Source organism: Ischnura elegans, chromosome 3, assembly GCF_921293095.1.
Source record: "Ischnura elegans chromosome 3, ioIscEleg1.1, whole genome shotgun sequence".
NCBI lineage: Eukaryota > Metazoa > Arthropoda > Insecta > Odonata > Coenagrionidae > Ischnura > Ischnura elegans.
In genome coordinates this window covers 129,639,515-129,711,603 of record NC_060248.1, presented here as the reverse complement: position 1 = coordinate 129,711,603, position 72,089 = coordinate 129,639,515, and the positions used below count along the sequence as shown (strand labels likewise).

Sequence of the window (72,089 nt, the reverse complement as noted above, 5' to 3'; positions counted from 1 at the left end):
TTTCTTGCTTCAAGGATGCAGGGAACCTCACATTTGGCAAGCTTTCATTGAAGAAATGGCAGAGTACATCTGCAATGTCCTATATGATAATTTTATCAATCCAGCATTTATTTGATCCGGACGGGCAGCTTTTTTAAAGATTGGCTATTGGCAATTTTTAATACATCAGGCGTAGTGACTGGTTCCAAAAAGGAGTTTAGGCTTAGATGATTTTTACTATTTGATTAATTATCAATTATTGAATTATTTTTTACAAATGGATACAATTTAGGAGACTCAAATGTGCTTATGAACTCCTTATTGAAGTATATATCAATAATAACTGGGTCATTTAAGGTCCGATTTCCTTGTATTAGTTCATGCACTGTTCCTTTTTATTTCGATTTACTTTGTCCAATTGTTCCATGTAATAGGAGTTAGCCGCATTACGGACACATATACACAGTTTATTCTTATCTTTACGTACTCTTTTCTCAAGCCGTTATTGTGCGGGTGATGGCGTAGTTTTAGAAAAAGATTTTTTTACGCGCAACTTTGCTCATCGAGGAGTCAGTCATCCAGGGCTTTAATTTTACGGCACGTTCATTCCTGACCATACTTAAGACTCATTGACACATGTTAACAGTAAAAGTTTAGTAAAATGTAGTTGAAAATGTAGTAAAAGTTTAGGAAATTTCATGTTCTTCATACAATACTTCCCAAGAATACAGTCGAATATTTTCATTTAATGATTTACGGCAGTGACATTAGATGGTGTACTTTCGTTTTCTTCGCGAGCAGAAAGATTGGAATTGGGTTGGACTCGAGAGTGATGCGTTATACCTATATGCATAAACTTGGCTTTGAGGTCTACATTAAATGTGTTAAACCACCGAGTGATTACATGATCTGAACAGGTAGCTCATTGTCTAGTCATTCTGGTTGCTTCATTGATTAAGGTAGTCAAGCCACATGAACTCATGAGATTTGTCAACTGCTTGGCGTCGCAGCTGGGCATTAGTAACTGAACATTCATATCACTGACCATTACTAATTTTTGATATATGCACCTTGATTAGGGTTCAAAATATGAAACAAATTGATTAATAGAAATTTTTTGTCCCTGTAGACGACAAAGAGATCAAATATACAAAACTTGCATGAAACATTGATCAACAAGCAATCAGTAGGGTTTATATGACAAGGCCTCAGTACGGTTGTTATGTCATGTCTTATAAACGCTAACACACCTCTTGCTCTTTCAGAAGTATTACAACTTCCATAAGAATAGTACCTACCCACTCACTGTATATACATTAATTTAATCAGATTGTATTCCTATTTCATTCAAAGCTATAATATCGGGTAATTGTGAAATGCTATTTAAATGTGAAAGTAGTAAATTAAAGTTGCGTCTAACACTTCGGATATTTTGATGGACGATCAATTGGGAATTCATTACATTAAAGGCATTTACAGTACTATTCATATCCATAAAATTGGCTTATAATCAAGGTATACCTTCAATATCATTGACTTATGAATCACAAAAGCAACGATCAAAGATGTTTTACATCATCCATGATGCTAACTACAATTGCTGGCTCCTTTTCTACTTTTCTCAAATAAATTTTACCTCCGCGAATCCATAGATGCTTACAGTGCTTATCATGCCGCGCCACCTTTCTACCAGCACAAAGGGTCTCATTGATGCAAACAAGTATTATCGTTTTCAATAATGTGCAGACACCTACCAGTCCCATTTCATTGATGGGGCCGTGTTGGTGACCACTTACAGGGTTGGCACTCAATGCGAGCTGCTTCCTTTGCCTTTACGTCGCCGACGAGGTCGGACGCGGATGCAGCCTGGCTAGCGAAATGGGATTCGAACTCCCGGGGCAAAAACCCTAGCGGTTGCAATGCGCTGAGGAAACTCACGCACACGTTGGGCCATCGGAGTGTTTTCTTTCGGGCTCAGCGGCAAGTACAAACTATGATGTGACTCACTTGAGGGGGTGTATATCGGTCACACTGGGAGGAACTTCTTTACTCGTGTGTCCGAACGCAAAAGGTGCTTGGGGAACCGTGACCCAACTTTTCAAAGCGCCGAATGGCACACAAACATGCATCAAATTTTCGATATTAAATTATTCAGTTCCAAGAAAAACGGCTTATTTTAGGTGCGGCCGAAAAGTGGGAAATGGTGAAAAAGAAAAGGAAGAAATGTGACTTACTGAACGGCAATGGGTTTTTTAGTCACTCCCCCATCTTAAATGTACTCCCCTGACTGCTACCTAACCCCACTTCCTTCCCCAAAACCTTTTTTACCACGTGACATGACGCAAGTCCGGAATTTAGGTTGTCTGTATGATGAACTCTTCTTGACTTACCGTCTGTGCCCTCTCCTACAACCCCTCCACCTACTTCCTTCTGATCCTTCACCCTCACTACTTTTCAGTAACGGATACAGAAAAACTCAAGGGGGAGGGCAAAAGATATTTTGAGCCTCCTGTACTTTAATCGTAATGAAGAATAATCAAGTCATATGCAAAGATTAAGATAGGTTTATTCAAAATGATTATACGCACATATACAAGACAATGCTATCTTATGATATAAGAAAGTTACAAATTAGGTTCTGAAATATTAGGCGATGCGGGCGGTCCCGTAAGGGTAATATGTATTCGCCACTGCTACTTTTGAAGATATATATTTCTGTCCGAAATAGTAATTTGTTTGTACCCGATTATGACTATATAGAAATCGAAACACGTGCTGTGAGGAGTGGAATGAAATTAGTGGGCAGTACGATATCTTTGCATCAATTCGATATTTTGTTCCGCGATATCTCCCCGGGAAAAGGTTGACTTCGCGGCATGGTATATCCTCTTTTCATTTTCATACGTGACTCACCGTTTCTGACTTACGAAGTTGTGGCTCTATAGCTTGCATGTGCGCTCTATATATTACGTGTGCGGTTGTTGCGGTGAAATGTGGGAGGGTTTAAAATCGAATTAATTATTCTCTTTTACATTTTATAAAATAATAGAGTATACAAGAGTCAATACTATATTTATAAAAATAATGCCTCTATCTACCTTAACACATTTCTTTCTAAACAGATTAAATCACTGAGGTAAAATAAGTCGGGGAGATGGCAGTGGTTGTATCTTAATTTCCTTGCGGCTAATCGCTGTCAAATATCCATTGAGTAAAATCCCGACTTATAGTATCGGCAATACTCGATAACTAACCAGATACATTCGTAGTTGAAATCATTTTATAGCCCTAGGGTATGAAAATTATTTTAACTCATTAAAATGGGACACGTGGATGTCTATGATATTATTGAAAACGATTGTACATCATTAGGAGGTAGGATTACAAGGTCAAGAGTCGAATAGAATAAAAAATTACTTGGCACTTAGCTAACAGCTTATCATTTACGTGCTGATTCAGAATTCGGAGTTGAATTCCACCTGTTTCCCAACTAGATTTCGTCTTAACCGGGTAGTAGTGGACAATTAGGCTACTATTTATTTCTGCATCTAATGCAGCACAAACTTTATTCACTACTACTACCATATTTTCATCACATTGGCTGGGGATGCCATGAAATTTCGTCTTAATACCTAACATGCGTTTCGCAAGGCCATCAGAACGGTTTAGTGCGTCAGAAAGTTGCGTCTTCAGCACCACATTTTCACTTTGCAATTTGGATATTTGATCTAAAAATTTCTCTAATATTTTACCCTGCGATTCAATTAACTTCAACCTGTCTCCCAATTTATCGTATGGCTTATGAATAGTGTTCCCTAGTTTTTTTGATCCGTTACATTTAGTTATTTTATATTCACTATGAACAAATAAAATATTTCCTGAAGGGATTTACCTTCCGATTTACTTCTGTCCATACGGGATGTCTTTCGTAAATTTTGGCAGTACACACATTTCCAGGATTGTCCTCTTGATTCAATCCCTTCGATGTCAGCGACTCCTGTAGAGAAAATCCATGGAAGGTTTAACGGCAGGTATCGCTATTGATGGAAGTTGTATTCCGTGTAGATGTGTTCCACTTTGCACGCGAACTAATGCCAGAAAGATGTTGTAGGCATGGCGGATATAACTCCTGTAAGCTCGATTTAGCACACTTTTCTTTACACAAATAAGGCTTCCACTCAATGAAGGCAACTATTTTCACACAGTTAGCCGGAAACTAAACCGGCGATGCATAGCGTTGAGTCAACCACACGGAGTGAGAACTCATCCATACCCGACGGGAGCGGAACACGAACTGAATGTAGCCAATCTTAGCACCGGGCCTCGTTGCACTCACTGCCCTTTAGTTTACATCTACATACTACCCCGCAAGCCGCCTAAAAAGGCGTGCGGCAGGGGGTGTTAGGACAAAAGCCGTTTACATATGAAAGAAAATGCTCTAACGAAATAACGGCTAGCATTTTTTAAAAGTCCTTTATGGTTCGGGGGAAAAACGAAATCACACATCTATCCGTTCGCCAAAATATCTCTTTTAATTTATTGCTTCTGTCGGACCTGGAAATATAGAGGGGCTCTAATACTATTATGTTCTCAATGTCACTCTTAAAGATATCTATTCTCAATTGTTCAAACAATCTTAGCCTATCGCGCAGCCACCGAGTCTTCGGTGGCTACTTCGCTGGGTAACGCTGTCTGTTCGCCCGTACGAGTTCTATTACGAATCGTGCAGCTTTTATTGGTACTTTGTTCAGCTCGCGGATTATGTCTTTCTGCACCGCATCCCATATGCTTGCTGCATATTCAAGGTGTGGACAGGAAGAGCGTAAAATAGCACCTCTCTTTCAGTTTTTCATCCGAAAATCTTCCCACAATACGCTTCACGAATCTTAACTTCTTTTGGACTCTGCCAGAAATATTCCTTATATGTGTTCCCCACGATTGTTGTAAGTTATCATAACTCCCAGGTACTTCACTTCGTCCGTTGCTTTAATGTTAATACCACAGTTTAATCAAGCGGAGGGGCACCGCGAAGTTTTCAGACACGGAAATGAGCCTTTGATTACCGGAGTAACTAAAACAGTCGAACGTAATTAATTCCGTTACACAGAACGAAGGGAGTCGTATCAATATTAATTCGAGGCTGTAGAATCTCACCTGGTTAAGAAGCTCGGCTGCACGAATCTAGTGGTACCAAAATGACAATCAGCGAAATGGAAAATGAAGTCAGGTCTCACCAGATGTCAAATATTTCATATTGCTCTTCGGTAATCAATCACCTTCTCGGATGCCAGTGAAATTAACCCTCCACCACTTGCCCGTTATCGTATATTTATCCAATGAGCAGTGTTGGTAAAAGTGCTGAGAAAAAGAAACTCGGCTATATTGCAGTTACTTTTTAAAAGGTAATCATTTACGGGTATAAATTACTGATTTTAAAAGTAATCAGTAAAATTATATTAACTTCTTCTAAATTGTCCACTCTAAAGACCACTTGGCAATTAATGTCGAATATTGGAGTAAAAATATGGAAAACTAGAATCAGAAATAGCTAAAGTTGCACTTTAACTCGCGATGCATACAATGATAACTATTGTACCCATTTGTGTTGTTGGCTACAACATAAGAGTGGTTGAACCTAAGCAAGGAAATTTTGATACTCAAGGATTAGAAGTTATACGTAGGCCTAGGCAAATCAGTAAAACCTATAATGTTAGCGTCGATTAGGAGCAATTAACGATTACATCGATAGTACCGATTCCTCTTCCAACGTAAGTAGTAAATTAAAAATAAAACTTGCATTTCGTAAAAGTAATTGCTACAATTTACTACAAATCACTGCAAAAGTAATCGTTTCAAGAAGGCCGACGAGTTTTACTCGATTGCCAACCAAAAACTCCAATGAGGTACACTTACGGTAATTATTCCATGTTGGGTTATTCTCTGCATAGAGGAGGCATCAAATGAGATGAGACACGTTTTGCTCTGCCGTTCCAAGCACTCCAATACACACAATTCTAGCGTTGAAACACAACAAAGTAATCTGTTAACATTAAATAGATTAGCTTAAAGCCAGAGGTATCACGCTGTATTATTTTTGAAGGCGGACGTGGAGATTCGCACACGACATACTCACCTCTCGCACGCAACGGGCTGATAATGATTTTTCGGAAGACGAGGCATTCACACTGCGAATTGTCAAGTAGAAGAATGCTTGTGCCTTCATCCGTAAGGGCCCACAATTATTTACAGAATATCAAATGCAATCTCTAGAAATGCAGCTGTTTTTCAGAAATCCACCTTTTTTTAACAAAGTTCCATGACAGGCTATAAAAAAATGATTTTTTTCAACGATAAAGGTATTTTAATTTTCTCTATTTCAGAGGAAATAATTCTTTACGTAAAAACATTATTCGTTATCCGAAATGTCACATTCGGGGACTTACCTTGCCCTTCTTTCCTTCCACCTGTCCTTCTAACATTGTTTTCATTAGATTATCATGGCTCATATTATTGCCAACTCAATTTTCCCGTCTTATCCTAAGGATTTTAGAATATTTCTCTTTTCTCCCACTTTTCTTGGCACTTCCTCGTTATACTTAAGTCATATCTCATATCATACATCGTATCATATACTCATTAGTCGATCCATTTCACATTCATCATTCGTCTATAGCACCTATTCGCTTCATCAACTTTATCTTTATCATTCTCCGGTAGCACCGCATTTCGAATGCTTCCACTCTGGACTTCTCTGCTGCTGTCAACGTCCAAGTCTCACAACACGCCATAACGACACGTATTTGAAATATTTCACGATTATTATCAATCAGCGATTGCTAAATAGAATAGGTATTTACATCAACGTCGTCATGTGTGTAGATAGGCTACACCATTTTGAATTCAATTTCGAAAAATAGATATCACGACTAACAACACATATTAATATATTTTTAATAAAATGAACGCTACAGTGAGAGTAATTTACGGTTTTTATTGATAATAGGAATTTCTATCAACGCCGTCATATACGTAGACAAGCCACAAAATTTCCAATACACTCGCGAATAATCGTAAGATGGCACTATACATTGCACAGAAAATGTTAGAGGTGGTTTACATTAGGATTCATTTGATAATCGCGCGATTACTTTTCGAAACTTTCCCATTCTTCCCTCATACGTAGAATGTAAGTACTATCGTTTTCCAAACATGTAGACACCCAGTAGTCCTACTTTAAACTGATGGGGCCGGGTCGGTGAAAACTTGACAGGTTGGTACATAGAGCGACCTGCATCCCTCACTCGTAAGCAACCAAGAGCCGACGAGGACGGAGGTGGACGCGACCTAGCCATCGAATCTAGAGTCAAACTCCATTAGCATTAGCCCAATCAGAATTAAGATTAGCGGATGGAATGTACCGAGGTAACCCACGTCCACACTCACGTTGGGCTGTCGCAATGTTTTCTTTCGGGCTCCTTTGCGAGGTTCTGCCTATCTTTAGACTCAAATTTGGACTCAACGTTTGTCTCTTACCACTTCGTGGCTCCGTCGCCGAGTACATCTTTACTGTGCGTGGTTGTGGCGGAAAAGTTCTGGGGTTATAACTGAGCTCATCAGAGGCTCCCAAGTCTTGTACTACAAAATGTTTTCGATGCTGGTTATTCTTCTGTTAACTAGAGTCGCGTTGAGAACTCGGAGCTGACAGCTGTTGTTGAGTCCTAGTTTATAACCGATTATTTATACGGATATCAGTACTCCTTTTTTAAACCTTATTTAGGCTTTATGTGACAGTTGTTACAGTTTTTATAAGGTGTTTAAGTGGGCGTTGAATGCTGATTCGCTGTAGTGAATATATTGTTGATGACTTAGTATAGTGTAAGTAATACTATCTTAATATGGACGGGCTCTAGGAACCCTTTAACTATAAATGAAATACGGGATGGACAGACAGGGGTATACGCCATAATTTAATAAAATGTAATAATTTCATTGGAAATCGGGAAGTACTAACCATTGCCCAGGAAAATTACTGGAGTATTTGTTGGAAAATTGCCATATGACAAAATTGATTCGAGTTCTTTGTATGCCGCTAATGAATAAATTCAGATTAATTTTATAGTGCCCGTGAGCGATAAATCATGCGAAGAAAGGAAGTTAGGGCCCAAGGAACGCAGTAAATCACGGGCCAAACTCCTCTTACATTACTATCATGTTTCGTAAACATTTATGGAAGGTAGCTTACATGCTTGTGATAAGCCAACCCTGACAAACACCTTTTCAGTTTGCTGACTGGATAAGTGTTTCTTTTTTTATAAGTATACCGGGACTAGCCACGGTGGTAACTTTACGAGAGTCACCCACAATGCACAAATTGTGCTAAAATCCACTTGTGAAAAAATTTTTTTAGGGGGTATCCGGGTTCGAATCCTGACGAATGATTTTTTTCTCCGTGGATTTTTCGCATAATGCTAGCTGGATATTATGCTGAGTTAGCATTTGACATAGGGATACATGTCTCACTCTCGTTGGCGCTAATTTAACTAAACCTTCAAAGGGCATAGGAAAAAATGTCACATGAAGCATAAATAAGCAAAGAAGCTGAGAAAAAGTGCATAAATAGTCTCTCGCGTACAGAAAGCTAGTACGTGATTCGATTCAGTGAATGAGGCTAATCATTTATGACATGAGTTACAGGATAAGACCGTGCTTTAATTATTTTTTAATCACATACTTCACCACTGAAGTTGAAACGTTTGAAAAATTATAATATATTTATTCAATATTTAGCATTTCATACTTTCAATTTCATAATTTTTTCGCAGATGGAGTTTTCACGCCTATCTTTTACGTGTCCGTACTCGATATAATAATAATAATAATAATAATAATAATAATAATAAAATGCCTTTATTCGGGCGAGGTTGAGACTGGAAAGTCCCCTCTTCCACCTAACCCCTCGATAACGTCAATGCAAGCATATTATAAAATATTAGACAAACGTTTACAGTACCAAGAATATACAATATACACTGTTTGTGAAATGTCAAAAAATATAAACAACTATATGTGAAATTTTTGTGTAAAAAAGATTTAAGTTGGTGGGAAAAAAATGAGGATAAGGGTGTAATATCCTTCAGCGAAAAAACCCACTGCAGGAAAACGCCCACACAAGAAGGGGGGCGTGAAAAACCTGCGAAAACCTACTGAGTGAAAGCTAATGTCATGTTACATGCAAAATACAACATAGTTCATGAGATACATAGGATACACAAATATTACACAAGCAATTAAGATATAAAATATAACATGTATATATATATACAAGCATTCAGTGATGCATATCACTTTGTCGCAGGTGCTGCTCAGTGTCATGTATACCTACTTGTTGTGAGGTGAAAAGTGCTTTGTGTAGCCTCCTCTTAAAAGATGCCAATGATGATGAGTTCCTAATTGAAAGGTTAAGATTATTCCATTCCCTGCATGCAGTAACGGTAAATGATTTGTTGTAAATGACAGTTCGGTGATGAGGTATAACAAGATTGTGATGCCCTCTTGTGTTAGTCATATGGACAGTGTCAAGACTCCTGAATTCGCATGATAGGTAAGGAGGTGTTTTTGTGTTTAGAATTTGATATAGGAGAGAAAGAGTATGCAGCCGGCGTCGAGAGTCAAGTTTCAGCCATGACAGTTTATTAATATAATCGGTTATATGGTCCGATAATTGTAAGTTAAATATGAATCTAATGCATCTGTTCATGGAACGTTGAAGCTTAAGACTAAGTTCTTGAGAAAGGTCCTAGTAGGCAATGTCAAAATAGTCAAATAAAGGTAATATTAAATTAGATACTAATTGCGCTTTAAGAGATGTAGGGATGACATATTTAAATTTTAATAGGGGATAAAGTGATTGATTAACAGATTTAGTGATTTTATTTACATGTGATGCCCAAGAGAGATTTTGATCAATAATTAATCCTAAGTTTCTGACTTCATCGCAAAAAGAAATTGGGGAATCGGCGATACGTAAATTTGGCAGTTTATCCCTCTGCACTCTCGCTAAAATTCTTGGGTAACCAATTAGTATTGCTTGAGATTTATTAGGATTTATGCATAGGAAGTTATTAATGCACCATTCTTGGAGGTATGCTAAGTCATCATTGATAGACATCAAGCTATTGCTTAAATTATTGACTGTGGAATGCAAATAGATTTGTAGATCGTCTGCATAGAGGTGATACTTGCAATTTAGTCCTGATGAGCAATCATTGATGTAAAGTGAGAATAGAAGTGGACCGAGGATGGAGCCTTGTGGGGCTCCTCTAGTAAGGTGGATCCAAGAGGATTCCAAATTATTAGCAATTACTTTCTGTTTCCGATCAGAGAGATAAGAAGTAATCCATTTAACAACAGAAGGAGAAAAACCCATGCAATGGATTTTAGCTGCAAGAATGTCTTTGTCTAACGAGTCAAAGGCTTTACTAAAGTCTAGCAGTACGAGTGCTGTGATCTCTTTCTTGTCCATGGAGCGTCGCATATCATCCGTTATTTTAACTAAAGCAGTGGTGGTACTATGTCCGTGCCGAAAGCCAGATTGATAATCATTGAGTATTTTATTTTGCTTAAGATAGGTAGTGATTTGTTCGTGAACAAGTTTTTCTAGAGCCTTAGAAATGATTGAAAGAAAAGAAATTGGGCGAAAAGTTAATTGATCTTGAGTGTTTCCTTTTTTTGGTATGGGTTTAACTAGGGCAGATTTCCATTGAATGGGAAAATGATCTTGTGATAGTGACGAGTTGAAAATGTTGGTGAGGTATGGTAGAATTAATAGGAGTAATGATTTAATGAATTCAAGGGGAATACCATCTGAGCCTTGAGCTTTAGACTTGATGCACTTAAACGCAGAGTGTACTTGCATTTGAGTCACAGGTTTCCAAGTAAGCTTCTTAGTATGGTTATGTGTCGCGGCTGATTTGATGGAGTATGTTTGTATGACTCGCTCCTTGTCCTCATTTGGAATTTCATTTGGTGGCTGTGAAAATGTTTGATTTAATCTATCAAGGGATACATTCGTTGGGCTGGGAATGTTCTTGCTTTTACCTATGCCGATTGAGTTAAGTTGCTTCCAGAGAATGGTTGGTGAATTTTTAGATTTAGTAGCAGCTTGAAAAAATTTAATTTTTGCATTCCTTACTAGCTGCTTCGTTTTATTTCTGAGACATTTGTACCTGTTGAATGCATTGATATCATTTGTTCTCTTAAAAATTCTAAAGGCTAAGTCTCGGGCTGACATTGATTGTTTAATTTCCGCATTCAACCAAGGTGCATTTGGTTTAGAGATACGTACCAATTTCTCCGGGGCAAATTTATCCAAAAGATACGTTAGAAGATTATTTAAAATTTCAACTTTGTCCTCAACCTTTTCAACGAATTCAATAGAGGACCATGGTAGTGTACATGCTTCACTAAGCAAATCATCGTTATTTATCTCTTTTAAGTTGCGATGAGGAATTATAGTCTGCTTTGCTTTTGGCATTTTAATAGAGTAAGCAAGAAATATTAGATCATGGGAAGAGATACCAGGGACAGGAAACTGACCGTGAGTGAGAATTTTTTCTTTGTTTGCAGTTACTGCCAAATCAATCCAAGTTGAAGAAGTTTTCGTCGTATTAGTTGCATTTAATGGTAGTATTTTAAGATTGTAGCCATAGAACATTGCTTGGAGATAATTTTTATCACGGGAGTTTGCATTAAAATTAGAATTGAAGTCACCTGTCAGTATTATATGTTCGAATACGGTTGTGTAATTTGATAATACATTATCCAAATCTGATAAATGCCCAGTTTTTGGTGGTCTATAGACTGAACCAATATACAGGTGAAAAATAAGAGAACCGAGTATTATTATCATATTATTCTCAAAGTTCCTCTCATTATAAATTGATAGACCCTCCACTTTCCCCTCGACTTGTAGGCACAACAGAGCCATACTTTTCGGACGTTAATGTCAAATAATGCTTCGTTGGTTTACTTCTCCACCTTCATTATTTCCTGAAAGGATTTTATTTTCTTATTTTTTTCAACATTCAAGCAAAATATACCACTTTCGTCTGTCAACTATATATTTACTTTGTATCATACAAGCTAATTCTTACGAATATTACATCTTTGTGGGTATCCATTAACCCTTTCGACACCGTGGTGTTTTTTCCTTACCATGACTGTTGGACTGAGCCCCAAGGGTCTCTTCCGTCCCCTCTGTACGGACCATTTTTGCAGGACATTGGTTAAGAAGGGCCTCACGGATAATCACACTCTCTCAGCGCCAACCTTATTCGACTTTTCCTAGCGGGGACTCCGCATTATCTCGGACTCAAAGTATAATTGGTCTTCCTCCTTTCCGGGTTGACAGCCCTAGCAGCGGATTTAGTGCCGGGTCAACTCGTGGTTAGTTTTTGTAAATTAGCTACATGGATAATTGTTGATTACCCGTATTTTGCAGATTTCGAATTCAATTCCTCGGTTTTTTTGTGCATTGTCAACTTTTGAACGGAGCTATACCGTCCTAATTAACGAATTTAAGACATCAACAATTTCTATGTTGATGTTTATATCAAAATCGAGATATAAGTTAATGATTATGGTAAAATTTCATTTAAAAATTGTAAGCGCTCCTTAAAAGACAAAAAAAGAACTCTATAGGTTGGTTTCCTATTATTTTTTTATTGCCTAAATCGAAAGATTATTACTCCTGGAGTACATATTTCACGCTTTTAGATTTTTCAATGACGATACCTGTTTTTCGCAATTAAATGAAAAGTGAAAATTTTCAAGCGCGCGAAAACGCGACGCGTAAGTATGAATGCCGGGAAATCTCTCCGTACGACGTATTTCTGGTTCCCGCTGCCACCCTGTGAGGTGACCTTGAGGCGAGGCTTAGCGCTGATACGACGCAGGCTGCTAGCGAGTAGCTGAGTACCCTGCTGGCTGGTAGCGCTTGGCTTAAATAAGGATTATTAATACCTTATCAAACGAAGAAAACTTTCCGACCTAAGCCAGTTTTAATAAGTGATTATGTTTCTCTGAGCTCTGCGCCTCACGCATGCATTGGTAACCTCAGACGATGTATAACTCCTATCTTCTCCTATAGAAACTAGGTCCCTATGACGTCACGTGGAGTGGCATCGCATGGGCGCCAATCTGGCCCTTTTCAAATGAGGATAAAAATGGACCATTGCCATTCGTCTAAAGGTGTTTCTAAAACGAAATAATTTATATATTATGAATACACTAGTGGTGGGTAACGAATCGCAATCAATGCCTTTCGTTTTCTTTGATTAAGGAAACTACCCCATTATTAGTTTATATTTTTTGAGAAAGGAACTCAATAGGATTTCAAAAATGACTAAATGATCGCTATCCCTTACCACAGAAAGGGTAATAGAAGACGAGGTGTCCGGGTACCTGCTCCCGGATTTCGAGGGTACGGCCTATGTCCCCGCTTTGTTGGGTTCCGATAAGACTTCGCATAGCTGAGACCAGCATAAAAGGGCAACGAAAGAGATATTTGTGGCATTCATTCGCCTGCGTAGGAAAATGTTAGACGAAAATTTGTTGCTTTCGTCTTCCGCGTCAAAAACCGTCCGGGCGAATATTTACTTTGTTAGTAGCGAAAGGGTTAGTCAGATGTGGTGTTTAGGATGGGCGAGGGGGTCAAGCATATTGTCACCCAATCTCACGTCCTTGCAAGTATCACGTAATTTTTTTCATAAAAATATGATAACACATTGTTTTTTAATAAATCTAACGAATGAAGGTTAGATTAACGTGTTTACACTGAAAATACGCATTCAATTCTGTCGCGATAACAACGCATGCTTATGGGGCATAGTTTTAAGTTATTGGTTTTTCATTTTACCACTAAGATAACCCGTGAAATATAGAAATAAGGTTCACTGCCCCCTTTGTTTCCAATATCAATTCCAACGATTTATATGAAGAGAGAAGGGAATTTTTATATAAATATTGACTGTGATTATTGATTAAAAATGAGCTTCCATACTATGTATCCATAATAAACGTATCCAAAATGAACTAGATAAAGTTAAATCGTGATCTCGGTGGAACAAATCAACTTTGAATTCCGATTTGTACAAATCCAATATAGATAAAGAATCTTGCTCAAGTTGTAATAAAATACATACTTAAAGATGAAAATAAATAAATTTTCAGGGGCAACTACCACCTTCCTCAGAGTTAGAAAAGATTTTTATTAAATTGTCTTGTACTGTGCGTGCCCAACCTGGAATATTTTCATCTCATATGTATGAATATTCGAGGCTAATATCCCAAAGCCCCTTCCCCTCCATCTTACTGTCAAACAGTGTTAGATATTTAAAAAAACACAATACAAATAAGCTATGCAAATGAGGCTCTGATTGTCATGGTTGAACTGACCTGGCAGATCGCTGCCGAGTTCTCAATCAGCCACATAACCAGAAAGGTATGTTAGAGTTTGGTGTTATGTGGTTTGCCTTTACTGATTCTCTTTTGTCGTCGTCGCTTCGGAGGTATCAGACAACGATACACTCGTTACAAACTTTTCAGCTACTTAACGATGAAATAATCTTTCAGCATTATAACAATTCATTGATTACTGGAATACATAATGAAATGTAACAACATAATTTGAAAATTGGAGTGCTGGAGGGTTTGTGGTCTTCTCAGCAGATGCGTTGCAGACAGTTACCTCCAGGGGAGAAATATGAGGGATGTTTATGTCCCCAGAACACCCCTATGGTTATAAAAAATTAAAACATACATTATTAAAATCAATTCATACTGATCAAGCATTACCAGTACTATTACACATATTCACAAAATTACATTCATCCATTGTTAAAGCCCTACCTAACTAAACACCTCAACATGCACGCCTGAATTAATCTAACGCCATAATATGGACTCATTGTACGATGTCCAAAGGCCTGCCTAGTTGAGCTATTTACCATCGACAGCATTATATAATTAATATATAACCCATATTCTCCCGTTCCAAATCTAAACTGTAGCCGAAAAAAATACATTTTATTATTCTTTTTGTGTAACAATGTCCTATTATCATTACAAAAAATGGATTAACAATGTTAACAAATTGCCTATTTGCATACAGTTGAATGAATTAAAATATAGTTATGCACACAATATATGCCCAATGCAATTGCACTTGATGGATGCTTTCTGAAAATGTTCACTTTATTTAGGTTAATTGTCAACTGACGAATGTAAAATTTTGTCAATACTTAAAAGACATTCCATTTTACTGGATTTGTACCAGCACTTTAATTTTCACAAAAATTACATGTAAAATGTTTTATGTCACCAATCACAAATATGTTAAAATATTTTATTTTTACAACATCTCCTTTGTAACATTGCCAATTGCATACAGAAAATAGTTTTATTGCCTTTACTTGTACAAAGTAGTAAGGAGAAATTACATGCACACAATTTAATAGTATTTAAAATTCTTAAATTAATAATTTCAAATGCTATTAAAATAATATCATTAAAAAATCGAGACAAATTATCAACAACAATAATGCAAATTGACCTTAGCAATGGGTACAATTTATTCTGGTCAAGGTGTTACTTAATTATATTTTCATGGTCGCAAATACGAAGACCTGCCTATTCTGAGTCATTTCTAAACAACTGTCAGATGCAATATTAAATCCCTACTCTCCTGCCCCAAGTCTAAACTATAGCTGGCAAAAATACAAGCAATAGTCACAAAAATAAAAGAAGGCTCTGTACAATATTATCGAAAAACCACAAAAACAGTAATGCAAATAGTACTTAGCACTGGAATAAAGAACACAGCATCATATAATATATTATATTCAATGATTTCACATATTTAAATACAAATCACAAATGCACCAACTGTTTTAGCCAGGGATAAGTCATATTTGCATGTTATCAAATAACATTTACAATTTGCAACTCATGCGGAAACTCCATAAACTTTGAAAGAAAAGATAATCTATCACATTCCCAATAAGGGTGCAATTTTGTAAGCATTTGCCGTAAATTAATGACTTATCCCTGTTACACCCCCTCCCCACGATGAGGGAACAGTTTGGATTTGAGGGGGGCATGCACTACTGTGTGCGCCCAACCTGGGACATTTTTGTGTAACACACATCATAGAGGAATATCCTGAAATATTTATGGTAAGCAGGGGCGGATATAGGAATTTATTTCTTGGGGGGGGGGGGCACAAGCGCGACCGTATTCAGGGTTTTGTTCTAGGGGGCACAAGGATACTTTGTAATACAAAGCGAACGCAATGATAATGGGACCGCATTAAAAATATTGCATATTTTTTAAGGGTCTGGGGGGGCACGGGCCCCCGTGCCCCCCTATAGATGCACCTATGATGGTAAGTTATTAGTTATATTTATATATTGTCACTTCTTGGTAGGGTAAGGTAGGTACCCCAAAAAACCAGATGCAGTAATATCCAGTATTATATGTATATATTTGAGTGTGCAAGAGCAATCTCACATGGTCACTAAGTGTCATACATCGCCGGCGAGAGCGGCGAGACAATTCCCGCAGCCGCTCCCGTGCGAACTCCCGTCCCCCATTCAGCGACGGGCTATGCTGTTATCACGCGAGGTTTGCGGAGAAGACGCATCGCTGTGTGTCCCCATGTAGCTTCGCGGAAAACATATAGGGTAGTTGGTAAACGCGGCAAGCGCCCTGCAGGCAGCCGCCTTTTAATCACTGATGCCGCCTCTGAACTGCAGCATCTCATCGACTCTAGATCGGACTTGTAGAATCCTGGAGGGAAAACTTCGCTGTCGCTTATATCCTTCATAAGTCAACTCTCTGTTCCTATGACCATGTCTGCGTCCTGAAATTTACACTCGATTTTAGCACTCTTGTTTATAACGCTATGAAAGTTAATTGCGACAAAGTTAATGTCATATTTTATAGATTACCTTTCGGTCGGTTCTTTTCTTCACTGTTCATAAGATGAATGTATCACTATGAGAGTGCTAATCAATTTAGATATAATAGCTTTCCCTGCATTACTGCTCCTAGATTTACTTCATGTGATGTGAGGATTTACGCATGTGTGGATCACCTCGGAGTCTACATTTAGAAAACTTTACTCCTTAAAAAAATCCAGTATTGAATTTTTCGTAGTCACCATCATTATTATGTTGATAAAATAAACTACATTGTTTTGCAATAATTTTGTTTAAAAAATGAAAAAAATTGATCACTTCGGACTTGATCCCTCGCAAAATTCTCATGAAGTTACAGCGCATAGTATAGACCTACTCGGCTACGGAGCCACGTATTGGAAAGAGGTAAAAGGTGAGTCCAAATATGAATCCAAAGATAGGAAATGATATATGCGGAAATCAAAAAGAGAATTTTCTCCATTAAAAATTTTATAACGACAGCAGTGTTTAATTAAGTTAATATGCGTTAAAGTGGATTTAAAAAAATTGTTACTGCCATCCCATGTAACTGAAAAAAAATTTTTGCCGAGAGGTTCGAAACACCTACTTCGGATTACTATCGCGGTAAGTCTGCTCCTTCTCCACTAGTCCATCTCAAACGTTGACTCAGAAGGGGATTCATTACGAGCTTTGTCAGGAAAGGGAATGAACCAGTATTCTAGTGTCACTAAATCAAACTGAATTTTAACACTCAGTGGCATTATTTGCTGTGATATTGCGGCGGATATTTTATGTGTATGTTTTGTTCGCTATCGCTTATCGAAAAGCTTCAGCGTTAATTGTAAGACAACATACTTCGACGGATCGGCCAGCTTACGAGAATAAGTAAAGTGACGTTCTGGACGTAGATTTATTATCTAGTATGAGCTGCACAATTTATGTGGTATTAAACACTGCACATACCCCGCATACATTTCCCTTTAATGATGTTGTTATAAAAAATATTTCGGGAAGTGGGAATGTTGTTCAAATTTCCCTCCCACTGTTGCAATAGAAAATACGAAAACTCGATTTCAAAACTGCGGCGAAAGTATGACGACGATATTGTACATTTTATTTGAAAATTCGGGTAAAAAACACTAAAAGTTACAAAATATATATAAAATAGTAAACATAGTAAAATCCGAATAAAATTTATGTCCCACTATGTAATAATGTTTATATTTGTAGTTAAAAATGGTTTTGGCCAAATATATCGCGTAAAGGTTGTCCTGCATGACGCTGAACTTCCTCAAAATCGACCGATTTCACGCAACTGTGATTTTTACGGTGAGTGCTCCATGTTTGACGGATCACTGCAGCCGCTCTGATGAACAAAAATACTAACTTAGTAGTGTATTTTGTAGACCATATCCTGTAGAATCCGAAAATAAGGTTCAAAAATTCCTTGAAAATTTTCAAAAAAACGACTTTTGGCCAGCTTTTTTCGATTTGGGACCACTGTGCGCCGCTCCATTTGTTGCAATACTTTTGAATCCGACTGTACGCCCGTAGCAGTTTTTGACCAAACGCGCAGCCTTCCTTAGTATTTTATTCAATTCGCGGATTAAGTCTTTCTGCACGGGATCCCATACGCTCGTTGCATATTCAAGGTGCGGTCGGACGAGAGCGAAATAGCACCTTTCTTTTACTTTATCATCCGAAAATCTTCCCACAATACACTTCATAAATCCTAATTTCTTCAGGGCTATGCCGAAAATATTCTTTATATGTGTTCCCCACGTGAGGTTCGAGGTTATCGTAACTCCCAGGTACTTCACTTCGTCTGTTGCCTTTATGCTAATACCATCCACTGCATAAACATGGTTAGAGTTGTACGAATTCCGCAAGAAATGTATCGCCATGCAAACTCAGGTTAAGTTCGAGTCCCCACTCTTGGCTTCACAAATGTCAGATGATAGAATTTCATAGTTAGAGTGATCGCTAATTTCGCGATAGATGGCAGCGTCGTCCGCAAATAAACTTATTTTTCTGCTAACGCGGGAGCAGAGATCATCAATGTATATAATGAACAACAGGGGGCCGATTACGCTTCCTTGTGGCACAACTTATGTAACTTTTACAACATCAGAGCTAATTCCGTCAAGAACTACTTTTTGTTTACGATCTCTGAGAAACTCGCGTATCCAGTTTACAACTGATTCGTTTAATCCGCATGACTTTAATTTGTATAAAAGTTTGTTGTGAGGTACAAAGTCGAAAGCTTTCTTAAAATCTAGAAATAGTGCGTCAACTTGTCTTTTCGATTCACCAGATTTTATAACGTCGTGAAGAAAGAGCGCGAGCTGTGTTTCGCATGATCTACCTTTTCGGAATCCGTGCTGACAGTCATGGAGGAAGTTACGTCTGTCCAAGAAAGTCATAATATTGCTAACTATGATATGCTCAAGTATCTTGCCTATAATCGATGTTAAAGAAATTGGACGGTTGTTGCCTGGGTCATGTCTGTTTCCATTTTGGAATATGGGTGTAATGCTTGCAATTTTCCAGTCTAACGGTAACTTCCCTTCGGAGAGTGACTTCTTGAATATCCCTCTAAGTAAGGTGCGATCTGTGGAGCTAACTCCTTGAGGACACGCGCGGGTATTCCCTCCGGACCCGGAGATTTATTATTCTTAATCGATTGTAGTTGTTTATTTATCCCATCACGTTGTATAGATATTTCTTCCATCGATTCCTCAGTATATGGGATGTCTAACTTGAATTGAGTATCGTCAGTAGTGTATACACTTTCTAAGTGGGAATTCAAAGTGTTAGCTTTGTCAATATTGTCGGTGACAAGTTTACCATCTTTATCAAATAACAAATCTACTGTTGAATGTTTTCCCTGAAACTCTCTCGTATGACCAAAATAATTTCGGATTTTCTTCGTGTAATTCTCCAAGTCCTTTTTTCTTAATCTTTCGCATTGCAGTTCGCATTGATTTCTTGGTTATTGAGCGTTGTGCAGCGTAACTTTCTTTTGCTTCAAGTTCCTTCAATTTATTACGTGTCGTAATGGACTTTCTGTACGAGTTGTATAGTTCTCTCTGTTTCCTAAGATCCCTTCTGACGTCGTTGTTGTACCAGCGAGGCTCCTTATTATCACATTTGAGTTTTTTTCGGAATATGTTCGTTGATTCCTTGGCGCAGAATATCTAAGAAGTGTTTCCATGTTACGTCTGTGCTTTGGTCCTTTGATGTAACTACGAATTTTTTGTAGGGCTCATTAAGCATATCGCCAAATTTTGTGAAGGTGCATTAATCGAATAGGTAAATATTGCATTTTGATTTTACGGCTGACACTACATCAATTTTTAACGTTGCAAAGATTACTCTGTGATCGCTTATACCGTCAATAATATCGAGTTGTTTTATCAACTTAGGATGGCTTACTGCTAAAAGGTCTAATATCTTATTTCCTCTCTAAGGCTTGTCAACTACTTGGGCGAGAGAGTGATTTGCAAGTATGTTGAGTAATACTTCGCTGATTTCTCTATTCCTTGAATTCGGTTTTACAATGTAAGTATCCCATTTTATGGATGGAAGATTAAAATCTCCCCCGATTACTATTACACTTTTACTGTCTCTCTGAGTAAATGCGGATATTTGATTTTCTAGAAGGTACATAATATCGACTTCGGAGTTCGGCGGTCTATAAAAAGAGCAAACATGAATACTCCTTTTGTTTCGTTGTTTAATTGTACACTAGGGTGCCTCGTTTTGCCACTTTTTTTAGGAGCGAATCGTAATACCCGGAAAATTGCGTACCCGGGTGGGTATTACAGATATGATTTTTTTTCAAAATCGGTTAATATCTTCTGTTCGCCATTTTGTCTAGAAATTTCGAAATATTTAACGAAAAACGTTAAAAATGTTAATAATTTAAATTTTGTTTTAGCAAGCACTCATTTTGTCCAATGGTGTATAACATTGGTCTTTCCTTGATATTTTAGGCCAGATACGTCAGCTCTATTCCTTTTAATTATCGAGAAAACGACCTTTTTACGTGTCCCGAGTTGTGGGTAGGCAACCCGCGACACACATTCTTATTCTACGCTATGCATGACATAAATGACGCGAAATAGAGATGTTTTTTTGTCAAAAACGTGTAAATCATGTCTGAAGTTGTCAAGGGTAGTCACTAGGATGACGTAATGCTCTTTTATGCCTCGCCGACTATATTGACCTTATTTTCGTGCAAGAAGACATCACTGAAGTTTCTGTCAAGGTATGTGCCGTTTGGAAAAAAGCGTCTATATTAGTAGTTAGGTAAACCAAAGTAATTTAACACATATCACACTACATGAAGAAAACAATATGGCAAATTAAATCCTATAGAGTAAAACTGTATTTCAGAAAACATAGGAAGACTTATTTAAGTCTTTTACTAAGGAGGCGACGAAACTGTTTGGTATAGCTTTCTGTAAATGTGCCAACGTTCCCAATTGTGTCAACTTTCGTCAACCGAAAAATCTCAACTTTGAAAGAATGACCTCGACTCCGCATTGGGCCTCACCTGAACTTGACTTTAATCAACTCACTACTTCTAATGTACTATTTTAGTTTTTCACCTCTGATGCCTTAACTGTGACATTATTTCATATAAAGGTTTCAGTTGCAAAATTTTACGTAGAACGATAATTACATTCTTTCCAACATTTTTTGCAATTGAAGGATGAAATGCACGTATAATTTTATTAATTAATGTCAGTAATGATATTGTTTTACAGAACATGAAAATAACCTTAATTTTCCCTGAGAAATCATATACAGCCAAGCGAAAAAATTATATTCATTGTAGTACATAGCATACAAAATCGTGTACTACTCATGTTTTAATTACTAAGTACCATTAACGCTTTGAAAAATTATTAATAATAAGAATGTAATAATTTTTTTGCAATTGAAAGATTAATAACTCGTGGATTTTCATAAATTACTAACGGTAATATATTTTGTTTTACAAATCATATGATAAACTTTTATTTTCCTACAGAAATCTTGTACAACTATTGTGAAAATTTATGCTATTAATGTATACTTACCACGCGTTATTCAAAGTTCTTTTTTAATTCAGTTAAAGTAAGCCAACAGATGAAATATTTATGTAATGGGACGTTGAAAACGTCTTCCGTTGTCCTGATTTTTACCATTGTTTGATGGATTACAACAATCTAATTAGTTAATTAAAATTATGAGAACACGTAAAAAATATTGAAAACAAATTAATTTATAAAAAACTAGCATGAAATGGCAATAAACATGTGGCATTTAACTTAAATTTATTAATTAATACACCGATATGTTAAAAATAAACTTCAAAGCTACAATAATATTTTTATTTTTATCTATTTCAGAGTGAACTCGGAAACTGCTTATCAGGAGTAAAAAGATCGTACAGTTTTCCGAAGAATTCAGAAGGTGACAAAATGGAGGATTCACAATGAAGGAGATACAGCATGTATCTATGACTTTGGAAGGCGTGTTTGGGGCAGATGGATATCCTATCATGTAGAGGTTTTCAGTGATGAGCAGGACGCTGCTCGTTGCTGAGGGTTTATTTTTATATAATTCAGCGTTTCTGTGATGCCGTTAATATGCTGTCTTCCCCAACAGGATTCATCGGAAGAAAACTAATTAGCATGTTTTATACCGCGGTATGATGGTAACATGAGGTCTCTCTTTGATGAGTGAGTTTTAAGAGGGACCAGCTGGTATTATGATGTATGAGTTAAGTTCAGCTCCTGGTAAAATCGGATCCGATGAGGTAATTATATGGCTATAGACTCAAAAAGCAAATGGGTCTACTTATGAGAATTCTCGTGAACGGAAAGTTCACAAAACCACATGGTGAAGAAAATCCACAAATTCAATAGGCGCCAAATAAACAAAAAGGTATCAAAATGTACACAAACTAGGCCTAAAATACAAAACTTAAGTTGGCATGAATAAAGGTATTACATGGAGCAATTTGATGTGTATATCAAGGTATGAAGGTTACGTAATGTCTCTCCTTGATATTTGTCATGAGAGGGACCAACTGGTCTAATAAGGTATGAGTTGAATTCAGCTCATGGTAAAATCGGATCAGACAAGGTTATTTTATGGTAGAGGCTGATAGAGCAAATGGGTCTTACGAGAATTCTCGTGGGCACAAAGTACACAAAAACACACGGTGAAAAAAATTCTTACATTCAAAAGGCGCCAACATACTAAAGGTACAAAAATGTTAAAAAAGAAGGCCTAAAATACAAAAATTGAGTTCTTAAGCATAAAGGTACCACGTTGAGCAAATTTAATGCGTGACTGTGATTTGTTTGTTTTTTTGGTGTTGCATTTTTTGGGTGACTTGCACACTTGTATTTCATGTCCATGTGCACTAACCAGTCATATTACAGGATATTGTAGAAGAGAGAAGACAACAATGTTAGCTCGAAGAAAAGAAGCCATACGATATGCGTGACATCATTGCGTTTTATGCGTTGCGTTGCGCGATTGAGCGAAAATTGCGTTTTACTTCGTGCGACCGGCGAAAATATCCGTGTGATTCGTGTGTCCTCCAAATTTAGGAGGAGAAGAGAGAAGACGACAAGAGAAGAGGACCGCACGAAGATTAATTTTAGTTTATTTTGGGTCGAACCGAGGTCTGGAATGCGCTGTAAACCATTGCAGTGTATGGGATTGGAACTGTGTCACTTGGATGGAAAAGTGGTGACTTCCTCCTTGTGTCATGGTGACTTCTCGAGCATTGTAATGGGGCGTATGCTATTCCTTGGGGGAAGGGTTATTTATTTTCCTTGTATGTACTCTCTCCCCAGGCTCAAGACATCGGAACTTCACGTGAAGAGGACCCCAGCCTCACAACTAGGTTAGCTTTTGGGCATTTAGGGCCGTGATGATTGAGTCGAGTAAGGCTAGGATTTTTAGCTCGCGTTAATTTTAGTTTTTTGTGTCGAACCGAGGTCTGGCATACGCTGTAAACCATTGCAGTGTATGGGATTTGGAACTGTTTACTTGGATGGAAAAGTGGTGATTTCCTCCTTGTGTCATGGTGACTTCCCGTGCATTGTAATGGGGCGTATGCTATTCCTTGGGGGAAGGGTTATTTATTTTCCTTGTATGTACTCTCTCCCCAGGCTCAAGACATCGGAACTTCACGTGAAGAGGACCCCAGCCTCACAACTAGGTTAGCTTTTGGGCCTTTAGGGCCGTGATGATTGAGTCGAGTAAGGCTAGGATTTTTAGCTCGCGTTAATTTTAGTTTTTTTGTGTCGAACCGAGGTCTGGCATGCGCTGTAAACCATTGCAGTGTATAGGATTTGGAACTGTGTCACTTGTATGGAAATGTGGTGATTTCCTCCTTGTGTCATGGTGACTTCCCGTGCATTGTAATGGGGCGTATGCTATTCCTTGGGGGAAGGGTCATTAATTTTTTTGTATGTACTAACCCGCTCTCTCCCTAGGCTCAAGATGTTTCCGTGGTCGAAGATATGAAGACGTGTGAAGATTGAGACTATCAGTTAACTGATGATGGGACGTGAAAAAATTGACCAGGAATTTCTTCTCATGGAGATCGGTAAGAATCAAGTTTTAAAATAAATGTCTCCTTTGCTCCTATGGATGTTGTTTCAATTTTTATATTTGACCACCATGTGAGGGCGATATAATGCGTTTGGTGAGCGAGTGAACGTAAGTGTTTCCCATGAACTTATTTCTTGATAAGTTTCCAAATCAAAATTACAACTTCTTCTATTTTCTCAACCGAGTACCATTAAAACTTGATTCACCATAAAAATCGAAGCTTGATAAATAAACTTATACAGTTATACTCAATATGAGTTCTCGAACACCAATTAATCTTTCAACTTAGTTTTCAGTTGGTATTTTTTTAAATTTGTATGCTTCATTACTGTATCCGATTGAGTTGTCATTTTTTATTCTTGATGGAATACCAGTGCCATACCATTTGGATTACTTTCCTCATCTCTTGCAATTTCTGCGCCATTAAAAGAAGACATCCTATGTTCTCTTTGCTTAAAAATAAATTTAAATTTATTCTTTTTAAACCTCTTTGTCTCATACACGCTCGCATGCCACGATCCCTGCATGTAATCAGTTTTTACAATTTTTTTAGAGCGTTTGACTACGCAATCATTGAATTAATCTGTTGAATCATTGTTTCATATTTGAGGTTATTTCCATTCCTTATTAATGAATTCGACTCTTTCCCAAAAAATATCCAAAAAAAGTAATTTCTGGAACATAACTTTTTAATTTTTGAATGAGTTTAAATACCTTTGAATGCGTAGATAACATTAATACTGTGACCTACGTAGTTATTCAATAGAAATAATTTAAAATCTATTTTTCACAGACCTCAATTTAAAGCTTTGAAACGTAAGTGTAGGTTTACTTTAGGTTTGAGCTCACCATTTTTTCTATAACTTAGTCTACAACTCGGAAGAAATTTCTTCATATTCCCTTGAAAATAAGATTTTTATTCTCATCCTCTATGTCGAAATTAGTCACCTTTTCAACTTTTCCTAAAGAGGTAAGACACGCGCTTTTTATGCCATTACTTACAATTAGCGCACGGCTGCATATAAATTCAATTCTTGTGTCTCAATAAATCTGTGCATTTTAATGGAGTGTATGTGGAGGAATTTCAATTCCCGTTTCTCTCTCTTCAGCTACAAGTCATTCATCTTGGAGGATGTGGGCAGGAAGCCGTTGGAAAAATCGTGCTAATCCGGAATGCGATACTTCACTGACATCACCCCAAAAGGTAAGAAATGCATTCCATTACGCTTTTTCTGTGTGTCCGTCAATTAATTAAAAGTGCGAATATTTTTTAAAAAGTGGAAGATACTTATATCCTGGTTAAATGCGGTAGTATTATTTTTATTGGACTTGTTCGTCGTGGTATGTTGCAATTTATCTGCTACCTTTTTTTCGAGACATAAAGTGTTCCAGATGGCGGATTTGTATTCGGAGACCTTATATTTCCTCAATTTTTGCCGTTTTTTAGAGTGCATAAGAAATTAGAATTATTAGAAAATTAGAAAAATTAGAAAACCGTCCCCCTAATATTAATAACCAAATGTTTTATAAAAAGATTCTCTGAGCTTTTGGGGGGGTTTTAACCCCCAATATCCCCTCGCTGTGTCCCTGCTTCGCTTCGCTATTTTTATTTAGCTTCATTCGCTTTATCTTGCGCCTGATAACAAAACAAAAACTGTTGTTTATCAGAAGGCGCTTGATGCAAGACATTAAACCCGAATGTGTAGGGAACACCGTGGTGCGTTTACGCATGCAGCACGTTTACGCAGTGCATTTTTTCCAAACAGAGATACTATAACTGTCGCGCCTAAAGTCATTTGATACGAATGCTGCTTCATAGGGGCTTTTCTTACACTATTTTGAGCATCAGTCAAGCGTCGGTCTAGCGTTGCGTTAACCTGCCCCATGAACGAGCCAAGTTTACGCTGCGGACTTAGACCTAAAAACATTTTTTTACGGTTAATAACACAAATAGCCAACAACTGAATGCGTATAATTTTTATTTCATCAATATTTTCTCATTTAATTTATAATAAATCAAATATGATTAAAACGATACAGCCGCTCTTTATTTATAAATGGTGCAACTAAACTATAAGTTAATTGAATGTTAGGTAGTACGAAGTTCGCCGGGTCAGCTAGTATAAATATAAAATAGGGTGTCAAATAGTTATCGTCCCATTCTGTTATGATAACACGTGATGAAATGCAATAGATATCAAAAAAGTCTATAAAAGTCATTGTGCAAACGAAATTTATAGCCTAAGCACGCATCACGTGATCACTTTTCCGTACACACAGTGATAGCTTTTGCGATGGCTTTCCATTCGGTCGGTCCTCCATTTGTCATTAATAAATATATATCACACAGAACGCGACTCGCGGCACGAACTTAGTCCATTGGAGCTTTGGCGCGTATGGGGCGGTTGCTCGTGGTGCGATACCCCGGGAACCAACCGACAGAAATGAAAGATATATGACTTGACTCACTCGAAATGTTTAGCGTTTCGCTGTAAAAAAAAACCTAAGAACGATAGAAAAATCCGATAGTAGCATTATCATCAGGTATGTCCAAAAAACACCCTAGACATACACCACGTTGAAATAAAAGTTTTGTTATAAAACAGTTTCTAATGAAATTCATCGAACTTCTAGGTTCATATGAGGCATTGAACATGGAACTCCCGCGTGACAGAGATAGACTTTAACAACCGATTCAAAACGCTGTAAAGCAATGTACAGGAACAAGAATGTATATTATTGTTCTAATTACCCAACCAATGTTTTGAAATATGAATAAGGTGTGACTACAGTTTCCCTTTCTAAGCTCATGAGGAATATATAATGCACACTGAATACTACGCTGGTAGTGGCGTAGCTAGCAATTTCGTTCGGGGGGTTCAAAACCAGAGGAAAATTAAAAAAAACAGGGTGCTGTTAAGAGGGTTTTAAACTAATATTAACACTTTTCAATGTCGGACAATCTTCATTTGTTATTGACATATTTTGTAAACTCATGATTTATCAATATTTTGTTTTCTTTGATGAAGGAAAGAAATTGTGTTTTTATATTTCGGGATTGGGGGTCCGGACCCCCGAAATAAATCCGGACCCCGGAAGCGCGTTCACCGCCCCCGAGCGATTACAAGTGGTCACCGGTCGGCGTCACACCACGGCTTGGGGGTCGGTGTGACACCACGGCCGGATAACATGCCTTTAACTTAATGGCGGACGTTTGTTTACCTTTTTCGCGTCGAGCTGGTGTTTGCAAAGAAAAATATCCTACGACATGGATTCGGAAGCCCTTAAATACCTGAGGTTCGAAACTTGCACTGCGATCACGATGTCCTGTGATATTTCTGCAATAAATTGTCACAAGAATTATTTTTTAGCCGAATGGGACAAGTCTAGGGTTTAAAAAGAAATTAGAAAACTTATTAAAATAAGGACCACCTTACTTTAAATGGACCAATCATATGATCGCTCATTAGCCCATCTTCTTTTGATTCACACGATCATTCCGATGTCTCTATTTCCATCGCTTCTTCCGTCGCATCCCGTATTTAAAAATCTCATTCTTTTAAAATCCAAACATGAAGTTTAAAATCTCTTTTAGCAGCCGCGCGTTCCGATTGGCTGAATATACGATGTCAGCGATGGTTTCAGGGACGTTGCCAATAGGGTGGTTTCCTATTATTTTTTTATTGCCTATATCGGAAGATTATTACTCCTGGAGTACGTATTTCACGATTTTAGATTTTTAAATGACGATATCTATTTTTCGCGATTAAATGAAAAGTGAAAATTTTCAAGCGCGCGAAAACGCGACGGGTAAGGAAATCTTTCCGTGTGACTTATTTCTGGTTCCCCCTCCCGCCTTGTGAGGTGACCTTGATCGAGGCTCTGAGCCCTGATAGGACGCAGGATGCTAGCGGGTAGCTGAGTACCTTGCTGGATGGTAGCGCTTGGCTGAAAAAAGGTTTATTAATACCTTATCAAACGAAGAAAACTTTCCGACCTTAGCCAGTTTTAATAGGTGATTATTAAGACATGTTTCCCTGAGCTCTGCGCCTCATGCATGCATTGGTAATCTCAGACGATGTATAACTCCTATCTTCTCCTATAGAAACTATGTCCCTGTGACGTCACGTGGAGTGGCATCGCATGGGCGCCAATCTGGCCCTTTTCAAATGAGGATAAAAATGGACCATAGCCATTCGTCTAAACCGGTATTTCTAAAACGAAATAATTTGTATATTATGAATACAGTAATGGTGGGTAACAAATCGCAATCAATGCCTTTCGGTTTCTTTGATGAAAGAAACTACCCTATTGGTGGGAAAAAAGGGATGGAATTTCTATCACTGGTGGCATCGACTTATTTTAATATAAAAGTTCCGTTGTCCGAATACTTTTTGTGCGAAACAGTTGGAGTTGCTTTTCTTTTTAGTTTTAAAATTCGAAAGTTTATATTCTGTTGCTGTAGTTGCAGTGTATGCGTAAACAAGGAGTCTATAGAACACACTGATATTTATTGCTTCAAGCCAGAAAAAAAGCGCAGCACAGTGAAAATGAAAATTATAGCTGGAAACAAGAGCTGTCCGAATGCTTTGTGCACTAACTGCACCTCTCACTCTCACGGCGCGAAAGAAGCGAGGAGTTTGCTCTCCAAGACTGACTTCCCTTCAAGTGGGATTCGCCGTGGTCTATCGCACTCAGTGAGAGCAAGCAACTTGGACGCTTTTGCGTCGCAGTGTTCGCCTCGCACTGTCGAGCGTCTTTGCCCGGGTCCCATTTGACTCTGAGTGATTCCTGAGAGAGCCTTGCATGCGCTTCCAGCAGATGGGGATGACTGCAGTTGCGTGCATGATGAAAGAAGGGAGGGATGCATTTGAGCTGCCTCGTTTCGGCAAACTGCGCGTGACGTCGTCTCCCCACATTTCCCCCCCCCCTCTCCACCACCTAAACCGCGTTCCTCCACCCCCTCCCCTCCTTGGCCCTCATGACTGTATCGTCGCTATCATCGTACGTCGAATATATCTCTAGAGAGGTACAAAGTAATGCAAGGTTATGTTCAGTTGTTTAAGTCAATCAAACTTCATTGCATTTCTAATTTAAAAAATTACACCCTCCCTCAGATATTGCACCCGAAGTTTGGTTTGGATAGGTGAGTGTAGAGCTCAGCCCAGACTCAGCCATAGGCGTGAGGATATATCAAATATTCAGGGTGGGGGGGGGGCAGTTTTTTTTTTTATTCTCCGCCACCTCGCTCCTGAAGAATTTTTTTAGGTGCGTCCGGACGGGTTAAGAAGTTTTCGAAGTGCGAGGGAATGGAACTGCTGCCCTCTAGTCCTGAATACATGCGAGAGAATTAATACGCTTGAGGATTAGTGAAAGGTGAGCTATAATTCCCACCGCACAAGGATCCTCCGCTGATGCATGCTGGTATTACAAGGACTAGAAGTTTGGCCGAAGGGATGGGAGTTATAGGGGGGAGGGGGGAGCAGTTATAGCTCATGAGTGCGGCCAGGGGCGGTGTGGCCAGGTCGGCTATAATTCCCACCGAACAAGAAGATCCGCAGATGCATGATCCAGAATGATGCTGATGCATGATGCGTCCATCCAGAAACGTATATGAAAGGTGAAATAAAAAAAACTCCGATAACTTCTTTTGCGATTATTAAATTTAACTTTTTTATTAGTTGCTTTATGTACAATATACTCAGCGTAAAAATATTGCAAAAAAAAATAAAGCTAAGGTATTAGAAGATAAAATAGAACCTCATACTTTATGGAAAGGGTCATTCGAAAAAATTATTTTATAGGTTTTTTTTACATTTTAGTGTAGTTTATTTAATTTAATTTTTATTATATTCTCAAACCACCGAATACAATTCACAATGGCCATTTTACACCGAGGTATTCAACAAATTTTAACAAGTAAACGTATACGAACAACCATGTCCTAGAAAGGGGAAACCTACCCAGGCGGTACTCGAACCCGCGACCTCTTGTTTGGCAGGCGAGGATGTCACCCCGCCGCCACCGTGGTCGGCGTAGGACCACTTAAGGGCCAATTCACTGAATAGATAATAGAACCATAATAAATTATTGAATTTTAGCATTATTTTTTTATTCCATTTTTTAAATGACTTTTATATGGTTTTTTAAGAGTCAGAATAGAGTCAAAATCCATTTCCCGGCATGCATTCCAAACATTTTCCGGGGGAGAGTCCCCGAATCGCCGGTAAGTAGGGCCCCGTCATCCCAGCCGAGGACCCCGACTCATCCCAGACCGCCCCTGAGTGCGACCAAGAGACGATCGGAGGTGTTCGGAAGACATCGGCATTCTTCGCTTGACGTCATCTCTTCCTTTACCAACTATCGTCCTCCCTCTCTTCTCACCGCGCATTCCAATGCCTCCTTCCCTTCCCGATGCTCAGAGAAACTTTAAGGTTTAATGCATTTTACTTCACTTGATTAATATACTTATAGAAAAGTGTAAGGATTAATAAAATATCCCTCAGAAAGCCATAAAACTCACCATTTTTAACCATTTATCTTAAAAAAATTCTGGGGGACGGCCCCCGCACCTCCCGCTTAATCTAGCGAGTATACCACACACCCCAGGTCTACTTGTGCCTAAAACCCCCCCTAGCCTTAATTCCTAGCTGCGCCCCTGATGATATGGGCCATTTGGAGGAGGCGTTGTTGCGTCATGAGGTATAATGGGTGGAGGGAAACCCGGCGTCGGCAATAGCCTGCTCTTTACTAAAGGCGCCAAGGGGACAGAGGCTCAACGTCGCGCTGCATTTTAAGTGCCCTCCACACAGCAACCCGAAGCAGGGCAGACTCCGTAATTCTGTGGAACTTCCAGGATTTGAATCCAGACCAACAAGGTGGGAAGCCAACACAATAGCCACTGCAACAGCACAATCCCCTCCACACCCAGCAGTTAACGTAATATCACCAGAATAAATTCGTATCGAAAGAGAGGTAGATATTTAACCAATTTACAATCTCCACCAGCAATGCTATTATCATTGAGAATAGCTATTTTGTGATGAGCGCTACATCTACATCTACGTAATACCCTACGAGCCACTTCTAGGGTGTTTGGCAGGGGGTGATCCTCCACCAGCATGCAGCATGTAAATGGATTCCCACATTCACACCACACGGTCCAAAAAACGTCACGTATTCTATCAAATTATACTACCACATGCTGTTATAAATAATAATAAAAATCAGAAGCATGCATTAAGTTTTACGTAAGTTAGCAGGCTACACTACAAGTCATCTAATCTATTTACGAGTTCTAACGCTGCCGTTATAATCATTGGCGCAGCGAGGTGGGGTTTTGGGGGACAAACCCCCCCCCCCCAGAGCTCAGAGAAATTTTTGAGTTTAATCCATTTTACTTAGAGTAGAGTTATAGTATAGAGTCCATTTTACCGTAGAGTGTAATTTTTCTGGAGGAGGGCCCCCGCAACTCCTGCCTACCCTGGCGGGTATACAATACCCCCACACCCCTGAGTATTACTTGCGCCGCTTGCGCCTAAAACTCCCCCTAGCCGGAACCGGGATAACTTAGTGTTAGTGGTTTACGCAATGAATTTATTGAAACTGTAATCTTAAATTTGAGACAAAGCTCCAGAACAAGACTCATAAAAGTTCCCAGAATTTAAATAAGAAGCATTTTTGTCCTAAAATCTTTCAGACTGTTGTCGAAACCTACTAGCCATAGGAAAATTCAGCACTGTCACTTTGGTATGGAATAGCCACCAGGATAAGCGGTAGGTGCGAGATTATTAAATTGCGGAATTTGAAGATAAACGGTTCAAAATGGTGAGGTTTACGGCCTTCTGGGGGATATTTTATAAATCCTTACACTATTCTATTAGTAATATCTATCCAAATAAGTAAAATGGATTAAACTTGAAATTTCTCTGAGCTCTGGGGGGGGGGGGGGGGGTTATCCCCCAAAAACCACCCCTCGCTGCGCCACTGCCCAGCATCACCCATGCTTGGCCTAGGAGGGATAGTTGTGCTCTGCGGTACTTTTATCTTCCTGACGGTGCGGATACCTCAGTACTTTCCTTTATCCAACACTTACCCTGGTGAGTATTCCATACCCCCACACACCCCGGTATTTATACTTGCACCCGAACCCCCCCCCCCCTCCCTCCCCAGCCGTAATTCCCAGCTGCGCCCCTGATGCTGGGATTCTCTTTTCGATAGGGGCACGACCAAAAAAAAACCTTTTCCACTTAAAAACATGGTATAGTATACTAATACTGTCGAAACCTACTAGCCATAGGAAAATTCAGCACTGTCACTTTGGTAAGTACCATGCTTTAAAAAATATATTTTCCGACAAAAAATATGTGGAGATGGTTTGGGCAATCGTCTTCCATGGTTTGGATTTGATAGTAAAGAATGCCGACATGGAAGAAGGAGGGGGCCTCCTTCTTCCATGTTTATGACGAATTAATTATTTGGCAGTTAATGTGAAACTGGATTAGAAAAAAATTGTCTGGTCTCATAAATGGCTTCTATTTCGATTTCTAACCTGAAATATACCGTTTTATCCCTCAGATTCGAAGAAACAGTCATAAAATATATTGGCACTGTAAATAAAGTTTCATATGTTGGCGATGGTTAAGGATGTATACTATCTACCTCTCATGACGTAAGGAGTCTCCTAGGCAAAATTTGGAGTATAGTAATATTAAAACACTTTAAAATAGCAATGATTGGCAGTCGCTCGAGCATTAGACATCTAATTCTATTTCAAGAGATGTGGTAAGGTTGGTACTTGCTTATCTTAACGTGACTTGCGCTTCGCGATGTGCTGAACCGTCTATTGTTTTTTAATTCATGGTTTCATGGTCCTTCGTTGAATTTTGGGTCGTTTGTAGTCTGCAAGACGTGAAATAAAGCTGTAAGTCTTTTACCCTGAATATAAGCCTCAAACTCTTTGTATTTGTACAATAAGTATGATTATTACTTACTGCTTCGTCTGTATTTCTGTATGTATATCTTCTCTTATTAATGTAGCGTCCCACGAGGGACATGATGCAAGTCCGTCGGCTTCCTCGTAATAGATTGATTATGATTTATGTTTATAATCCATTTTTATTCTCATCACTTATAAAAGTTTCGCAGCAAGCTGTGTATTTGTGTTTGCTTGCTGATTAGTTCTGCATTTTGATGGCAGTTTACTCTTCAATAGGTAATTCGGCGACATGGCTGCACAATTTTTTAGCAGAATCGGCCAATTGGGCCTTGGAGTTGCTATCGTTGGTGGTGTGGTGAACTCAGCTCTATACAATGGTAATTCAATGAGAAATTATTTTCATAACTTCAAAGTTTTTGCGGTCTCTAACTTATTGTACTTGCAGTTGACGGAGGCCATAGAGCAGTAATATTCGATCGCTTTGCCGGAGTGAAGAATGTTGTTGTTGGCGAAGGCACTCACTTTTTCGTTCCTTGGATTCAGAGGCCTATAATTTTTGACATTCGGTCGCGACCCCGGAACGTTCCTGTCATCACGGGAAGTAAAGGTATGTGAGTCGGTTAACTGATCTTTATGATTTTCAAATTAGTGCGGATTACATTGATTCTTTTGAATACCTAATTATTCTGACAAGTTAGCATTAAACCACGTCGCTTTTTATTGATCATTTTCTCGTCACATGTTTTATTTTAATTTATTTGCTTTTGCCTTCATTGTGGCGAAAATAGTTAACTATAGGGATGAGTATCGTGTGTAGAACATCCCTCCTTTACTTTCTCTTGAACTCCGGGAATGCGCGTGAATTAATGTTGTTAGAGGTGGAAATTAAATAAATCATGGAGGTATATGCTATTAAGCGTTATGTAATCACCAGAGAAACCGCAAAAAAAATCCCCATTACTGGCAGTGTGCCACCATTTGAAGTCTCGATGTATGATATCCCGTTAGGCGTGATGTGAGGGAACGTTTTGATGAATGTAAATTCCATGCTTCATCATTTCACACTTTCCTCAAATGTTTCATTTCATCTTACCTTTTTACAGATGCTTTCACAATCCCTGTAATCTTTTCTTTGAATTTTCTAATTTGATTTCTTTCTAATGTTTTTTTATTTTATCAAATTTTCAGATTTGCAAAACGTTAACATTACGCTTCGTATTTTGTTCCGGCCCATCCCTGATCAGTTGCCAAGAATATACACAATTTTGGGTGTTGACTATGATGAGAGAGTTTTGCCATCTATCACCACTGAAGTATTGAAGGCTGTTGTGGTAAGTATTGTCATGTTTGGAGTGGTGTTAAACAAGGTTTTAGTCATGTGTCAAATGAGCTGGTATTTTTTTTATAACTAAAGGCATTGTTAAATTGTGCATTAACACATATAAGTTAATGTATAAATGCATGAAAGTTGGGTGGTTACTTGGTGAATTTTTTCATGTATTCTGACGAGCCTGAGGAATGGCCAAACTAGGGGTGTCAATTTGTCAATTGTTGTCAATCAACTTTTATCAATTGGTAGATACTTATGAATTAAAGAATTGATAGGATGACGATGTTTTAGGTTCTGTTTTATAATTTTATCGGTTAGCATGTATGGTTTATGGAGTTCTTCATTGTCTCTAAAAGCCTCAGAAAATTTAAACCCATGGTTATGGATGTTAGGTTTTTTTCTTCTGTGACAACAGTGGCTTTTATTCATGTCTCAAGACTTGTATTTACTTTTCCATTTTCTGTATGTGGTTGTAACACCACCTGAATGTGAAAATTTACTGATTATTAATTTTTTAAAGTTATTTTGATAATTTTGTCTTCTGCCTTGGTGATAAACCTAATTCCCCCCCTTTCACATTCTTTCAATGTCTGTAAGTCTTAAAGAAGAGGCAAGACATGTAGCTCTAGGTTGAATCAATACAACTTGGGACTATGTCTAGCTTCTCTCTTTGTTTGAATCGTTTCATTTGTCTTTCCAACTTGTGGTGAGTCATCAACATGATAAAATATTTAGGATAAATTTTGGATATGGTCTTAATATTGCTGTTTCTGGTATTTCTTAACTGATATTGTAATTTTTTCAATGACCCAATGTGGGTTAGTTTTCAAAGCAATAAGTCTCAGTAGGAAATGTTTAGACCATCTTAAAATTATTCCAGTGATAAAGCCCAAAAGTTTTCTGTATAATTCTTGAATAAGGACTGCCATATTTTTTCATTTGCTCATGATGCACTACCAATAGAAACATCTATTTGATTTTTTTCCCATTTTTAGGCACAATTCGATGCTGGAGAGCTTATCACTCAGCGAGAAATTGTATCTCAGAAAGTTAGTGAGGACCTCACGGAACGTGCCTCCCAGTTTGGTGTTATATTAGATGATATCTCAATTGTAAGTACATTAAGGAAAGAACGACCATGCTGAAATACAAATGTATGCATAAAAGAGTTAAAATAAAATATGCTATAACTTTTTTTCAGACCCATTTAACATTTGGAAAAGAATTCACCCAAGCTGTTGAGTTGAAGCAGGTTGCTCAACAGGATGCAGAACGGGCGAGATTCCTTGTGGAGAAGGTAATGTTTATGCTATCATCAGTGCCATGCTCTTCTTTTGAGTTTTGTCCTGTGATCCACCAGAGTATGAGGATTGTTCAGGGAGTACAAATGCATTGTGGGACAAAGATAAAAAAATGTTAAGTCTTGCATCAATTAGGAAGGATTATCACTATAACCCAACAAATGCCTTGGTCAGTTACATAATGGTGTGACAGTAGCCTAACTTGTCAACCACTGTGTCCTCCATTTCTCCCCAAGCTGGTGTGAGGTTGGCTTATTAATTTGGTTCCTCACTTATCATAAAAATTGGTAGCTAGTATCTGTTGCTGGCTCGTGGGAACTGACAGATCTGAGTTAGTTGATAGCCATTAATTTTTCAGATATTCTAATCAGGGGAGGGGGTAACTGTACATACCATTAGCTAAAGAAGGGATTATTTGCATGCATAATCTCTATCAGCCTGAAATTTAAACTTCAGTCGTCTGATTGGAAAATTCATGGAATCTGTCTTTGGGTATAGTTTTTTGTTGGAAATATGAATTGCCCTCATTTCCTAAAATATCAGGACAGATGCTAGAGAATCAAAAGAAATGTAAAATTCAAAAGTAGACTCATGGTGTTCTGCTCCTTCATGGCAAACCAGTCCCCACATCTCCTGGGTTACTCTGTATCTACTCATGCTATTGCAGTGGGATTTTATGACTTACCCACTGGTCCTTAATTTTCGAAAGTGAAGGAGTATTTTGGTGGAAGGACAATGATGAGGCCATGTATATTATAAAACAGTGGTTTCAGTACTTGGAATGGGGAAAGTTTTATAGTCTTGGACACAAAAATCTTACCACCCAGGAGCCGAAAAGTTTTCTAAGTTCCGAATCGACTTGGATTGGGCAATGGCATTGAAGCATTCCAGGCAATATCACTTTGCTGATCAAACTCCATTCTGCAATGAGCTGCGTACTCCTTTTTGACCCCACTAGATAAAAGGCCCTTCCTCCAAATGCAGAGGGTTTGTTGCTTTCTGTTGCAGAGGCATCGCCAATTAGGGATTTAGAAACTTATCGACTCCTGGGTGGTAATATTTTTGTGTCCACGACTGACAGTGAGGATATGCAAAGCTGGTGCTCAATCTTGAGAAGTACATACATACAGTACATACATATTTCACGCTTTTAGATTTTTAAATTCCGATATATATTTTTTGCGATTAAATGAAAAGTGAAAATTTTCAAATGCATGAAAACGTGACGGCTTAAGTATAAGTGCTGGGAAAAGCCTGTGTGATGTCATTCTGGTTCCGGCTGCTGCTGTGTGAGGCCACCTTGGTGCAAGGCTATGAGCGCTGCTACGATGCAAGCTTCTAGCAGGTAGCAGAGTACCCTGCTAGCAGGTAGCTCTTGGCTTAAATAAGGATTATTAATACCCTATCAAATGAAGGAAACTTTCCGACCATAGACAATTTTAATAAGTGATTGTGAAGAGGTTTCCCTGAGCTCTGTGCCTCATGCATGCCTTGGTATTCTCAGACGATGTAAAATTCCTGACTACTCATATAGCATCTAGGTCCCTGTGATGGCACGTGGAGTGGCACCACATGGGCACCAATCTGGCCTTTTTCAAATGAGGTTAAAATTGACCATTAACATTTTATAACTGGGATTTCTAAAACCAAACAATTCATATATGTATTATGAATACACTAATGGTGGGTAACGAATCGCAATGCCTTTCGTTTTCTTTGATGAAGGAAACTAACCTAATGACACACTGGACTGAAGTTTGGCAGACTAAACACATGGCTACTACCCTATTGGATATAAATGAAAAATATGTGAAAGATTAACCTGCTGTATTACGTTCGAAGATAAATTAGTTTGTTGTTTCATTAATAATATTTTTCAATCGATTAAAGCATAAAATTTGTTGTCAATTAGGTAATTTTATATTGATCTTTAGCATAAATAAATGGGTCCTCTTGGCACCATAATCCAGTTTTTATGAGGTAGTTTTGGCTTTTTTTAATTTTTTCTCTCCTTGGTATTACATGCTAGCAGTTCTAAGAGACTGAGACTTAAATTTTTTCATGTCTTATCTCTATAGGCTGAGCAGCAGAAGAAAGCGGCTGTGATAACTGCTGAAGGAGATGCTCAAGCTGCCACTCTCCTCGCAATATCATTTGGTGAGGTAGGGGAAGGTCTAGTTGAACTCCGTAAAATAGAGGCTGCAGAAGACATTGCCTACCAGTTATCAAGATCACGGCAAGTCGTCTACTTACCCCCTGGACAAAATACATTACTGTCATTGCCGCAGCTGTAAACGTTTTGTAGGACTGGTTGGAGAGTAAGTGCGTGGCTGGAGTTTGAACTCCTTGTCAGTGGAGGCATCAGTGCAAATGGAGTAGTGGTCAAGATATCCTGGTGGTTCATCTCACTATAAAGGACTGAACTGAGTTGCAATCAGTTTGTTATATTTTCCTCTCCTTTTCTTGGGCCATTCAGTAGATGTGTCTGCATTTAGCAAGAATTGCTTGCATTTCAGCAATTTTGTTGTACAAATCAGATGAATGTATAAAACTGTTAACAATACATGATTTTTTTAAATTTCACCATTCTTTACATGTTCAATGCAGCTACTCAGTTGTGATGTAGTGCCCTTTAATTACCTATACCTCAATAAATTTTTTCTTTATATTGAATGAAGATAATTTTCTTAACTAATGCTGTACGAGGTTGAATTTATATTTACAACCGACCTGGTAAAGCTCCAGCAAGTGGGTGAGGATGCCTTTGGTGAGAGCCTGGATTCTCTTGGTGGGCTTAACTGATGGAGTACCCAGAGAGAGAGAGAGAGCCATAGCAAACTTAACGTTTCAAAAATATAACTGATAACTTCAGGCTAAACTTCGTGAAACCTCTCCATATTGGAAATAGAGAATTAAAACTGTAAGGTACACTATAATTTAATTATGGGCACAACCCGGGTTTCGTAACTTGGTTGCCTGAGATGCCTTGGTTACCTGACGATGTAACCAAGGTACGAAACACAGGTCGTGCCTATTATTAAAGAAAAGTGAGCCTCACAAAGTTTTATTTCCATTAACGTTTCAAAATGTACACAGAACTGTACTATTTCTGTCAACAAAAACATGCAAGTCATGGGTAATTTGAGCCCGTGGTGCCAAGCAGTGGTGGATCAATTGGGGGGGGGGGGGGTATTTAGAAGGCCATAGCCCCCCCTTGGGTATCCAATTTACACTAGATAGAAGTGTAATTTTTTCGGACCCCCCACTACTACTGGTAGGTTAGCCCCCCCTTGTCCCTATTCTGGATCTGCCACTGGTGCCAAGACATTATGTCATACAATCTGGCAGGGGATTCAGGATTATTCCTTTGCAGAGACCCAATAATTGGACAGTCACAAGATTTGGCAACCCTGCCAGCTGTTCACAACATTAACACTGAGTATCCAAAGTGCTAAGCCACACCTCCTGTCTTCTGTTCAGCAAAGGGGAAGTCATGTGTATCTCACTCCCACTAGCTGTAGCCACACCCGTTCAGCCACATAAATAATGAGTATTTTGTGGAGAATGATTTTAGGGAATTTATCTGTTTTGGGAATGCTTCCTACACTCGCATAAAAGAAAGAAGTTTCTGCTTCTGTGCTTGGTTGATACATTCTGTTGATTGCATGTATCTTTTTGCTTTTCAAAAATATGAATTCCTTAAGGCAGGGTGAAACTAATTTAAAAGATGATTAAACATTTAAAGGCTGATGATTTTTTTTCTCCATTGTGACTATGCATTTGCTTAATTACTGCAGTGGTTTACATGCAACCATGTACACTCCTCTGTATTTAGTGATTTTCAATTGGGACAGTTGTTAAAAGGTTGTTCATTGCTATGCTACAGTTTGCATAAAAGTAACAAATGCTGGCGAAATGTAGCGGAATGAGATCCTGCGAGTATTAAAAGAATATAGAGATGGCACTTTTCCACACGTTTATTGAGAGAATGACGCATTTGGACCGTAATGTAATTATCATGTATAAAAAGGATTAGTTGTTCACGGAGCTGTATTAATACAGAACGGATGGGTGGAAGGGGAAGTTTAGGAGAGGTATGCGTCATTGGGTGGTGCGCTTTGGCAAAGGTATGGCAAGGAGTGGGGAATGTCCAAAAAATATTTGTTCGTTCATAAGATAAATGGCTCCTTGCACAATTTCCAGGTTTTTCTAAGTGTCCACTCTTCGGCCTTTCTCCCCTAGTAGAAAAAATTGTGTTCTTTTGGTGTTCTTTATATGTTCATTCAGTGTTCAAGTGTTCTTTTGATGTTCTTTTGGTGTTCTTTTATGTTCACCAATTTCTTGGTGTGTTCTTTTGATGTTCAATTTATGTTCTTTTTATGTTCATCTCAGTGAACACAAAATGAACATTTTTCTTTATGTTAATTTTGTGTTCCCTTTGAGTTCATTTTATGTTCACCATGGTGAACACAATATGAACATTTTTTTATGCGTTCATTTTATGTTCACTTTGTGTTCATTTTATGTTCACCATGGTGAACACAAATTGAACATTTTTCTTTATGTTCATTTTATGTTCCCTTTGAGTTCATTTTATGTTCACCATGGTGAACACAATGTGAACATTTTTTTATGCGTTCATTTTATGTTCACTTTGTGTTCATTTTATGTTCACCATGGTGAACACAAATTGAACATTTTTTTATATGTTCATTTTATGTTCACTATGTTGAACACAAAATGAACATTTTTCTTTGTTGTTCTTTAAAATAAACCAGTATAAAAATTCTCATTCCTTGGAGGTGATTGTGGATAACTGCAGTTCATGTGTCATGACAAGTAGCTTTACATGACACAAGTAATACAGATGATTTTGGAGACTTTGTCTACCAAAAATGAGTTTGAATTTCGCCATCTTGAAATCCACAAAACTGTATTTTTTTGCAGTTTTCCATTATATTTCTAGAAATTTAAAATAATGAATTTCCGGGAAAATTATCCCAAAATGAAGGCATATCATCAAAAAATGGACATTGAACGATCCGAGAATGCAATCAAGGAACACCTGAAAACACTCTCAATATGTACTTTATTGCATACTAAACAGGGATAAGGCCTGAGCATTTGGCTTCTACCAATAAGTTCGTTTCTAACAAAAAAAGCTGGTAATATAATGCTTTGAAACTTATCCAAACACTGACATCTGATTCCCAAAGATGTGAAAGTGTTCATGGTAATGATGAGACTTCCGTGAAAGCTTTTTCTTTGTTGTTCAACAAAATGTTCTTTTTATGTTCATTTTGTGTTCTTTTTATGCTCAAAAAAGTGTTCATTTTGTGTTCAAATTATGTTCTTTTTATGTTCACAGACGAGTGTTCATTTTGTGTTCTTTTTATGTTCTTTCTGTCACAAAACACATAAAAAGAACATAAAGTGAACATTCGGTGAACATAGAAGGAACACAATTTGAACATTAAATGAACATAAAAAGAACACTGAATGAACACACTTTTTTCTACTAGGGTCTCCACGTGGACGATCTCCGGGTCAAAATCACAATAATGTTTATCTTCGATGAGATGTTTTGCCACGAGAGAGGTGGTATCTCCTTTCCCCCAGCATTTTCTGTGCTCCTTCACGCATGTATGAAGCTACTGCCCATCTGACCGACGTACACTTTAATTATTACAGTCCTTGCGCTTTAATCTATGAACCCCTGATTGTTTAAGGTGTGGAATTCTATCTTTAGTGCAGCAAAGCAGCTTTCCCAAGGTGATTGGATTATAAAAGCAAGTTCAGAGTTTGTTATTAGGGATATGCTTGGCGATTTTGTAGGATATATCGCCAATGAACTGACTTTAGCACCACTTCCTGGTTTGAGTGGGGGTGGCACAAGGGCACAAAGATTTTTTATGGCAACGTCATTGTTTTTTATTTAAAAGTCTATACTCATTGGCGATATATCCACATTGAACCTGTAGAAAAGTGCCATCTCTATATTCTTTTAATACTTACAAATGCTACAGTTTGCCTTGCACCACGTGTCTTTTTATCACCCGCGTGCCTTGATTCATTTTTTAAGTTTTGCCAGAGAGATCATGCTTCCTGAGAGATTGTGCATTCATGTGCTATGTGAAATTCATACACGTTGGTGCATTACAAATATATATCATTCCTCCATGTTTGCAGGAAATATGGCATTTAACCCTTTGGAATAAAATTAAAAATACTTTTGGAGGGGTAAGTATTTATAATGAGCTGAATTTGTAATCTTGTGAGATATTCATAATAAAAATTTACTTTACTTATCTAGTAACCAAATGAAATAATTTATCATTAAAACCGTTGATTCTATTCTTTAAATGTACATTAGTACCCAGGAATGCTTATGCATTAGGTAAGCCTGGTTTACATGTCCAAAGTTGAATGCATGAAATTTGAATACATGGACAGCAACTGTGAAATGCTGTGCACCGATTAGTGTCATGATAGTGAATAAGAGTCACTGTCCACATACATGAGGGTTACAGCCGACTACTATAGCCGTTCAATTCAATGTGTAAACGAGGCTACAGAAAATCAAGGTACACATAAGAGTAGAGGAACAGATTGAAAGAAGGTAATTTTCCAGAGGAAAAGCGGCGTATGACTTTTTAATTCTTATCATTGGAGACCCATAATCAAGGATAGCAATCACAAAAAGTTTGAAAGATGAAGATGTTCCTGGGCATTGAAAAACTTGCTATAACCTTTTTGAAACTTGAACTCCCCGCGCCCTGGTAGTTTCGATCGATCGACCGACTCCAGTAGCTCGATCGCCAGTCAATCGACCTGTCAGTGAATTCTCGATTATCTCGATGCAATTTCCGAGCGATTTAACAGAATCATGGCTGCTGTCCGGTCAAGTCAAAAGAAATACAAGTGGGCCCTTGATTTTGGATCGAGGTGAGGTTCATTGAATGGAAGTCAATTTTTAGAGATTACCATAAGCCTCAAATTACATTTTTCTCTGTCCATAAGCCGTTGGTTTATAATCAATGCCATTAACTTTACAGGGGGAAACAGGATAGGAACTCAGATCTTGCATCTCCACCTGGATATAATCCGTCGGTCGGTCAAGTCCACACCGAAACTTCTCGCGAGTCGGATCCCAATCACCTTATCATAAAAAAATCATGGGACTTGGCGCTGGGTCCTTTGAAGCAGGTAGGTCTAACTTAGATTGGTATTTGTCGGCTTTGCTTACCTTGTTCTAATCCATTTTATCATTTAGGTTCCAATGAACTTATTTATTATGTACATGGCTGGAAATTCCATCTCCATTTTCCCTATCATGATGGTGGGGATGTTGATAATCAGGCCTGTCAAGGCGCTTTTCACCATGCAAAATAGTAAGTACCGTACAACTTGATGTCAAATAAGTGAAGTCGATCATATTTTTTATTGAAACTTCGTTTTGGCAGCATTCAAGATGATTGAAGGGAGTCATGCAGCTGGACAGAAATTCGTCTATTTCTTGGGAAACCTCCTTAATGTCGCATTGGCGTTATACAAGTGTCAATCTATGGGATTGTTACCGTCACATGCGTCTGATTGGCTTGCTTTTGTGGAGCCGCAGGCGCGGGTTGAGTTTTCTGGTGGGGGCGTTGTGTTTACCTGAGTTGTAAGTGTCCTCGTACTGGAAGAGGTAACCATTTGAAATCGGGAGACATTCCCTTTCATTTCCTCATTGTAAGTGTTGGAGAAGGTGCATTTACCGGTTGTGCATCGTGTCCAGCGTGGTGTCTTTCTGATCGTGGCTGTATTGCCTTGTCTGTGTACCCTATTTTACTATTTATCCAATGATTTGGTTATAATATCATTTTAATGTTTATTATGTGTATTGCGCATCTTGTTATCAGTTCTCTGTAAAGGCCTGTATTTTGTTTGATTTTAGAATACACACTGTTATTGTATAACTTTCTAAAGTTCAATGCTAAATTTCCCGCCTAATTCTCCCGTCTTCCCAGATTGTGCAGTATTAAAGATTTGATTCTTTAGGAGTGATACGTGCCTACTATTATTGACTTATGTAAGTATTATTGGGACTAAATGGGCTTATTGGATGGTTGACCCTGGCAGGTTGTGATATAAATGACAGTTCGAATAAATAAGTGATTTTCTGTAATAATTCGTGAAGACGAGGCAATCTAGTGTGGACACTCGAAAGTTGCAATGTGCTATCTCGATATTTGGGTAGGCAAGTAAGCATGTCCAGAGGCATGGAATGTAATGAGGGTGGGTGGAGGGTTTTTGAAGGGAGGTGCCTATTGGAGGGCTTTCAAGTGATGCACTACTGGTTGAACTAATAACCTGGGTTCAGCGTTCTGACTCTTAAATTGAAATCTTCCCTTGATTGAATTTCAAGGCAAGGAAGTATGTGTTTGTGATGTTCTCATGCCCACAGTAAGTACTATCCTACTAAACAGTGAATTTACTGTGGGTTTAGTGGGAGTCATGGTATAGAATATGATTTAGATACTTATAAATCAGAAAATGAACTGGAAAATAAAAATTTCATGTACACGTGGGAGGTAATTGGGTAAGATAGGGGAAATACCCCTAGGAATAACATTGACAAGTAAGGCTTTTGCAACTTAACCCCCCCCCCCCCAGGGGGGATGCAGTCTTAACAGTAACCTGCCTTTACACGAACATCGTCACCAAAAATATTTTCTGCCCATGCCTTACTGAAAAGAAATGCCAGGTTCAACGGATGATTATTGGTGTCAGTGGAATGTAAGTTAGTAATGAGAGAAGTGGATGAAAAGCTTCTATGATGTCAGTGTTTAGAGCAGCTAATTCATGATTTAGAAATCAGAATTAAAATCCCCATTGAGGCAAATGGTTTGTCCTCTGGGAAATGAAGTATTCTGAGAGCACTTGTGGGTGCCTTGGGTAAGGTTCACTGCCATCTGGTTGGTGTTTGTACATATTCAGAGAAAGAGGGGAGGAGATATAAGAATTATAGCGGCAAAAGATACACAAGCATATCAAATTGACCACCAGTAGTGGATCCAGGATTGGGATATGTGGAGGGGTGACCTCCCAGCAGTAGTGGGGGTTCAAAGAAAGTTATCATTATATCTAGTGTAAATTGGATGCTTCAGGTGGTGGCTACAGGCACCCCTATCACCTCTGAATCCCCCACTGTTGACCACTCAAATAAATGGAAAGTGCGGTATCTTCTCACTATGCTGTTTTACAATATTTATTGCAAAGAAGCTGACTTCATAGTGGCAAGGTAGTTTTCCACCAGCAGATTAAATCAATTAGCTGGGCAACTCATTTCTCTCTTTGATTGGCAAGGAAAACATGGATACGATGGGAAATATAATAAAAGGCTATTGAGAGCAGTGGGCCTGAAATATGTATAACAAATGACTCTTAGAAAAGTGAATATTACTGGAGGAGAGATTTTGTGATTGGGTGAGAAGGGTTCATCTGTTGGAGAAGCAACGCAGTCAAGATGAAGAATTTTCTCTGGGCTAGGAGGTGGGAATGGGTTTGCAATAGAGATTAAGAGATTGTGAGAGTGGTAAAAGTGCTGATAGTGGGTCCATAAAAAAGACTGGAATCACCTGCATGTTGGAGGATGAAATAAATGTGAAAAGGAGGATGCATGAACTGCCGACTGGCTGTTGAGGGCCAAGGTCAAGATAAAATGTGGTACTTCACTTAAGTTATTTCATAGCAGCATATCATTCCTCTTATCTGTATAATACTTATGGAAAATATTCAATTTTTAATCTCACCATATATCTCAGAGCAAACTCAATTCTATCCTAAACCGTAAAAAACAAACTAAAAACCTTCCTGAAAGTAACTCGATCATTATATTTCTGTTGATGCATGGCCATAGATGCTTTATTAACCATTCTTCTTATTTAAAGAGCATCGTAAGGCGTTCTTCATACGTGGAGAACAGTTGATATTCTGGCATCAGATGTATACATCAAAAAAATCCTGGATTAAATATGTATGATGCATATTGTTGCACCTCTTCTCTAATTGAAAGTTAAAATGAAATCTAAGGTACGCTATTACCTTTTTGTCTGAAGGCTTATGTAACTCATTTTATTTCTTCTTCTAAACTGCAACTCATTGCGATTGTTCTACCTTAACACGCTCGCTGCATAGTTGAATCTCCATTCCCTGGTTCTGAATGCAGGGTCCCCAAGGGTACTAAATTCCACGAGGTGTGACCCCCAGGTTCACCTTTAAGCACTGCTGAGAGGAGGCATCACACTCGGCGGCCAATGGAAGCAGATGGAAGATGGGAAGAACTTCTGGCAGTTCGTACCTGCTGCTGCAGGGGTGTACACTAGGGACCCTCTTAGTACAGTGCCAATAGACCTTTGTTTGCACTCATGCTGGGTCTTGGCACTGCTAATAGGGTAGTTTCCTTGATAAAAGAAAACGAAAGGCATTGATTGCGATTCGTTACCCACCATTAGTGTATTCATACTATACAAATTATTTGGTTTTAGAAATACCGGTTTAGTCGAATGGCAGTGGCCAATTTATCCTCATTTGAAAACGGCCAGATTGGCGCCCATGTGATGCCACTCCACGTGACGTCACAGTGACCTAGTTTCTATGTGTATAGATGTGGCATTTTTTAGTGTTTCCCCCCCAAAAAAATTTCTGGTACCCCTCCCCCCCCAGAAATTCCTCAAACTTCCTCCGAACTTATCCAAGGTTTTTCGCGCAAAAGGCCTGTAGCAAAAGGCCCTGTCTCGCAAAATCCTGTCTCCGGAAAATGCTGCCTCCGGAAAGCAGCATCCGGAAGCCAGCACCAAAGCCAAAATATAATAGTGTAAGGATTGATAAAATATCCCTCAGAAAGCTGTAAAACTCACCATTTTGAACCATTTATCTTAAACATCCACCATTTATTTATCTTGCACCTACCGCTTATCCTGGTGGGTATTCAATACCCCCACACACCCCGGTAAAAGTTGCACCTAAACCCCCCCAGCCTTAATTCCTAGCTATGCCTCTGTATGTGCGACCCATTAAATGATGAAGTGTTTGAGCAAGAGATTGAGGAGTTGCATGAACATAAGAGGAACTGGGTGATGAGGCTATTGAAGAGCCTTAAATAGAGGAAGAGGAAGTGGTTGTCATAACTCAATGAGCACCAGCATGAAAGATGGAATCTCTCCTGGCAACAAAATGTACTTTGCAAATCACAAACTGTTGAAAAGTAGACTGGTCAGAAGAAATACTAAATATAAAATATATAAAACTTCAATAAGTCTATTGTCACTAATGTTAGGATGTGAATGCTCGAAATTATCAATAGCAGAGGCACACGCACGGAGTTTTTGCGAGGAGGATCCTAAGAAAAAGTTTTGGACCCATACAAGAAAATGGAGTTTTTCGAAAACAATGAAGAATTTTACAGCCTCATAGATGGCCAAGATATTATGAGATTTTTCAAGTCACAGAGACTCAATTGGATGGGACATTTGATTAGAGTACCGGAGTAGAGAGTGACCAAGAGTTTGGGAAGGAAAATTGTCCAATGAAAAAAGAAGAGGACGTCAACGCCTAAAATGGTAAGGTGGAGTGGTTGCAGACCAGGCTGCTAGGAGAAAGAAGGCCATCAAGAGAGAGGAGTGGAGGAAAGATGTAAAGGAGGCTAAAGCTGACAAAAGGCTGTAGTGCCCAGGAAGAAGTGCTCTGTAATTTTCAAAACGCTAATATTTTTCAATGCATTCACTGTCAAACTGGCATGACGTATGCAGGATGCAAAAACCCAACCCTGCGAAACAATAAAATACACTAAATAAAGGATTGAAAGCAACAGCACGGCAGTGGCGGATACAGATGGGGGGTGTGACCCTTGCGGGGCCACCTACATTGCCAAACATTGCGGAACTACAATTGTAACTTTTTTATATCATAAGATGGAATTGTCTTGTATACGTGTATAATCACTTTAATTAAAACTTTCTGAAGCTCTGCCTGTGACTTGATTATTTTTCATTACAATAAAAGATAACTCAAGATATCTTTTAAGCCCCCCCCCCCCACCCTTTGGGGTTTCTCTGTATCCGCTACTGCAGCACAGCATATGTTGTAAGCAAGTGGTCCCAGGCTAAGTGATGTGATCTCCTCGGCTGAGAAGTGGTGCCACCTCTACAAGGTAAGATCAGCCATTAGGTTAGCTGATTTAAGCACGTAAAGCAAGCAATAGATTTTCAATGGTTTAATTTTGAACCATGTCCTGGCAACGGATTAAATATCATAATTAAATGAGAGCACGAATGAGTACAAAAATTTATTCCCTCATGGCTTGCATACCATAAATACATAAACCACAGTATGAAAACTTTACATATTTACAATAGGTGTGATCATGAAAAATATCACATGTCATTTTGCAACAGGTTTCACAAGAACCTAAAACTCAAAAGTGACAGTCATTTGATTCACCATAGGATGAAAACAAGTGCATTGATATCATAACACTAACATCAATAATCTTCACAATAACAGGCTTTTGAATATTTCTTTACAAGACAATTTTAACAAAAATCACCAATTTACACATAATTTCATTCTACAAAACCCGCGGAGAATGAGTAACGACTGACAATGGAAAATAAACCCCTAAAATGTAAATGTCTTATGCAACAGGAACACTTCATTCATGGCATTTAATACTCTATTAGCTAAATTGAATGTTTCCCTTCGATAATTTTCAATTCCACAAGAGCAATTTCAACAGGCTATTTGTCCGCTTTTTTATGTTGGTCTAGATAGGCTTTAAATTTTTCCCATAACTGTACAGGTTCATCAACTCTTGGAATCTATAAAAGGGATAGTATTAAGTTTGATACCTAATCGGAGAGTTTCACTCATAAAATTTCATATACGATATCATACCTCATAATTTTGGCTTAAGTACACCCCGGCGTACACGCCCGCACCGAAAGTGAGCTGGAAGAAAAGAAATTAGCATTATATTTTTCAATGCTCTAAACACCATCATAATCTTGCTTTCATTCTAATTTTTAATGGCATACATCGAACCAAGAGCATTAACTTGATGATAAATCACCATAACAAGACCACATTTTCTAGGACTAATATTTCGACGGCTACTGTAAGCTAAAATAATCTAAAGCCAAAAGTAATCTTAATTAAAATGAATAAATATAATATGCTTACAGCTCCACCTACTAATAAATGAACAGCTATGAAACATATTAAAAGACTGTTGTACAGGAATGTCAAAATTGTCATCGCAGCGAAAAAAGAATTCTGACTTCACGATTGCCCAACCCGGATTAGGTGGGATATATTTAGGCTGCATTTAAATAGACTATCTGAGGATCAGGAAGTGAAGACTCGATTGTGGTATAAATAAGCAAGGCAACTGATGAACTTAATCGACAGATTTACAGCATTTAAACCACCAATGTGCACTAAGATTTATAAAAATTAGAAATATAATATTAGTTTTCCATATTTCAATTTGAAACCGCGATAATCACAAAACCCAAATCAAATTTGACATTTATCACAGGGAATTGATACACATTAAAAAATTTCCGACAAAAGGCACACTTTAAAAATTTCTAGGCTACACATACAGGTACTCACTATGGCTCTGAACATTATGGTACGACAATTGATATTTTATACGACAATGAAATTTGGATATCTTCAAAGAAGAACGCACAGAAGAATGCAAATAGGTTCTTCTTAAGACTTAGGGAGTCAAATTGTATTCTTTTGCTCCAATAAATTATGAGATTCCAAATATTCTGGACATAAAGACAATCAATCTGTGACAAATTTGGGAACTATTTACATTTCGGATTTCTGACGTATTTTGTCGAAAAGTACGACGAGTGCGTCACTATGGCAAAATTTGCCTTCAAAAAAGTACGCGGGTCCTTTCTGTCTCTGCGTATTTACGTAGTATGACATCACGTGTGAAGTGAAGGTAAACTATCTTATCATTAAAGGCAGGGAATATGCGGGAGTAAATTTCACTATTATCCTAAAAAGTGAAAAGATTGGTTTTGGTGCAGCGATATCAGCGCACGGCATAATCATTACCGTTTTGTTTACTACGCAGATCTTCGGTCATGAACCTGCTGGTTATCTGAACTTCAGTTTGATGATATGAGATTTGTTGTGTAGGAAATGAAAAAAGTTTATGGGCATATTCAAGATGTGCCCTCTGGAAGGAATCTGTTTACGAAGATGGTAAAGTTAATGGTTAAAATGTTTATTTTGGGAGGCTGTTTCGATGTTTAGCAAGTTGGGAATGTTATTTAGGTTAACTTCGTCTTGGTATTCTTGTGGAATGCCGGACGGCAAATTAGAAGTGGTAAATGTGTTTGATCTTTCCTTTTTTAATTTTTAAATGCATTGTCGTTAACGTCTGTTTAGGAGAATCGTCTCTGTTTTGTAAATATACTGTGGTGTAATTTAAACATAATTCACTCTATTAACTTGGTTCTTTGTTAAAACTACGGACCAATGCGTTGTTTATATAACGTTACGAGAAAATCTGCGTGTTGTTAAACACATTATTTCTTTAAAAAATGCAGGTTCCTCACGAAAAACTGTGATGTTTTGTTAAGAAATACGAAGAAAAGCTTTGCTGTGGTTCGTCGTCACTTGAGCCATGGGGAAGTATCGACTGCTCTGAGACCATTTTACTTCTCAGTGCATCCAGATTTGTTTGGGCAGCATCCTAATGAAAGAGTAAGGAGAAATTGTCACTAGTATCCCTTTTAACATTCAGGTTGAATGTGTACATTGCATATTATCTCTATACTTTTAGAGAATTAAGCTGTGAAAAGAATTCATTCCATCGGTATACTTTTTACTTTCATTTTCTCCAGGCTGTAAACGAAAACTCCCTAAAGCAGCTCAATGCATACATCGAGCTGCTTCAGATGAAAAGGCCTGCATCTCCTGCCTATTTGCACTTCTATCTTCGTAGCCAAGGGAAGCCTGGTAAGATTTGTGGATACGGTCTCTATATTTTGCGAAAAATCCACAGGAAAAAGACCATACTGGTTGAGGCGAATGAATAGTTGATGAAAAAAATGGTCTCTATACTTAGAGTATCAAGACAATCTCATTAACATTGAAGATGGGCCTTATAAAGTTACCATTGTGAAACTCATCTTTGGGAATCAATATTTTATTTTCTGGTATGCTGAAAGTCCAATTGAGCTTGTCCCTGAATTATAGGTCTCCTAATTAGAGCCCCTGGCTCTGGGGTCTGGTCGGATATGGGAGACACTGGCTCCCGTAAGGTAAGTAATTTTGGGGACAGACTATGTTTGGACATGTGAGAATTCATACCTTAACCATGGTACTCTTGCCCCCCGGTCTGTAAGTGGCAGGCAAGTAAAACATGGGGTTGACACAATGTATCAAGAAAGATTTGAATGTAATGTAATGATTTTGCCACATGAATTAGGCCCCCTAACCATAGTGTCCTCCTAAATATCATACTATCCCTGATTAATCCAGTGATATCCACCTGTTGTGGTTAAATTTAATCCAATGGGAAATATTAGTTCTATAGAGAAAAAATTTAAGTACTGGGTTTCAGGGGCAGCCATTTGCTTGAGAAAAATCCCCAATGCAAGATTCTTATTGAGGAATTATTTCAAATTTCGTATTTTTATATGGGAAAAAAATTGGTGTGAATGGGACACTCATCAGTTTCCATTTACCCACTATTTTTATGATTATCTTTAATATTTTTAAATGCCGCAACCAATTTTGTACATCCTCGATGACCATTAAACTAATCTTGAGCCCCTATCGTTTTTTAATGTGTACATTAGTGCCATTTAAGTCTTAGACAAACATTCAATGAAGGCATAAGTTAATGCTACCTGAAATTCAACTTAGCCAGAAGGCAACTTGAATTTTGTCTCTGCGAGGATTCATTTAGTCTTTTTTTCTTTAAAGATGTGTACAGTGGAGGTTGAGGTGAGGTTGCTGGTAATATAAGATCCATAGCTTAGTGATAATAGACCAAATTAGACCATCCACCCCATACCAGTCATTTTCATCCAGCACAATAACCCACGCTAAAATCTGCCGTAGATTTATCAATTCTGTTGCAGAATAAACTGGGAGAAGACCTGAGTTAAAGAAAAGCAATTCAAACCCCTTGATCATGCTCCTGATGTTGAAGATGCTCAAAATTATGGGTATCTTGAGTGAATCACAGAGGAGTATGTAGGAGCTGGCTCATGTTGAATAAAGCTATGTTGCAGGCTGTAAAGCATAATCATGATCAATTTGAGGGTAGTATTCACTGTCATAGCGGCAAAGCTGAAATGATGACTTTGAAAAATGATAGCCAGTTAAGTAAATTTGCATTGTTTATTGAACTGGAAATCCTCTGTACTCCACAACATCCTTGCTGTTGGCATGCATAAGACTAATGTAACAAGCTTCTAGTATTGTCCTTTCTTGCGACAAAAGTAAGGAAATAGAAATGATAAAGAAGTAAAAAATCATAGATATCAATAATGCTGTACAAATATGCAGGATATTGGTATAAAGAAACCCTTGGCAGGATTTTGAAAATAATAATTTCCTCTAAGAGGAAAAAAATGTAATTCTTGTAGGCAAAATATCATTCCAGCAAGATATCTTGCATAGCTGTGGTTATTTGCCGCCAATGGCTATCAAGTTAGGATATCGGATTTACACTAATTCGAGGATTGTTTTGCACACACTAATTGGCTTGCAGGTTAAAAATGAAGTTATTATTAAGCTTCTGCTAGTCATTGCAATCAATACCTATGCCGTAGTCATTGGGTCTGATGATCACTGAAAATAAATAATATTACCCAGAATGTTGTTCTTGCATAATAATCTTGTCTCCTGGTTGCCATTGGAATACATCTGTGATGCCACATTACTAATGTAGTGAATTCTAGTTATTACATGATGATAAATTTTTTTTTACCTTTTTTCTATAATAATGGGACTTAGTTGCAATTGGAATTAGGTCACGTGCCAAGGCTATTGGAAAATTATTACATTAGCGCTCTAATTCCAATATTAACTACATTTAATTATTGATTACGAAGAATATTTTCTTGACCCTTGTTTTTATTTTCCATTTAATTTGATTTTATTTCTTCCATTATGTGTGCTTTAATTTCTGGCGCGCTTTCAGGATCATTTCAGAAGGTTCGTGTGACGCTTGCGGAAAGGGACCTCAGGAAAACAGTGCTTGAAATTCTGAGATCCTGTGGGCTTCCGACATCATATGTGGATGCTATACCATCACCTCTGAAGCCTCCCCAGGCTACATCGAGGTCGTGGGCTGGGGCACAGCCCAGGGGTTGGGAAGGCATTGACCTCAGAGGCACTGGATTTGAAAATGATGGCACATCACCATTTGTTCGTGTGCGGGCCATGGAAAACAAAATTAGGAAATCAAGGGATGCTGAGAGGCTATTGTAAGTCACTATTTAGTTTTATCAAATTGGAATCAACTTCATTACAAAGGACATTAAATTGACTATTGTTTCCTTCATGATGTGTTCTCCCTTATTACTACTATACACTCATAATCTTACTATATACTAACATATTCAAGTGTGGTAGCTTTAGTAAATGCTTCTCTACTGTTGGCACAAATTCCCATTGCCAACTTTCAAGGTGATTTTTGCACCTTGAGGATATGATTATTATGGGTCATTGTCTTTCCCAAAAGATCAGTAAAATTGCTAGCATATTGTTGATAATCAGTGGCGAGGAGTGCAGACATCTCGGATTTGCCGATGACTGAACCTAATTTTAAAATATTTAGAAGACTTAATAAAAGGTCAGAAAATAATTTCAAGTTTGGCACGAAGTGAATTGTTCTGTTTATTGCTTTAGAAAGGGTGTAAAAAGATCAAAAACAAGCCATGGCTTTACTTGTTTTGGAGAGTCTCTGTTAACAGCAATTCTGCTCCTCGTCAATCCCCTCCACTGAAGATGGCTACGGCATTTAGATGGGCTAGTCATATTTGAGGCCAGCGAGTCCCTACTCATTTGGCCTCTGTCAATCAAGCTCAGCATCTCTCCGTAGGATAGGTTAGCTTAGTGGATTAAGATTAAGGTTAAATGTATGAATGTGAAAATGAATGCCAAAATGCACCGTGCAACCACCCAACTTGTGCGAATGCATGCACAGAAAATAGAACCTGCTCTAATTTGGTTCATGCATTCGTACATGTTCTGTTCTGGTCAGGGCCGGCCTTAGGGCGGGGCGACCGCCCCGGGCCCCGCGCTTTTGGGGGCCCCGCGTTCGTGAAAAAAAAAAATTAAAATCCTGGTCCACCAAAATCATTCACGTAAACGTACATTAACTTGTACGTGTTAATGTACCGTGCAACCAGGCCTTTATAACCTGCCCTCAGCATTAGCCCGATCTGTCTGCTAACATAAACCTGATCACTTTGAGATTTGTCGCAGTTATAAATGCAAAGTGAGGGACAGGGAAGGTGTTCATATTTTGATTGCAGCTGCTGAAGTATTTCATCAAAATATTGACGAATTTTTCATAGATCGCTCATCTATCCGTCACAGCCACGAGCGTTTACGGCAGGAGTACGCAGGAGTATTTGGACGGAATATTTCTTCCAGCAATGATGGGCAAAGAACTGGTAAATAGGCTTCCTATCATAGCCACAAGTCCGGGAGCTAAGCATTTACTTGGGGTTACAATTGCATAATCAGGCAGTGGGAAATATCAAGCCGTTGCTGTGTATCAGATGCTGAAGGAGTGGAACCTATATGAAAATGTCCAAGTATTCTACTACGATACTAATGCGACCAACATTGGGAGACTCAGTTGCACATGCGCCTTATTAGAGCAGCTTCTCAAAAAGTATAATTTGCTTCTACCATGCCGGCACTACATGTACAAGCTGGTGTAAAAAGTGTCTTCGACGCGAAGATTGGGAAGTCGTTGGACACTAATGTTCCTCTGTTTTAAATATTTCAAAGCCTAAGGAGAATTAATCACTGAGTCCAAATAACAGCCCGTTTTGGCAATAAACAGCGTTAAATATAGCATTTAAGGTTATATTGATGAATATTAAAGTTTATCTAAATAATTTTATGGTTTTATGATGAGTGAGAATGATCGACAAATGTTGAGAGTATGCAACCCGCATGCCACCAAAAATGTCTGCCTGGGGTGGGGCGCGCTCACTCTTGGGGCCGTATCTCAGGAACCACTGGTCACAATTGGAAAATATTTTAGGAGTAGCAAGCCAAATGTCCAGAGTATCGTTAGTTACCATAGAAATACAGTTGGAAAATACCAGCGCTTTCTTATCGCCATTCATATCCGAACAACAGCCGAAAATACCAAAATTTCTTTATTTATTTATTTATTTATTTATCACAACCCCCGTAAACAGCACATAACGGCCTTTTACAACGAGGGATTTCAATATTAACAGAGTACAACACAAACATCCATGCCCTGGAGAGGGATCACCTACCCAGGCGGGATTCGAACCCGCGACCTACGGTTTGGCAGGCGAGGACTTTACCCCGCCGCCACCGAGGCCGGCAACTTAGAGTGCTATGCGGCACGTTTTCCCGTTATCCAATTGCAATAATATTTTACAGAATATGTTTTTACACCAATTGGCATAAAATGAGGGGGCGTCCCGAAAGAAATTCGAAAAATCGAAAAAATAAGGACCACCCTAACGGCCATCCAGGATGCAAAGATTTTCTCCAGGTGTCTATTGGGAGTGCTGCTTCACACCAGATCAGATTCTCCGAAATGAGCCAGTCAGCAGCTTGAATTTGGTATTTTTGTATTGTTTCTTCAACTAAAAATGGCCCAGCAACTATTTATTGCTCTTTCTCTTATAAATTGTTTCTAACCTTTTATACATCCTCCCGTAACTTTTACACTTCGATTCAGTTATCATCAAATCCACAGGTGACCACTTGTCTTGCTTTGGCAGTTGAAATGCCACACAATTAATGGAAATGTGAATTGATAATAAAGATATGCAGTCAAGTGGTGAAACAGAATTGTAACGAGATGTACACATTTTCTTGTCATTGGACCGATTGCCTCCGTATTAGGCGAAACGTGAAAGATGAAAAGTATAATATTTTCATGTTGCCTATTATTTATAATTGTGGATCAATTGCTGGGCTTGCATTCTTTATGCTTCACTGTGGGTGGTTCGAGATGTTCCTAATTAGGATATAGCAACAGAATGTCAACCCTCACCTGCCAATATAGGTTTCATATGCAACACAGTATCCTGAATAGCAGTGAATTTGGTAGTACATAATGATCTATACCAGTGTCTAACCAGTACTTTAGGCATATTAACTTCTGCTGAATCTAATTTTATATTTTTCATCTAACTTTCTTATTGTGTCTATTCTTTGTAGTTCTCTAAATTGATGTGGAGTGGATGTAACTGAGGTGGCAATATTTCTGGTGAATGGAAGTTAGTATAATGGAGTAAACAAATGAAAAATATATATATTAAATATGACTATCCTAAAAAGAGTTGGATGTCAGATTTTATGCTCTAAATATTGCATTCTAATTAGGAGTGGTCAGATCGGATTTTCCAAATATCTGCAGATATTGCCCTTCACTGGATACTTACGATCCAAATTTGCTAAAGATGTCGGATCTAGATCTGAAATTTTAAATTAATGCTTTGGTGAATGCACCCTCCCATTACTGAGAGTGGAAAGAGTTCTGATCATCTCTTCGTTTGCACCGTCACAATACATACAATACTTGTCCTACTCGTGAACCAGTTTTGTTTAAAATCTCTCATAGGGGTTTTGCTACAGAATTTCAGCTGTAGAAAATTTTTAGGCAAAATACGGCAGGCACATAGTGTGACTCTTTCAACAATCATCGGGGGAATCTCAGCGTCGTAGGATAATAACCTCGTCAAAAATAACTATGCCGCAGATTTTTGCAGATTATCACCCTCAGCCCTCCATCAGCCCATGCCTCTGATGTTTTTTTTTCGTATCCGAGATCACGCAGACCATAAATCATTGTCTGCCAAGGAAAATATCAAGTTACTTGAAAATAATCCAAGGGTGTTTCATCCCTACCCAGTCTCACCAACTGACCTTTTTCGGCCTACCTGCCTCAATTCTCCATTGCTAGGCGAGGTGAGTGACTTTCTAGGCCCAAGTGTCTCGATAGCTTCGGCGATTGGATGACATGCACAAGATTGAAAAAAGAATGAGACCAAACATGATGCATTTCTGACGATATTTTAGTTTTTTTCAGCTCTACTCTCTCAGGATTTCCTTTAAGTTTTCTAGTTATAACTAGTCGATATTAATATTCAACCAAGTCAAAACAGCACAATTTTCAAAGAAACAAGCATAGCATTAGCCCCCTCAAACAGGTAGAGATGAACTGGAAACGCCAAGTGCATGCATCACGTAGCTCGCCCGGCTTCGCTTTGAAGACAACGATGTCACAAAAAATGTAGCAAGATCTGACTTGTTCGTCCCTGACTCCCTTATTCGTAGTCTAGCTGTTTGAAAGACGGAAGGATCGCGCTACGTCCCCTCCACCTCTCCATTACGTGCTTCTGCTACCCGCCCCTTCCTCTCCAGATGGCTGAGCGGCCGTCTCGTTCTGCTCCCGCACCTCATCGCACGTGAAGTCAATCTTGTTCTAAAAATAGGGTGGTTTCCTATTATATTTTTAATGCCTAAATTAAAAGATTATTACTCCTGGAGTACATATTTCATGCTTTTAGATTTTTAAATGACGATATCTATTTTTCGCGTTTAAATGAAAAGTGAAAATTTTTAAGCGCGCAAAAACGCGATAGCTTCGGCTAAGCATTAGGCTAAGTATGAATGCTGGGAAAAATCCGTGTGACGTCGTTCTGGTTCCCGCTGCCGCATGTGAGGTGACCTTGGGGCGAGGCTTTGAGCGCTGATACGACGCAGGATGCTGGAAGGTAGCAGTACCCTGCTAGCTGGTAGCGCTTGGCTTAAATAAGGATTATTAATACCTCATCAAACGAAGAAAACTTTCCGACCTTAGCCAGTTTTAATAGGTGATTATTAAGACATGTTTCCATGGGCTCTGTGCCTCGTGAATGCATTGGTAATCTCAGACGATGTAAAACTCCCATCTACTCGCGTAGAAACTAGGTTCCTGTGACGTCACGTGAAGTGGCATCGCATTGGCGCCAATCTGGCCTTTTTCAAATGAGGTTAAAATTGACCATTGCCATTCATCTAAATTGGTATTTCTAAAAGCAAATAATATCTATATTATGAATACGCTAATGGTGGGTAACGAATCGCAATCAATGCCTTTTGTTTTCTTTGATGAAGGAAACTACCCAATTGCCAATTATGTTGCAGATTGCGCTGTTGCAATTTAATTTAGTGACATATTGATAAAAATGTATTTCATTGTGAGGAAAATTTTTTATTTATGAGAAAAGGGGAGCTCACTGTATGCCATATGCATGCACTGTGGCGTGAAACTATCGTGAGGAAGTGTAAAATCCACCTCACCACAACTGAAGCATTTGCGGGTGAAACAAGTCAGCATGCGATGAGAAAGTGACAAAAATCGGGGGAAACTATCGTGAGGAAAATTTGAATTCTGTCAATAATTTGAAAGCTTATAAAATGTTATTTAATCAGTTAAAATATTAAAATGTGAATGAAAATTAAAATAGCATTTCTTTGATCACATATACTCAGAAGAAACTTAAATAATTACATACTTTTTTATAGCAGGAAGTTAAAAATGCATTTGGATCTGAAAATATCCGAAGATCCGACACCTGATATCAAGTATCGGATCTGGATCTGAAAAATATCCTGGATCTGTCCATCCCTAATTCTAATGCAATTCAGAGGGTGAAATCAACAAAAGTATGGCAAACAAAGATTTAGAATGAGACAACCAGAATAGTCAATTTAGTTCATATTTAACTTTTAAAGAATATGAATTCACTCACCTAACAAAAAAGAGCCCTCATTTGACATCTTTTGTATTGCCATGGCAATGGCTTCAGTTGGTGGGTGGTCTGTCCATGGTAAAGCAATGAGAGGACTGACTTCACTGCTATTGCTGCAGATACCATTGTCATGAGGTTTCCCTCCTACAAAACTATGAGGTTTTAACGTCTTAAGAATTTTTAGGAATTAAAATGAGTTATCAGTCAGAGAAGTGTGCATTTTTATGGGTCCTCTAATTGGTTGAATGACTTCCACAAAATCATGAAACATCTCGATTGAGCATATTTTCACTGAGTGAAATATGCATGTGTCCCTAGATCCTGGTTGGAGAAATACGCTGGCGATGCGAGGAAGAAGGCAGAGGCTCTTGCTCCTGTCAAGGAAGAGGTCTCTAGGCTTCAGGTAAGGCAGCTGCCTCAACTACATACTTTGGTGGAATATATTAACACTAAGTACCCTGGATATTTAAAAATAATTGATCTATCATGATTCGATAACCTTTCCCTAACTAAGAACATGGTTTTTTTTTAAGTTTTAAGGCATGTTTACTGTGTGATGCGATTGACTTGTTTGGGGAATGGCATTTGGACCTGCATCCTATTTTTAGAACATCTATGGGTTTAACGTAAAAAATATTTTGTCATTGACCAATTGTAAAGTGAATACATAGTTCATTTGAATACTATGTACCAAAAAATATTCCACAAGCATTAACCAATGGAGGGTTTTTGTCTATGTATTGGGAGATGTGTTCTTGTATTTTCCTAATGTAATTTTATAAAATTTTTGCAATTGTACTTCACATATGTTATACAAATTTTCTATGCATTATCTCATTAGTGTAGGCTAAAAATATTGATAACTATTACTTGTATGGGCTGAATTAAATTGCTTGGAGGGGCATTCTAGCCTCAGGCTGCAAACATATGCTTTAGAACATCAATTTTTAAGCTATTTGTAAGGATTGTTGTCGTAGAAGGCTATTATAATTATGAAACCAGGAATATAACTCGCAATTTATTTTAAGTGAAGCCTGTTGCTCTTAATATTTTATGTCTTTGAATATTCTAGGAAAATCTAAAATCATCACTGCAACTGTTGGATGTCCGCTGGGATTGTGGCTGGAACATCTCGCATTTCCGTGGCTGCCTCCAGAGTTTTGGAGCCCTTGCTCGTCAACATGTGGATGCCATGGATGCCCTCCGAGGTGCGTAGTTGCTCTAGCCACGCATTCCTCCACTCAACTTTGTCATTCATTGTCATAATGCCAGTGGCAGCTGGTGTCTATGTGCTGTATAACTGCAGAAATTAAAATTTGAAAATACGACACGTAGGATCCTTTCTGAATACAATGGAGAAATTGCAAGGTTTTTCAACTGCCATTTCACCCACACTCTTATAGATAACCAATGATGTTCCATGAATATACTTTTCTTAAACCAAGTGACCTGCATTTATTGAGCTGGGGTGAATCAGAGACATATTATAGTTTCAAACACAGCTTGCCAGGTGCCAGTTTGGGAGACGGGTGCATGACATTATAATTGTCTTTGGGCTCTGCTTTTTTTCTGCTTGCTATTTTGCATTCTGAGTATTGGAGCTCTAATAGCCTTTCAAAGTTTTTCCTCTGGTTTTCTTTGTGATTTGTCTTGTTTTCACTTATTAAAGTATCCTCGAGGACTTTCAAGTAAGAAACAAATATTAGTTACAATAATGTACAGCACACTCCTGATTATCCTAACGGGCTAATGCGATGGGGAGAGGCAGCATGAATGATCGGAAAACACAAATAATCCAAACTTTCACTTGAATATTATTTAATTGTCACAATTTGTATAAATTAGGGATGTGCGAATAGTATCCGCGAATACTCGAATACCTCGAATACTAGAAAGTATTCGATATTCGAGATCTCGAATAGTTATGCCAAAGGTGCCGTCTCGAATACCTCGAATACTTTGAATTTCGCGTCATACACTGTCGCTCGCACGTCGTTGGTAGTTGACTCGGAAAAATGAGGAGAACTCTAGTCGTTTAGTGCATGCAGCGCCGTTTTAGGCAAGCTGACGAACTACATCAAATTCGCGGGTTAGAGCGGTGAAAAGAGTTCGATGTGGGGAATCGAAATTGATCGGGTGAAAAAAATCCGAAAATTCCAGGTGTCCCCCATCAGGAGAACCTCAGTGCCGTGGGATAGTGACATTGGCGCATTTCCCACGATCTGCTATTCCCTCCATTCAGCATTCACCCCACCCAATCTGAAGATTTCCTCTTCTCCGAAATCAAACATAAGGTCCCAGCTCGTGCAGGGATCGTATTACGAAGACCTTAGCTTCGAAAAAATATGAAGTTACCGGAAAATAATAGAATCGCGTTTCACCCTTCCCTCTTTCTCCCTCACTGACCATTTTCCCGCATCCATCTTTTGATAAAAATAAGACGAGGTGTTTGCCATGTGTCCTTTGTGGCTAATAACGACAGGCACTTATTTTGAATCTTCCTCAGGCGATGAAACCACCATAGTGAAAAACTCAGTGCCGTGGGATAGTGACATTGGCGCATTTCCCACGATCCGCTATCCCCCTCCATTCAGCGTTCGCCCCACCCCCTCCGACGATTTCCTCTTCTCCGAAATCAAACAAAAGGTCCCTGCTCGCGCAGGGATCGTATTACGAAGACCTCAGCTTCGAAAAAAATATCAAGTTACACGAGAACAATAAAACGCCCCCCCCCCCTCTACTCACCCACTGGCCTTTTTCTGCTTACCTGCTTCGAAGTTCCCCATTTCTGGAGGTCAACTGCTGCATGAGTCATCTACTAGCCCAAAAGTTGTCTAACAATGACTTTCGGCAATTGATATTACACTTTTATTGGATTGAAATATTAGTAATATGCGCGTAATTTAAGAAAGAATAAGACCAAACACGACATATTTCTGACTTTATTTAAGCATTTTACGCAGGAAAATAAATGCCGGAAAGACGAAGAAATACGACGGAGGCTTAGCATTTTGGCGTAATGCTCAAATAGGGTACTTTCCTATGATTTTTTTATTGCCTAAATCGAAATATTAATACTCCTGGAGTACGTATTTCACGCTTTTAGACTATTAAATGACGATATCTATTTTTCGCGATTAAATGAAAAGTGAACATTTTCAAGCGCGCGAAAACACGACGGGTAAGTATGAATGCCGGGAAAAACTCCGTGTGACGTCGTTCTGCTTCCCACTGCCGCGAGTGAGGTGACCTTGGGGCGAGGCTCTGAGCGCTAATACGACGCAGGATGCTAGCAGGTAGCCGAGTACCATGCTAGCTGGTAGCGCTTGGCTAAAATAAGGATTATTAATACCTTATCAAGCGAAGAAAACTTTCTGACCTTAGCCAGTTTTAATAGGTGATTATTAAGACATGTTTCCCCTGATCTCTGTGCCACATGTATGAATTGGTAATCTCAGACGATGTAAAACTCCTATCTACTCGCATAGAAACTAGGTCCCTGTGATGTCACGTGGAGTGGCATCGCATTGGCGCCAATCTGGCCTTTTTCAAATGAGGATAAAATTGACCATTGCCATTCGTCTAAATTGGTATTTCTAAAACCAAATAATATCTATATGTATTATGAATACGCTAATGGTGGGTAACGAATCGCAATCAATGCCTTTTGTTTTCTTTGATGAAGGAAACTACCCTATTGCCAATTATGTTGCAGATTGCGCTGTTGCATCTGTGCCTCATGCATGCATTGGTAACCTCAGACGATGTAAAACTCCTATCCTCTCGTGTCGAAACTTGATCCCTGTGATGTCACGTGGAGTGGCATCGCATGGGCGCCAATCTGGCCTTTTTCAAATGAGGATAAAATTGGCCATTGCCATTGGTCTAAGCCAGTATTTCTAGAACCAAATAATTTGTATATTATGAATACACCAATGGTGGGTAACAAATCACAAACAACGCCTTTCGTTTTCTTTAATGAAGGAAACAACCCTATTGTTTACATAAAATTAAAATATTCCATTAATCAGCCAAATTCCTGTTTGAATCCTTTAAAGGCAATTACAATTACTCGCCAAAATCTTGGGTTTCCTGCTGCATAGGCGACCTAGTCAAACATTTTCACATTCATCGTTTAGTATTTGAGGTATTCGAAATTCGAGGTATTCGAATATTCGAGCAATGATTTGATATTCGAATTCGATATTCGAATTCGAGAAATCTACTATTCGACCCATCCCTAGTATAAATCAAACGATATTATTATTTATGCACGTCATCTGTTATTTTAGATTGCTTTCCAGAATCATTAAGAGCTTTCTTTTCCCGACCGCGATCTTTTTAGCAGTGAAAATGTGATTGTACTCGCATTCCTACTGCTATATGTATATATTCCTGGTTTCCGAAAACCATGCATCCGTGGCTGCAAGATCACAGATTCAGAAAAGTGGTTTCCACAAACAGTTCAAAACTACTGTGGAAACTATGCTGTCAGGCACCATGCTGCGTAGTCATGGCACGCACAAGTTGTCCGGGATGTGACTGCTGCGGGATGAGGATCCGTTATCACTGAGCGGGATTGTGCACCGCGATGCCTAGGAAACAGGAACATGGAACTCACGTGAAGGCAACGGGTGCGCAATCACGCATGACCTCTGCTCGGACTTCATCGTCGCTCTTGAAGCGTTTGCCACCTAAGAGTTTTGTTTTGGGGATGTAATGGAATACCCACGCTTCATCTCCGGTGACGATAGAGACCAACAACTTCTCCTTGTTGCCCCCACCTTAAAATTGTTGAAAAAATTTGCAAGCAGTGTCAAGGCATTGCTCCATGAGTCTGTCAGTCAGCATCCGGGGGACCCAGCAAGCACATATCTTGCGATAACCCAACATTTCCGTTGAAGTTCTTTCAATTGTGCCGTGAAGAGCTTCAGAAATGTGTACAACAAATTCACGGACAGTGACCCTCCGATCTTTGAGCAGCTCTGGACAATCCAAAACCGGCGGTCTTCCACTCCGTTCTTCATCGTGAACTTCCGTGTGGCCCTCAGCAAAAGCCCTGCAACATTTGCATACATGCTGAATGGATATGCAATCTTCACAAAGTTCAGTCAGTTGCTGATGAATCTCCAATGGCGGTGACTTCCTTGCAAGGAGAAATCGGATTACTGCTTGATCCTCATACTTGATGGGAACGGGGATTATCACTTTCATTGTTGACGGTTGCTAAGCCAATAATGAGCGACACAGTGAATCACGGAATGGCGGACTCGAGAGTAGGGGAACCACTGCGCATGACAATGTTGTGGGATTTAGCGTAGCACTTTCATAGCTCAACATTGTGGCTCATTGGGAACCTTACTTTTGGCACAGCCCTCGTTGTTAAACATTTGATGTGTAACACCTTCCAATATGGGTGTGAGGTACTCACCTATTTCTTATTTTAGCATCAGTTCTTCTTGCAAGGTGTTTGTTTACTTCAGTTTGTCCTGGTGACATTGTTTCAAAATGTTCATTTATCTGATTTGAATCAACTCCCGAGGAATTCTCCTGGAGTGAATCACTCAAATGTCATGCAAATTTTAGTTTTGCATCATAAGTGCTTCTACTATTACTCCCCAAGATCCATTGTGCAAGAAAGAAAGATTATTCATGTTATTCATCTTTAAAATGACATGCCTGCTCTATTACTCGTCTGATCTTTTGTTTGGGTATAATAGTCAACTTCGTGCTTAGTTAAACCAACTAAAGCTCACTACTACATATTCATTATGTATTACCAGTGTTTTCTGTTGTTAGCTCTTTCAGAAAAGAAGTGGAGGTGAGTGAATGTTTGTTTCCTAATGCTTTGTTGGAAAATGTTTTTCTCAGGTCGGATTCTTGTTTTTGGAAGCGAAACTGGAGTCACTCTTGATGGACATGTCATGCTCAACAGCAGTGAAGTGCGGAATAACTGGTTAGATGTAAGTATACATTCTCTTCTGTGGAATTTTTTTGTCTGTCATGTATTTTATAAATTGGGGCCATGTGGTCAGGCTAGATTCCAGAGATAGCAACAGAAGTAAAGTTGTGCACTAGTTTCGATTATAATCTTCTTTTATTCAATGCTTGATGGGTATATTTTAAGCAGTACATGTGATCTGTTCAAAGCGATCTAGAACTTTGAAATTTGGTGCTGTAACTGTTATATTTATTGTGTTCACTCTAAACCTGCTCTAAATGGACTTTTTTTGGCATCAGGCTTCGCTCTTTGCTATGTACATACTTGTTCTGATCATTTTTTAACTACATCCATCTGGGTTAGCATGTGGAGTGACCATTCCACCTATTAGTTTATAGTCTATAAAAAAAGTTCTGGCAGTGAATGTCCAAAGCCGTGGATATATGGTTGCACTAAATTGCTTGTGGCAGAAAATTGTAAGTGGTCTTGGATAGTAAATACCAACTTAAGCTTCGGCCTTCAAGTAGTACATGAAGGAGGTAATGTATATAGGTGGAAGTCTGCCACCATATTCTTTTTAAATGAAAAGATGTTAAAAATTAAGAAAATTCTATATCTTCTCATATTATACAATTATTTTGATTAAGGATTTGGTACTCTGATTTTCTTTATCAAAATATCATAAAATGACTCTTTATTAAATCATTGGTATTTTTGTTATTTTATGTATACATATGTATGATGTGGCAGTAAAATTTGTTTTAGCTGTTAGAAAAATTCGATGAAATCACTTTTCATTCAGCCCTTTCTTTTCCCGAAGGCCAATATCTAAATAAATTAAAGTGTACAAAAAACTACAAATAATTACAGATTTGATATCTTGGGAAATTCCTGAAAATAGGTACAAAATAGCCTTGGTAGTCTCTGTTCATCCCACTCCAAATAGGCCAGCAGCATAAGGGTTCAGTTTTGTTTAACTCATCTAAGTAATCTATGACTTATGTATGAATATTCATTTTTAACATTAACGATTTCTTTCTTTCTTTCTGATGCTAGCTGATACGAAATGTGAAAAGGAGAGATGCAGTGTTGGCTAGGATACCAGCGGTTGAGCGTGCAGTGTCAAGAGTTCTAATGGACATCAGAATTGTGCACAGGTATGGCTTGAGATTTACAGTGAAATTGATCATAGGAATGTGCCTTGGGAATCATGCTCTTTTGCAATTGATATTGAGATCCGTGAAATACTTGTGGTCCCAATGTAAAGTGAAGTGGAAGAAAAGGAAATGTGTTGATTGAATAAAATATTAGGAAATCAGCGGCTACAACAGAATTCCAAGTCTTAATTCAAAATCACAAGCTTTATGGTTTAAAAAGAGAGGCTTTGCTGAAAGCCTGTATTCTGATATAACACATTTTTGCTGAACAGTTATGATGCCAATGGAAAGAACTTGGCTTGTTGTCTTGGGCCATGTTGCAGTATTGAATCACAGTATCAAACTAACAATGCATTTAAATAATCAGTAACAAATTCAAATTATTTTTACTTTACTTAAGGACTTAAGGAGTTAAAAAAGAAGGGTATTTGAAGATGGGTGAAGTATGTGCTCTAGATTTACGATATTGTTTGTGCCCACTATCCTTTACAGGAAATTCCAGCCTAAAGTGACTGCTGAGGGTTATGAGAGGCACTTGAGGAGACTTGCAACATCTCTTGGCGATTACAGGGGCAGGGGAAGATATCCCAAGGAGTGGCCTCCCTCACTCAAGCAATTTCAGCTCGTCGTGGAAACGTAAGTTCTCAAATTGACAAAGAAATTCTGGTGCTGGCTTGAATTTCCCTTTATATCTTGAGGTCAGCCTTTCTGATGATGAAGATTGCTGTAGGTTTAGCTTGTTAATCATGCATGGGATTTCATTCATATCGCTGGAGATTCCATCTGTGCAAATATCCATTGATACATCTCGGGAGTGAGATATCAACACAATATGCGATGCATAGTTGCGTATACATCTCTTTAACAGGGATCTTTGTTGTTCAGTACTTTTTTACTCTCATCACCATTTTTACCATAAATAATAAAGAGAAGAGTTTATATAAATAGTAAAGAGGCTATATTTTAAAAGTCATGGGATAGTAAAGTCAGTCTTCCATTGGCTCCGCAGCTGGTCCAAGTCCATCCAGGCAATTCATTTGGTCATGTCTACTTGAGATAGAGATCTGCATGAGCATCTAGCAGTATATGACTTAGTATAAAGTTTTAACTGGAAGAGTGACTGTTTGTCCTATTGTCAACAGGATCTCTCAACATTAATAACACAGCAAATTCAAGTTTCTGGGGTTGTCTTGAGAATATTGTAATGGGAAGTACCGTATAAGCGTATGTAAGAGGCGCACCCCTATTTTGAGGATCGAAGCTATAAAGAAAAAAAAATTGCGGCATTTTTTTATCCTATTGTGCGGTGTTGCAGACGTATGCCTGGAATTTCGACAGTTATCGAAATTTCCTCTTTCAGTACTATTTGAAAGAGGAAATTTTGATAACTGCGGCGGTAATAGTGGCATAAGAGGGAGTAGAAAAAGTTCCGATCCTCTCTTCGCATACTCCGTTGCTCTACGATGATAGTCCTACTCACGAACAATTTTGTTTAAAAGCTCTCGCAGGAGTATTGCAATAGAATTGCAGCCGTGGAAAATTTTAAGGCAAAACACGAGAGGCAGATAGCATGAACCTTCCCAAGAGATTGGACAACAATCGGGGCAATCTCAGCGCCTTAGGATAATAACCACGTCATAGATTTAAGGCCCCTTGCACACACACCAATTTTGGACGGTGGGTAAAATATCAGCCGTCCACATTCCAATAATGAACAATGGGAGAGCATTGGAGCTTGCACACGTACTGAGCATGCGCCGGCACCGGCTAAATGCCGGTTAGCTGCCGGCCATTGTCACTGTGGATTGCCGTCGCCGGCTCAAAAACATAGCAACTTATCGTTGGACCGGTAAAAATCCGGCATGTGTGCAAGCATCGCTTCGCCGGTAAAATATCGGCCGATATTTTACCGGCCGTCCAAAATCGGTGTGTGTGCAAGGGGCCATTTTTTTCCTTTCCGGGACTCCACAGGAAAATAGGAAATTATCAAGTTACAGGGGATCAATGGAAATGCGTTTCATCCCTACCCCATCTCACCAACTGACCTTTTTCGGTCTACCAGGTTCAATTCTCCGAGTTTCTGGAGGTCAAATGCTAGGTGAGTCACCTTCTGAGCTCGAAAATATATCTCGAAATCTTTCAGCAATTGTATGACACGCACGAGGTTCTAAAAAGAATTAGACCTGACGCGACGTATATCTGACAGCATTTAAGTTTTTTGAGCTCTAATTGATTGACACAAAGATTTATAGCTAAAACAAGGCTACTAATATTCAACTTAGTCCTAACAGCACAATTTCGGAAGAAACAAGCGTAGCATAAGCGCATTCAAACAAGACGAGACGGACTGGAAACTTCAGGCAACGCAAACTGCGTATATCACATTGCTACGCCTTCGCCTCTTCGCTTTAAAGGCAACGACGTCACACGCAAGATCGGACGTGTTCTTCTCTTGCTCCTTCGCTCGTAGCCTCGTAGCTTGAAATATTGAGGGGAGGGAGCGCGCTCCTTCCCCTCGACCTCTCCATCAGCGCTAATCCAATAATGAATACACTCGTTCGAATTTTTTAAACCGCAGGTTTTGACACCAATATAATTTTCAGTTGCAAAAATCCTCATATTAGCGTCTGAAGATAATTTTTGAAAAATCAGGTGCTCAGCGCAATGAAAATTTCTCGGCAAGACAGATGTTGACTATTAACCAGGTATGTCCTTCAAAACTACGCGTTTCTCTACGTTTGATAAGCGATTACTATATGCAGTATAAATGCCGCGGTATGCCCACTCGTGGCAGTAAATTTAGCGCGTGCTCCGGAGCGAATCACCCCGCGCGATCTTTTCAATGTTCACCTCTGGGGTACCGACGTGACGGCGCGATGCTTGCAAGAAATTCAAACAGGAGCATTTTAAAAGTACGTCACTAAGGGAGAAACTCCCCTGCCTGCCGCTTGTTTTTGACCCAGGGTTTCAGATGACTGACTCACGCTGAAAACCAAGGCCACTCAGTTCCCCTTGAGCTTGCGACCGGTGAAGGGGAGGGGGGTAGATAAGAAGTTTGTGTAAGAGGCGCACCCCCATTTTCGGCTGCAATGTCTGGGAAAAAAGGTGCGCCTCTTACACGCGCTTATACGGTACTTCATAGCTCCTCCCACCATCATGTTCATTAGTCTTCTTTCTGATGCCTATCCTATGCATAGTAAATACCACAGTAATCAAAGCAATAGCTATATACCAGTTTCAGTATTGCTGCCTAACGATTGAGTTAAAGGAATATTCTTTTGAGTCTCAACCTATCTTTGCAGTGAGTCTGGACCCTTGATGCTGTCTCCAACTGGCCAGTTCATCGTCCCGGCATCAATCCCCGCCTTTCTCCTTGTGAGCTTCATTTCTGACAATATGGTGAAAGCAATGGAGCTTTTGCACGAGTATCAGTGGTGAGTACCGTGACTGTACTTTTATATTGAATGCATAAACCATTCTATTGCTACTACTTCTTGTGCCATTCGATAAAAACAGCAGCTGTCGGCACTGTGCTGTTGCCAAGTGACAGTGCAGCCAGCACCCATTTCTTTGTGGAAAATTGTACAAATCGTTATAAAATCAACACATAGTTGTGCAAATTTAAGATTGTTCACACATAGATACAGAAGACTAGCCAATGACAACAATGTCAAAATTCACCTCGTACGGGCAACCGTTTATTAGAAAATGTTGTTTCATAAAATATACTATAACAATTGTTATAATTGTGGGAGGCTTATGAAACTTAATATTAATGCTATGTAAGCCTTATTCAGAATCATAAATAAATTTGGTAAATTTAGTAATGTGCTCTTAACGTTGGCAATGTTTAAAGTTGAGGTTTATTTAAAAAGCCTTTTAAAAAAATCCACTACTTTTTTAGTTTATGTACTGTTATCTACATTTAACAAGTGGGGTAAAACTTTTTCAACCATGCTAATGAACGCACAATGGAACAAGGAAAGTAATGACTCCAATGTCAAGGAAATGGCTTAATAGGTGTAGTTTTTATCAGCATTCAATCTTGAGTCTCTAAACTTTTGGTATGGACAGTAGGCACATACCACGGGAGAGTTAACAGGGCTAAACATTTTGGTTTCATCTTGCTTAGGAAAAATTATTCATTTATTCTCTGTTAATTTTCTTTTCAGCAACAAGCATCTAGAGAGGGGGTTGCATGCACAGTGTATGAAGGAGCTTGGGCTAACTTCATTGGAGAAAGATGATAACATTACCCCAGCCCTGATGATATCTTGCTGTGAACGCCTTTTGCCAAATGTCAGTTCTAGTGGACAAATTTCAGATTCCGACCCTTATAGGTCGACAGTTGCCTCATTAATCTCTGGGCTAGGCTTAAGAGTGACCCATTACTACTCCATTCTTTCCCACGGTGAAGTGTGCATACCGTGGGATTGGAAACCATAGTCTGAGAATCACTCTTAAAGTAAAGGATTCGCTGTTTAGTCAACAAAGAAAAGGGATCGATCACACAGTGCCTGAAAGTCAGATCTGATGTATATGGACTGGCTGATGAGTGATAAGTTGCCAATATTTTATGACAGCCTGTATTTTTAGATCAAATTTTATCAGAAGAAACGAAGTTGTTGACCATAACTTTTGTTTAAATTATCAAAGTGGAATGACTCCTGGGTAAATTTTTCTGATTGTTCCCTTGCTGTCCATGAAGCTTTAATTAAAATTATGCCGTAAAATACAAGTTTTTGGAATTATTTGTCCTGGGCTCATTTTTTTGCAAGTTGATTGTATCTGGATAATGATTTATGAGAATGTCTAGTCTGCTATCGAAGATTCAAGGAAATAAAACACATACAACATAAGTTAATTGCAATGTCCTGTACAGAGAGCGATGTTAATGCACAATTTCAATTTTTTTGTGTGATTTTCAATGTGAAAGATCATTTGTGAGAACAATGAATGGTATTTATCTTAGCTTCTCTTTAGGATTGAAGTTCAAATAATTAGCTTGTATTTGAAAAAGAGCCGAAAACTTATTTATAGATGTATATATGTATGTATTTAATATTTTTGTACATAAGGACATGTATTATTTTGTTCTAGTTATTTTAGAATGTCTTTCATGAGAGAAAAATGTGTACTGTTGATTGCGCTGTTGTATAGGAATTGCCAATATAGTTAGGAATTTATTTCTGCCACTGAAATATAGCTCAAGATATTTAAGTCTCTTCTTGCACTCATGCTAGTGCATGAGTCTAAACAATGTTGCTGTGCTTTTTTGAATGAATGAAACTGGTATTGTATTTCTATGTTCTGTTGATGATAAACTGTGAAAAATAACTGTTGTCCTGGTGTTCATTCAATAAAGACTATCTGAAAGGATAAATGTTTTTTACAGAAGTTATTGGGAACAATAATAATACATATATACCATCATTTTTCCTCTCCTCAAATAACATGAAGCTGTGTAATTAAACATATCCACTAACATAGGCTTAGAATCGATCTTTTGTGGTGCATACTTAAACCAATAGTCAAAATACTACAACCAAACTTCACCTTTTAGCTAATTACGTCCAAAAAGTCAATGTGTGAAAAGAGGCAAAGAGGAAATTTTAACATTCACCATGGCTCTTCTAACATTGGTATGACTACAAATCCCATCAAGCCTCATAATAGGGTGGTTTCCTATTATTTTTTTATTTCCTACATCGAAAGATTATTACTCCTGGAGTTCGCAATTTACGCTCTTAGATTTTTAAATGACGATATATATTTTTCGCGATCAAATGAAAAGTG

At 38.6% G+C, this 72,089-nt stretch overlaps 3 protein-coding genes and 1 long non-coding RNA gene across 4 annotated transcripts; 3 read left to right on the top strand and 1 right to left on the bottom strand.

Annotated features, from left to right (window-relative positions):
* Positions 1-33,405: 33,405 nt before the first annotated feature.
* On the top strand, positions 33,406-38,820 carry LOC124156572 (protein l(2)37Cc). The gene is made up of 7 exons (XM_046531197.1): positions 33,406-33,501; positions 33,793-33,893; positions 33,962-34,123; positions 34,705-34,847; positions 35,842-35,958; positions 36,048-36,143; positions 38,226-38,820. Exons 2-7 carry the CDS (start codon positions 33,806-33,808, stop codon positions 38,439-38,441), a joined length of 822 nt encoding a protein of 273 aa, XP_046387153.1. The 5' UTR covers positions 33,406-33,501; positions 33,793-33,805; the 3' UTR covers positions 38,442-38,820.
* A 4,173-nt stretch (positions 38,821-42,993) lies between these two features.
* Positions 42,994-44,105, top strand: LOC124156569 (ER membrane protein complex subunit 4). The gene is made up of 4 exons (XM_046531196.1): positions 42,994-43,092; positions 43,203-43,353; positions 43,421-43,538; positions 43,611-44,105. The coding sequence occupies exons 1-4, from the start codon at positions 43,034-43,036 to the stop codon at positions 43,805-43,807; spliced, it is 525 nt and encodes a 174-aa protein (XP_046387152.1). The 5' UTR covers positions 42,994-43,033; the 3' UTR covers positions 43,808-44,105.
* A 4,357-nt stretch (positions 44,106-48,462) lies between these two features.
* On the bottom strand, positions 48,463-50,030 carry LOC124156571. The gene is made up of 3 exons (XR_006864347.1): positions 49,804-50,030; positions 49,084-49,137; positions 48,463-49,007 (listed from the first exon to the last, which is right to left on the bottom strand). It is a non-coding gene; the product is annotated as an uncharacterized LOC124156571 (long non-coding RNA).
* Positions 50,031-50,061: 31 nt separating this feature from the next.
* Positions 50,062-71,676, top strand: LOC124156568 (T-cell activation inhibitor, mitochondrial). The gene is made up of 12 exons (XM_046531195.1): positions 50,062-50,149; positions 50,285-50,415; positions 50,763-50,919; positions 51,060-51,174; positions 53,372-53,657; positions 59,514-59,598; positions 60,268-60,403; positions 65,067-65,158; positions 66,193-66,293; positions 66,786-66,929; positions 69,596-69,727; positions 70,466-71,676. Exons 2-12 carry the CDS (start codon positions 50,366-50,368, stop codon positions 70,737-70,739), a joined length of 1,572 nt encoding a protein of 523 aa, XP_046387151.1. The 5' UTR covers positions 50,062-50,149; positions 50,285-50,365; the 3' UTR covers positions 70,740-71,676.
* The last annotated feature ends 413 nt before the right edge of the window (positions 71,677-72,089 follow it).

Coding starts and splice junctions, on each gene's coding strand:
- LOC124156572 (XM_046531197.1), top strand. CDS start 33,806: ATGGCTGCACAATTTTTTAGCAGAATCGGCCAATTGGGCCTTGGAGTT. Junction 34,124..34,704: donor TGTCATCACGGGAAGTAAAG/GTATGTGAGTCG, acceptor TCAAATTTTCAG/ATTTGCAAAACGTTAACATT. Junction 36,144..38,225: donor CGAGATTCCTTGTGGAGAAG/GTAATGTTTATG, acceptor TTATCTCTATAG/GCTGAGCAGCAGAAGAAAGC.
- LOC124156569 (XM_046531196.1), top strand. CDS start 43,034: ATGGCTGCTGTCCGGTCAAGTCAAAAGAAATACAAGTGGGCCCTTGAT. Junction 43,354..43,420: donor CGCTGGGTCCTTTGAAGCAG/GTAGGTCTAACT, acceptor TTTATCATTTAG/GTTCCAATGAACTTATTTAT. Junction 43,539..43,610: donor GCTTTTCACCATGCAAAATA/GTAAGTACCGTA, acceptor TCGTTTTGGCAG/CATTCAAGATGATTGAAGGG.
- LOC124156568 (XM_046531195.1), top strand. CDS start 50,366: ATGGGCATATTCAAGATGTGCCCTCTGGAAGGAATCTGTTTACGAAGA. Junction 59,599..60,267: donor AAGAGGTCTCTAGGCTTCAG/GTAAGGCAGCTG, acceptor TGAATATTCTAG/GAAAATCTAAAATCATCACT. Junction 65,159..66,192: donor TGCGGAATAACTGGTTAGAT/GTAAGTATACAT, acceptor TTCTGATGCTAG/CTGATACGAAATGTGAAAAG.